The sequence below is a fragment of the Schistocerca gregaria genome, chromosome 2, assembly GCF_023897955.1.
Source record: "Schistocerca gregaria isolate iqSchGreg1 chromosome 2, iqSchGreg1.2, whole genome shotgun sequence".
NCBI classification, from domain to species: Eukaryota; Metazoa; Arthropoda; class Insecta; order Orthoptera; family Acrididae; genus Schistocerca; species Schistocerca gregaria.
Genome location: NC_064921.1, coordinates 181,679,850 through 181,751,938, shown reverse-complemented (window position 1 = coordinate 181,751,938; position 72,089 = coordinate 181,679,850). Strand labels below are relative to the sequence as shown.

Here is a 72,089-nt window from a genome sequence, read left to right as displayed (position 1 = left end):
AACAAAATGTCCAGACACTTTGTGACCAAAATGGTACTGAAACAGAGGATGACACACTAAAGGCCGAAATACCAAATGTCTTTTTCCAAAGCTGTTTCACAGAGGAAGACTGCACTGTAGTTCCTTCTCTAGATTGTCGCACAGATGACAAAATGGTAGATATGGAAACAGACGACGGAGGGATAGAGAAACAATTAAAATCGCTCAAAAGAGGAAAGGCCGCTGGACCCGATGGGATACCAGTTCAATTTTACACAGAGTGCGTGAAGGAACTTGCCCCCCTTGCTGCAGCGGTGTACCGTAGGTCTCTAGAAGAGCGTATCGTTTCAAAGGATTGGTAAAGGGCACAGGTCATCCCCGTTTTCAAGAAGGGACTTCGAACAGATGTGCAGAACTATCGACCTATATCGAACAGATGTGCAGAACTATCGACCTATATCTCTAACGTCGATCAGTTGTAGAATTTTGGAATACGTATTATGTACGAGTATAATGACTTTTCTGGAGACTAGAAATCTACTCTGCAGGAATCAGCATGGGTTTGGAAAAAGACGATCGTGTGAAACCCAGCTCGCGCTATTAGTCCACGAGACTCAGAGGGCCATAGACACGGGTTCCCAGGTAGATGCCGTGTTTCTTGACTTCCGCAAGGCGTTCGATACAGTTCCCCACAGTTGTTTAATGGACAAAGTAAGATCATATGGACTAACAGACCAATTGTGTGATTGGATTGAAGAGTTACTAGAAAACAGAACGCAGCATGTCATTCTCAATGGAGAGAAGTCTTCCGAAGTATGAGTGATTTCAGGTGTGCCGCAGGGGAGTGTCGTACGAGCGTTGCTATTCACAATATACATAAATGTTCTTGTCGATGACATTGGAAGTTCACTGACGCTTTTTGTGGATGATGCTGTGGTATATCGAGAGGTTGTAAGAACGGAAAATTGTACTGAAATACAGGAGGATCTGCAGTGAATTGACGCATGGTGCAGGGAATGGCAATTGAATCTCAATGTAGACAAGTGTAATGTGCTGCGAATAACAGAAAGAAAGATCCCTTATCATTTAGCTTCAATATAGCAGGTCAGCAACTGGAAGCAGTTAATTGCATAAATTATCTGGGAGTAAGCATTAGGAGTGATTTAAAATGGAATGATCATGTAAAGTTGATCGTCGGTAAAGCAGATGCCAGACTGAGATTCATTGGAAGAATCCTAAGGAAATGCAATCCAAAAAGCAAAGGAAGTAGGTTACAGTACGCTTGTTCGCCCACTGCTTGAATACGGCTCAGCAGTGTGGGATCCGTACCAGACAGATTTGATAGAAGAGATTGGGGAGATCCAACGGAGAGCAGCGCGCTTCGTTACAGGATCATTCAGCAATCGCAAAAACGTTACGGAGATGATAGATAAAATCCAATGGAAGATTCTGCAGGACAGACGCTCAGTAGCTCCTTACGGGCTTTTGTTGAAGTTTCGGGAACATACCTTCACCAGGGAGTCAAGCAGTATATTGCTCCCTCCTACATATATCTCGCGAAGAGACCATGAGGATAAAATCAGAGAGATTAGAGCCCACACAGAGGCATACCCACAATCCTTCTTTCCACGAACAATATGAGACTGGAATAGAAGGGAGACCCGATAGAGGTAGTCAAGGTACCCTCCGCCATACACCGTCAGGTGTCTTGCGGAGTAAGGATGTAGATGTGGATGTAGAAACAAAAATGCTATTATATTCAGAGAGAGCATAAGGGAACAATTGACAGGAATATGGGAAAGAAATACAGTAGAAGAAGAATGGGTAGCTCTGAGGGATGTAGTAGTGAAGGCAGCAGAGGATAAAGTAGGTACAAAGACGAGGGCTGCTAGAAATCCTTGGGTAACAGAAGAAATATTGAATTTAATTGATGAAAGGAGAAAATATAAAAATGCAGTAAATGAAGCAGGCAAAAAGGAATACAAACGTCTCAAAAATGAGATCGACAGGAAGTGCAAAATGGCTAAGCAGAGATGGCTAGAGGACAAATGTAAGGATGTAGAAGCTTATCTCACTAGGGGTAAGATAGATACTGCCTACAGGAAAATTAAAGAGACCTTTGGAGAGAAGAGAACCACGTGTATGAATATCAAGAGCTTAGATGGCAGCCCAGTTCTAAGCAAGGAAGGGAAGGCAGAAAGGTGGAAGGAGTATATAGAAGGTTTATACAAGGGCGATGTACTTGAGGACAATATTATGGAAATGGAAGAGGATGTAGATGAAGACGAAATGGGAGATACGATACTGCGTGAAGAGTTTGACAGAGCACTGAAAGACCTGAGTCGAAACAAGGCCCCCGGAGTAGACAACATTCCATTAGAACTACTGACGGCCTTGGGACAACCAGTCCTGACAAAACCCTACCAGCTGGTGAGCAAGATGTATGAGACAGGCGAAATACCCTCAGACTTCAAGAAGAATATAATAATTCCAATCCCAAAGAAAGCAGGTGCTGACAGATGTGAAAATTACTATCAGTTTAATAAGCCACGGCTGCAAAATACTAACGCGAATTCTTTACAGACGAATGGAAAAACTGGTAGATGCAGACCTCGGGGAGGATCAGTTTGGATTCCGTCGAAATGTTGGAACACGTGAGGCAATACTGACCTTACGACTTATCTTAGAAGAAAGATTAAGAAAAGGCAAACCTATGTTTCTAGCATTTGTAGACTTAGAGAAAGCTTTTGACAATGTTGACTGGAATACCCTTTTTCAAATTCTAAAGGTGGCAGGGGTAAAATACAGGGAGCGAAAGGCTATTTATAATTTGTACAGAAACCAGATGGCAGTCATAAGAGTCGAGGGGCATGAAAGGGAAGCAGTGGTTGGGAAAGGAGTGAGACAGGGTTGTAGCCTCTCCACGATGTTATTCAATCTGTATATTGAGCAAGCAGTAAAGGAAACAAAAGAAAAATTTGGAGTAGGTATTAAAATTCATGGAGACGAAGTAAAAACTTTGAGGTTCGCCGATGACATTGTAATTCTGTCAGAGACAGCAAAGGACTTGGAAGAGCAGTTGAACGGAATGGACAGTGTCTTGAAAGGAGGATATAAGATGAACATTAACAAAAGCAAAACGAGGATAATGGAATGTAGTCAAATTAAATCGGGTGATGCTGAGGGAATTAGATTAGGAAATGAGACACTTAAAGTAGTAAAAGAGTTTTGCTATTTAGGAAGTAAAATAACTGATGATGGTCGAAGTAGAGAGGATATAAAATGTAGACTGGCAATGGCAAGGAAAGCGTTTCTTAAGAAGAGAAATTTGTTAACATCGAATATAGATTTAGGTATCAGGAAGTCGTTTCTGAAAGTATTTGTTTGGAGTGTAGCCATGTATGGAAGTGAAACATGGACGATAACTAGTTTGGACAAGAAGAGAATAGAAGCTTTCGAAATGTGGTGCTACAGAAGAATACTGAAGATAAGGTGGATAGATCACGTAACTAATGAGGAGGTATTGAATAGGATTGGGGAGAAGAGAAGTTTGTGGCACAACTTGACTAGAAGAAGGGATCGGTTGGTGGGACATGTTTTGAGGCATCAAGGGATCACAAATTTAGCATTGGAGGGCAGCGTGGAGGGTAAAAATCGTAGAGGGAGACCGAGAGATGAGTACACTAAGCAGATTCAGAAGGATGTAGGTTGCAGTAGGTACTGGGAGATGAAGCAGCTTGCACAGGATAGAGTAGCATGGAGAGCTGCATCAAACCAGTCTCAGGACTGAAGACAACAACAACAACAATATATTCATTAGATTAATTATATACAATAGAATACACCATGTAGGCAACAAGGTTCTCTCTAATCTTCCGTAACTTCTGTGTCACTACAAATGACGAACCAGGATTGCTTCAGTGAGCACGTAAAAGCTGAGTCCATCTGTATTACTGAAGGAGTTGCCTGTAGAACACAAAAGAGAGCTACACGTGCTAATCGTCTTGGTTTCGAACGGTCGCGGTATATATAGTTACCAATCCATCCCTCCATCAGGCAAGCGGTCTTGATCGCACTATGGCTGCTCTAGTGTGCTATGCCACTTTGACCTATGCAGAGTGGCGTATCGAGAAGTAACTCTAACCCGCATACTGACAATAGCCCTGCCTTCAAGCCTAGATACACATCGTCCCAGTACTTACATAAATCGTATATTTTAGTCCAGGGTGTTTAATCGAGTGAATGTCATAGAATCTACGCACAAACTACGCATCCGACTAAAACATACGTACACAGGTTACATGCCCCTACTACATCGTACACACTCTCGTCAATACTACACTCGTCAATATTGCTGCAATGGGTTGAAGTGGTGAAGGCTCAACATATTTTAGTATCAGAACTTATCGTTACAGTAACTCTTTCACTCACAACTATAAAACAGAATCACCTAAAAACGCGAATAAATATTAACGGTGACCAACGTTTCACTTGCTTATGGTAAATCTCAATTTCGTACGCCTTTGTTTAGTTAAATTTAATAAACCGTTTCTTATTACAATAATTCCGAACGTAGCAACCAAAGTTACAATTTGATTGCAAACCAGCGATATATCGATAGCTATCTCTGCGATACTATTAATTCTCTAACAATCTGTAGACGTTATTTCCTGTTGTCCCTTTTTCTTACTTCTTTCTCTTTGACCTTTAAAATAACCGTTAAATGGTCTAAAAAATTAAAACCCTTACCTTTTCTTTAATGAAATCTAATTAAGTCTTTTTTTTCTAATTATTGATTTTTAAATCGTAATAAACTCTCAGTATGACTCAGAGTCTAGTTCTTTGACCTTGAATAACTGACTTACCTCTGCAAGACTGACTTTTAACTACTTTGCATCTATGTAGCTCTTTGTTATTTACCCCACTTGCATATCTTTCAGTAGGGATTCAATCCTTTCCACAGTACAATTAGAGTCCGAACCCAGAATTCAGTTTAACTTGTTTTTTTTAGGATCCAGTTATTATCTCACAAACATCTTCCACGCGAACAAGCGACATTCAAATAATCTAAACCCCACGCAAATCGGTATAGCGGAGACAGAACAAAAACACAAACTAAAATCCTATGTGCCACCACCACTTCTGTACTAACTTTAATACAATAATGAAGGCTCATACTCTTCTGGTATAGGGAATCGTGTTCCCTCTAACAGCCCCTAATTTAATTTTGCCACTTGTCACTTTACAAACCAATGGAAATTAATACCGTCGAATAATATTTAATTGATTCCACTGGGGTACGAAGCCTATTTTCAGACTTTAGTGCCACAAATTTCACGGGCAACAATAACTGTATCCTCTTTTACGTAAGTCGTGACGATTCTGGTCCATGGTTTTATAAAACACCAATTGAGACTTAAACTCAATGGTACACAAAATCACAATTATTACGCCACTAACGTGTAGTGCGTACTCAAATATATATACCAACGTACATCGCTCAACACTCAATTAGCTTAGTGTGAGCGTCCAAAAGCACACAATAGCATAACCTCTCAATTATCTTAAAGCGTGTAAGAATACAACATCCACCAATTTAAACTACAACAACTTCTACAGTCTTGAGCGCACCAGGAATACCACGAATCGCATTCTTAAGTGTAGTCCAATGACTAACACCTTCAAACATTAACTTCTGCAAATGTGGAGCACAGTTTCACCGAAGTTAGAGCGCGACAGCATGCTAGCCCGGTTTTGAACATTAATAAACTTTATACACTCTACTGCAGGGTCAATTAATCAATCCCTTCACAAAGACGATCGTAGCAAAAATCTCTCAGGCCGTACGACCCAAAATAAACTCAAATCAATTAGTTTAGCGTACCCTACTTTCTCTCGCGGAACAATATAAATTGAAGCTGATACAATGCTAAACATGTCTAACAACTCGGTCACACTAAGTTCTGATTGACAACACCGACAGAATACCAACTCAATAACTCAGTAAACTCTCTCCATGATATTCTCACACAATTTATTAATAGTGATCCCAAACAGATCCACAATCTGTCGTCTTTCCCAGTGACTACTAGACACGAAAATTAATTGGAACTTGCACTTACCAGTTCTCGTGTAGACTTTCCTAACAAGACTCAAATCATAATTGAACTTCTGGATCCCCAAAACCATAGGGGAAGCAATTTGGACAATCATTTCACAATCCCATTGCTTTTATCAATTAAATGTAAGTTCTTCGGCGGCCTTCGTCTCGTTGAACTGCGGCCAGCTCGATGTAATGATATCTCTGGCTCGAACAGCTGATGTCAGATGCTGCCGGCGCGAGGAGTGCCTTTGCCGCAACTTGCAAGTTCTGACAAGCGCGGTCGAAAGCTCGCTTTTCTATATTTTCACACATAGAGACTTTAGTTACAGAACATACATACACTTATAATCATTCGTCACGAATTTAATTCTTGCCAACCGGCAAGTTAATATGTTGAAGCGAATCAAACTCCGTGATGGCACTCAAAAACTTTTGTCCCGAACTTTTGCCTTAATGTCAGCCGGTACCTTTAGGAACCGTTTGCTGGAAACTGAGCTATAAGCAATGGTAGGGTTCCTAAGTGACATTCGGTAAGGAACCCCCTTCCTTCAGTTTATATTCTAGAGAAAGCTAATGTCCGTGAGAAAATAGACAAAATATAACCTGATAATCACCAATTAACAATGTCAAAGTCACGGATGAAGCTGCAGAACTTCATCATCGTGAAAACAAAATAGAGAAACGTCCTCGTTCAGAACAACACATCACGTCCTTATCTAATTCCATGTAGCAGCTCATTTATGTAAGAGAATGCTATATTAAATTACATTTCTTCACACTACTTATACTTTCATTATTTGAAAGTGAAACATGTTCTTAAAAAGCTATGAACATTAAAATCAAATTCTTCGGCGTCTGATTCTTGTGATGTGCATACTAGCAGTGTGGGTGTACTGTACTATTTGATGGTGATAAGCCTATGATATTTATGACATACAGTACAGTATTCGTGTGGTACTTCAGCGCAAAAGAACAAATATGATATTTTCCAAAAATGGCTAGCGAATCCCGGTATATCGCTCTCCTGTAAGGCTTCAACAGAAATTATTCCAGTAATCATTCTGTAGCTATTTTTCTTTCTCATTTAATTCGTCAATTCTTATATATTATAATTTCCACCAACTTTCTGATGTCTTTTCTAGATAAGATATTTGCATTTTCTACCCACTAATCCCGGTTAGTAACATTTGTTTATAATTACTATTCAGTTATGGAGGCTATAGAATCGAGCGATGGACGACAACAGCATTTCATAATTTTCCTTTAGTCTTTATTTGTGCTCGTATTACTTTCAGTCTCTCAGAAAGTATTTTCCTATTTTCATACCAACTGCTTCCAGTCGTTTAGGTTTTATGTATTTATAAATAGTCTATTACTTTTTCTATTTTGAAAACTAATTTCAAAAATTAAATGAAGGATATCAGATAAAAATCATTAACACGAATAATTACCTGAAAGACAAGGTAAATATCCCACTTGACGTTATTGGCATTAAATATTAACATCATAACTACGAAAAGTTAGTGTACATGCAATAAAACAAAATCTTCAAAACGATGATGACATTTCTGATCGCCATCCACCACCATCGTTACTTGAAACCGCCTCTATTTTACAAAAAGAATTGTATAAAATAATCCTGAAAACCGTACAGTGTCTGAATTTATCTATTCCGAGATGACACGAAGCTGATTTGAATACTAACTGTATCATCTACAGCTCTCCAAAGCGACCAGCTCGTTTTTTTTGTTTTTTTAAACGCACTCTGAGGAGTCACTGCCAATGTTCATTCTTCACTGATATAGACATGCTTTACAGCGGATGTCTCCAAAGTAGAGTACAAAGACAGTAATACTGCTAGCTGGTGACTATGGTGATCAGGAGATATGCGACAACTGATTATCGTGCTCGGATAACCAGTCCTGGGCTAAGCGCGGTTAAGGCGCTCAGTCCGGAACCGCGTGACTGCTACGGTCGCAGGTTCGAATCCTGCCTCGGGCATGGATGTGTGTGATGTCCTTAGGTTAGTTAGGTTTAAGTACTTCTAAGTTCTAGGGGACTGATGACCACAGATGTTAAGTCCCATAGTGCTCAGAGCCATTTTCTGACAGGCAAGTAATGTGCCTGTCCCAGCCGACTTTATGGAATCAGCTCAGGGAGATATGAAAGAAGTGGACACGTGACTGAATCGCAAAAAAATAGTTTTGGTGTTTAGACGTGCCCATGATCAAGCCGTGAAACAACTAGATCGATTTCATGGTACGTTTGTTTGAATGGCCAACTTCCGCAGCAGCTGTTAAAAACATTTATTATTGGTTTTCTGTTTGGAGCTTACTTCTATTTAATTAAAGAGAAATACACCAGACGAGTTTCGCTTTTATTTATAAAGCATCTTCCGTGGTTATTCTGCAAATTGGGTACATACGGTTGTATTATTTTGGTTGTTTTAGGTTAAAAGCAGCGTTTTGTTTATAGAGTTGGTGTGTAAGTTAGTTACGGTGTTGCTTTACATACTTTCCATTCCACTGCTCCTTCTTTTCTTGCTAGCAGCGGTTAAGGTCGAAAGACTTAGATTCACATAGGCACTTGGCAGTCTTTGCCATCCCCCAGTATTTCTTGCGCTGCGTTATTTACACTTCACTTTTGTGGATTGAAGTTATATTTGTTTTCACTCTACACAGTAACAATGTTTATGCGTGTTCGCTGTTTTCGTCCACACTGTGAGAGCTATCTGCCTGTGAGACTACATTCCCATTTTTTAAATTCGTGTGTGTGTGTGTGTGTGTGTGTGTGTGTGTGTGTGTGTGCGCTAATACAAATTAGTGAAAATGTCTATTATGTTAGGCAGAAATGTGAAAGGAAATGGGGGATTGATTTTATTTACTTTTTGTTGGTGACTTCACAACTTTGGAACGATATAGAAATTTATTGATCCAACTTAAAGAATCGGAGAAATCCAGTGATGCAACTGGCCCTTCACAACTGCTCCGCCGACCTGGGAAGCGATTATTGAGGAATACTCGAAATTACGTAAGGAAATGAGGTGTTGCAGATAGTAAACCATCCCAGTTTTGTGGCCCCAACCTGTTCGACATAACCATCAACATGCAGGCGACCTGGTGATTTATCATGTAGCAGTGGACGACCCACCTCAACAAAGTTCATGTGCCAAAAGTAAAGTGCACGCCTGATTGAAGGTTCTTAGCGTATTCGATGCGAAATTCACTCTGAATAGTTGTTGCACAGTTCGTTTCATGAAACTGAAGCATACAACCAGTCACTCCGCATAAGTGAAAGTAGCCACTGTAACTGTGCACTAGACTGGCGCCCTTGGCGGCGGAATGGGGTACTGATGTTCTACATGAATCAAACTTGAGATTGTTTGCTACAAAATGAACCATCTACCGATTCTGTAAGTTATCTCAATAAATTTCTATATCATTCCAAAGCTGTAAAGTTTTTTTTTCCACTCAACTTGTGTAATGACGTACGTCAGGAGACGACAAAACTTTAGCAGCAATGGTGATTAGCTCTGTTCAAACACACAGGATCGCATTGTGTAATGTTAATAGGCAATTGCATATCAGTATTGATAGTTCTACCAACACTTTACGGAAGCGTTTACTTGATGTTCTTTTCACTGTACTTCCGGAGAATTAACTCTGAACTGAAAACCTAATCCAGTTGCAAATAACTGTTATAAATTTATTTCTGGCTGTAAGTTGGCGACCAGGAGAAGAAACTTTGTGAAATAAATGAATAGTAATTTACAGTTTAATGGCGGAAATTTCATTCAATAGAGTTTAACTCTGACGGAAATGCCACGAGTCCACAGTTGTGCGTCAGTGAGTGAAAAAAAGAGGATGACCATTAGAGATCACTAATGGGCTCCGTACACCCGCCTTAAACTCGCCAGCAAGTGCTGTGACGTCATCTTCGAACACTTTGTCACCGTGTGCTCGCAGACTGGACTCGTGTGTCTCTGCTGTAGACCAGTCGTCACCTGAGCCTGTTGTCAGGTACAGAAGTGCACACGACTCGCCCAGAAAGGAGAGCCAATACACGAGTTCGCAGATACAACTTCCCCCCTCCCCTTCCCCCTTACATGTATTGTTTGACATCTGCTGCACTAATTACTGGCTGACTAAAATGATCATGAGATGCATTATTTGCTGTTTTCATGTTTTGGAGAGGACTAATGCCATCACACAACAACCAGTCCTTTCTGACTCATAAAATTACTTGATATCTTTTTTTGTAGCTGTTGTTCAGAAGTTATGGTACGTATTAAATTAATCAATATAAAAATCAGTCATCAGCTGCACAAAAATTTTGGTATCACCTTGAAAAAGCAATCGCAGTTTTCCTGTACCGGATTAGGCGTAATAATGTGTTATCTTTTTGATGTTTCCACTGCCTGGCACCAGTCACGATGCTTATTTTCTGTTCCAACTACGATTTACATCAGGCGCAAACATGAGATACATTTTCACAGTTCCTCCAATTCACGTAATCTACAGTTTCTGATTTTCACTATGAGCTAAGAAAGCGTAAATACAGCGGCGGTAGTCACTGAGGTGAGCAAATAAATCTGTGTACTGAAGAACAAGTAGTAAAATCTTAGACTACGAGGTAATAACATTGACTCCTAACTAGAACACTTTGTGCCAAAGAACAGAATTATTATATTCTTCTTGAGGTCTGAGGGTATTTCGCCTGGCTCATATATGTTGCTCACCAGATGGTAGAGTTTTGTCAGGACTGGCTCTCTCAAGGCCATCAGTAGTTCCAGTGGAATGTTGTCTACTCCGGGGGCCTTGTTTCGACTCAGGTCTTTCAGAGCTCTGTCAAACTCTTCACGCAGTATCGTATCTCCCATTTCATCTTCATCTACATCCTCTCCCATTTTCATAATATTGTCCTCAAGTACATCGCCCTTGTATAGACCCTCTATATACTCCTTCCACCTTTCTGCTTTCCCTTCTTTGCTTAGAACTGGGTTTCCATCTGATCTCTTGATGTTCATATAAGTGGTTCTCTTATCTCCACAGGTCTCTTTAATTTTCCTGTAGGCAGTATCTACCTTACCCCTAGTGAGATAAACCTCTACATCCTTACATTTGTCCTCTATACATCCCTGCTTAGCCATTTTGCACTTCCTCTCGATCTCGTTTTTCAAAATGGCTCTGAGCACTATGGGACTTAACATCTGTGGTCATCAGTCCCCTAGAACTTAGAACTACTTAAACCTAACTAACCTAAGGACAACACACACATCCATGCCCGAGGCAGGATTCGAACCTGCGACCGTAGCAGTCGCGCGGTTCCGGACTGTGCGCCCAGAACCGCTAGACCACCGCGGCCGGCAATCTCGTTTTTGAGACGTTTGTATTCCTTTTTTCCTGCCTGCTTCATTTACTCCATTTTTATATTTTCTCCTTTCATCAATTAAATTCAATATTTCTTCTGTTACTCAAGGATTTCTACTAGCCCTCGTCCTTTTAGCTACTTCTTCATCTGTTGCCTTCACTACTTCATCCCTCAAAGCTACCCATTCTTCTTCCACCGTATTTCTTTCCCCCATTCCTGTCACTTGCTCCCTTATGCTCTCCCTGAAACTCTGTACAACCTCTGGTTCTTTTAGTTTATTCAGGTCCCATCTCCTTAAATTCGCACCTTTTTGCAGTTTCTTTAGTTTTAATCTACAGGTCATAACCAATAGATTGTGGTCAGAGTCCACATCTGCCCTTGAATTGTCTTACAATTTAAGACCTGGTTCCTAAATCTCTGTCTTAGCATTATATAATCTATTTGAAACCTGTCCGTATCTCCAGGCTTCTTCCACGTATACAGCCTACTTTTATGATTCTTGAACCAAGTGTTAGCTATGATTAAGTTGTGCTCCGTGCAAAATTCTACCAGGCGGCTTCCTCTTCCATTTCTTTGCCCCAGTCCATATTCACCTACTACGTTTCTTTCTCTCCCTTTTCCTACTACCGAATTCCAGTCACACATGACTATTAAATTTACGTCACCCTTCACTATCTGAATAATTGCTTTTATTTGATCATACATTTCTTCAATTTCTTCGTCATCTGGCATATAAACTTGTACTACTGTAGTAGGTGTGGGCTTCGTATCTATCTTGGCCACACTAATGCGTACACTATGCTGTTTGTAGTAGCTTAACCGCATTCCTATTTTCCTATTCATTATTAAACCTACTCCTGCAGTACCCCTATTTGATTTTGTGTTTATAACCCTGTAGTCACCTGACCAAAAGTCTTGTTCCTCCTGCCACCGAACTCCACTAATTCCCACTATATCTAACTTTAATCTATCCATTTCCCTTATTAAATTTTCTAATCTACCTGCTCGAGTAAGGGATCTGACATTCCGCGCCCCGATCCGTAGAACGACAGTTTTCTTTCTCCTGATAACGACATCCTCTTGAGTAGTCTCCGTCCGGAGATCCGAATGGAGGACTATTTTACCTCCGGAATATTTTACCCAAGAGGACGCCATCATCATTTAATCATACAGTAAAGCTGTATGCCCTCGGGAAAAATTACGGCCGTAGTTTCCCCTTGCTTTCAGCCGTTCGTAGTACCAGCACGGCAAGGCCGTTATGGTTATTGTTACAAGGCCACATCAGTCAATCATCCAGACTGTTGCCCCTCAACTACTGAAAACGCTGCTGCCCCTCTTCAGGAACCACACGTTTGTCTGGCCTCTCAACAGATACCCCTCCGTTGTGGTTGCACCTACGGTACGGCTATCTGTATCGCTGAGGCACGCAAGCCTCCCCACCAACGGCAAGGTCCTTGGTTCATGGGAGGGGGGGGGGGGAGGGGGGAGGGAAGTATTTACCAATATAATGAACGATCCCTTAGCAGTGAGTATTATTCTGTTTATACATATATTTATTTAGGTAAACCTTTTTGGAACACTGTTCTAAATTAATTGTGATACTTAATTTCTACTCAAAGGATGTCTAACAATTATTTTGACATATACACACTTTCGGGGCGTTTCCGAATAACAACGGTACCGGAAAACATAAGACGGCGATGGAGTGCAATCTCTGATGATTAATTATTAAAATAAATGATGAACTACACAACTCGCTGTTAGCCCGTAAACGCAAGATACCATGACCAAATGAACGGAGAAATAACGCGCTTTTTCGTCGCAGTGATATAAGAGTGACGCTGCCTTGAGTCCAAGTTTCGTTTGAGGCAGCACATACTGTATTTTTTTGATACGATATTGCAATGTCTGTATTGTTCAAAATTATAGGGTAATTCAGAAAGAACTCCGGTTTTGAAGTATCAAAGTATGAAGCTTTTTTACAAAAAACAAACAAAATACACAAACATGTTCACCTGATCTTCCCATTCCCCGTAAAAAAAAAAAAAAAAAGTGTGAGGCATATGAGCTCCTCCACTGCGCTGGCACGTAAGAACTCTGTCTATGAAATCCTCTACGACTGCATGACAAGTTCGACATTGATTTCGCTCACAAGTCAGGTATGTTTTGGAGTTTATTGGCATACACCATTGATTTAAGATGACCTCAAAGAAAAGTTCGCCCCGGTAGCTGAGTGGTCAGCGCGACAGACTGTCAATCCAAAGGGCACGGGGTCGATTCCCGGCTGAGTCGGAGATTTTCTCCACTCAGGGACTGGGTGTTGTGTTGTCCTAATCATCATCATTTCATCCCCTTCGACGCGCAACTCGCCAAAGTGGCGTCAAATCGAAAGACTTGCCCCAGGCGAACGGTCTACCCGACGGGAGGCCCTCGCCACACGACATTTCATTTTCACCCCAAAGAAAGAAGTTCAAATGGTTCAAATGGCTCTGAGCACTATGGAACTTAACATCTATGGTCATCAGTCCCCTAGAACTTAGAACTACTTAAACCTAACTAACCTATGGACACCACACACACCCATGCCCGAGGCAGGATTCGAACCTGCGACCGTAGCGGTCACGCGGTTCGAGACTGACGCGCCTAGAACCACACGGGCACACTGGCCGGCTAAGAAAAAAAAATTCACAAGAAATTAAGTCACATGACCTAGGTGGTCATTGACATCAGCATTTCGTGAAAAGAGGCGATCCGACAATCGCTCATGGAGCAATTGAAATGTTTCGCGGGAAGTACGGTAGGAGGCACAATCCTGTTGAAACCACAACTGTTCAGCGTCCAACGATATCCAAATGAGGCCACGAAATGTCCCTTATCGTCGTGCGGTATCGGTCTCCATTGACTGCCGCTGCCTGTCCTGACTCACCAAAAAAATAAAAACATAAAAAGGCCCATGACTCCGCCCGACAAAAAGCCGCCCTGAACTGTTATCAATCGTTGTGTATGCGTTTCCCTTTCTTCGATCATGCAAGAATTTTCTGACCCCCAGATATGGCAGTTCTGCTCATTCACAAAGCCATTTAAGTGGAAGCGTACTTCACCACTGAAGTTGAGTGTGCTTGTGAAGCTGTCGTCCTCATGTCGTCCTCTTAAAACCCAATCAACAAACTGTAGTCTCTCCTTGTGATCCACCACTTTCAACTGTTGCGTCAACTGAGTTTTATAGGGGTGATAATGAAGAACATTCTCCGTACTGAAGAACAGCTTAAGCCCAATTCTTGGGAACGATGACGGATTGATTTCACTGGGCCAACAGGCACACTGTCACAAATCTCCACAATGTTCTCACTTCGGCCAGAACGACGATGTCAATGACTCTTAAGGTTTACTGTTGAGCCGGCCGGAGTGGCCTTGCGGTTCTAGGCGCTACAGTCTGGAACCGAGCGACCGCTACGGTCGCAGGTTGGAATTCTGCCTCGGGCATGGATGTGTGTGATGTCCATAGGTTAGTTAGCTTTAATTAGTTATAAGTTGTAGGTGACTGATAACCTCAGAAGTTAACTCGCATAGTGCTCAGAGCCATTTGGCAATACGTGTAACGACATTCCTCTCAACAGCGAGTTGTTCGCCTTCCGTAACGTTCGCACATGCATTGACAATGCTCTGACGCATGTTGTCAGGCTTTGTTGGTGGATCAAGATAGCAAATATCCTTCAACTTTCCCCACAGAAAGAAATCCGGGGACGTCAGATCCGGTGACAAATGCTTCGACGACCTGTTATGAAATATGCTATTCAATACCGCTTCAACCGCATGCGAGCTATGTGCCTGACATCCATCATGTTGGAAGTACATCGCCATTCTGTGATGCAGTGAAACATCTTCTAGTAACATCGGTAGAACATTAGGTAGGAAATCAGCGTACACTGCACCATTTAGATTGCCATCGATAAGATGGGGGCCAATTATCCTTCCTCCCATAATGCCGCACCATACATTAACCCGCCAAGGTCGCTGATGTTCCGTCGCAGCCATCGTGGATTTTCCGTTCCCCAATAGTGCATATTATGCCGGTTTACGTTACCGCTGTTGGTGGATGACGCTTCGTCGCTAAATAGAACACGTGCAAAAAATCTGTAATCGTCCCGTAATTTCTCTTGTGCCCAGTGGCCGAACTGTACACGACGTTTAAAGTCGTCGCCATGCAATTCCTGGTGCATAGACATATGGTACGGGTGCAATCGATGTTGATGTAGCATTCTCAACACCGACGTTTCTGAGATTTCCGATTCTCGCGCAATTTGTCTAGTACTGATGTGCGGATTAACCGCGACAGCAGCTAAAACACCTACTTGTTCATCATCATTTATTGCAGGTCGTGGTTCACGTTTCACATGTAGCTGAACACTTCCTGTTTCCTTAAATAACGTAACTATTCGGCGGACGGTCCGGACACTTGGATAATGTCGTCCAAGGATACCGAGCAGCATACATAGCAAACGCCCATTGTGCATTTTGATCACAATAGCCATACATCAACAAGATATCGACCTTTTCCGCAATTGTTAAAGGTCTATTTTAACACGGGTAGTGTATCACGAAGCAAACACAGTCCGCACTGGAGGAATGTTGCGTGATACCACGTACTTACACGTTTGCGACTACTACAGCGCCACCTATCACAAAGCGAAAAAAGTAGTCGAACTAAAACATTCATATTTCTTTACGTACTACACGTATATGTAATAAAAAATGGGCTATTTTTTAAAAAAACGCAGTTGATATCCGTTTTACCTATGGCAGCGGCATCTAGTGAGCCAACCATAGCGCCTTCTTGTTTCTCCCTTCAAGCTAGACAAGTTTCGTTCTTTGTAGTTTTTTCGTTTCATGCTTATTTCGTGAGATATTTGTCCCGGTCGCTATCAATGGACCACCCTGTATAAGTACATGTTTTCGCATAGTGGAGATGGAATAAATAAGAGTACAAATATTTTGCTTACATTGGACGAAATATGTATGTAACGAAACAGTAAGCAACCAGTTGCAGACAAGAAATTTAATTTCTTTATCTGTTTCGGGCACTTAGTGCCCTTCTTCAGAAAGTTACACCTAACGCATTATTTGCGAGTGTCAACAATTAGATGCATACAGCAAAATATCATTTACATGTGGTTCGTTGTGTCTGTACAAAACTGTTATTTTGCTTCTTTATACTAATGTTGTACAGACACTATGAACCACATGACCATGGAATTTTACTGTACGAATCTTACTGTTGACACTCGCAAATGATGCGACAGGTAACCTTCTGACGAAGGATACTAAGCAAAAAAATAGTTCAAATGGCTCTGAGCACTATGGGACTTAACTGCTTTGGTCATCAGTCCCTTGAACTTAGAACTACTTAAACCTAACTAACCTAAGGAGATCACACACATCCATGCCCGAGGCAGGATTCGAACCTGCCACTCCGGCCGGCTACTACGCGAGGAAATTAATTTTCATTTATGCAACTGATTGCTTATTATTCCGTTATATACTACAGTTGGGTCATATACCGAAATACGTATGTTTTTCGTTTGAAGCGTGGACTACAGCGCGAAACCTATTGCAGATACCACTTCTCCTCTTATGGAACACATCCGCAGTTGTGTACTTTGCATCAGTTACACACTCCTTCGTTAAAGACCATCTGATCCCGACAGTTGGTCTGTCATTTTGACTCGTCTGTGCTGCTTTACAGCAGCCAGGTCGCGTACTCATCTCGTGCACTATGTGACGACTAGCCTTTACTACCCAAGAGAGAGAAAGAAACGACGGGACTGAAGCGACCGCAGTGCCACAGTTCTTACATTCGTGATACTCGCTGAACTACAGAGGAAATGTCGCACACGTGAATAGCGGCGAGCTCTTCCTGAGCTATAGCGCATGCGGGCCAAGCAAGTAAATGCTATTTGACTGACATTTTCACTCTGCAGTGTGCGCGCTGACATGAAACTTCCTGACACTAAAACTGTCTTCTGGACCTAGACTTAAACTCCGGACCTTTGCCCATCGTGGGCAAATAGTTCAAATGGTTCAAATGGCTCTAAGCACAATGCGAGGTCATCAGTCCCCTAGACTTAGAACTACTTAAACCTAACTAACCTAAGGACATCACATACATCCATGCCCGAGGCAGGATTCGAACCTGCGACATTAGCAGCAGCGCGGTTCCGGACTGAAGCACCTAGGAACCCTCGACCACAGCGGCCGGCGGTGGGTAAATGCTCTATCGACTAAGCTACTCAAGTACAACTCAGAACACGTCCTCACAGCTTTACTTCCACCAGTACTTCATCTCCTACCTTCCAAACCCCACAAAAGTTCCCATGCGAAACATGCAAGACTAGCACTGCTGGAAGAGAACTACTGGGAAGTTTGGAAGGAAGAGACGGAGTACTGGCGGAAGTAGAGCTTCATTGAGGACGGGTCGTGAATCGTATTTGCGTAGTTCAGTCGGTAAAGCACTTGACAGTGAAATGCAAAGGTCCCGAGTTCAAGCCTCGATCAGTAGTTTTAATCTACCAGGAAGTTTCAAAGGAACGTTATTCCTGCAGAATCGTGGCTGGGTATAGGACGGACGACCTAACTAGAGAAATGACGCGGAACGCAGCAAGCCTATTAGCACCGATATAATAGTGGAGTCTTGGTTTGTGAAGTATGCATCCGGAATAGTACACTCGTCCTTGTTCCGTTTCTGATCGCTAGTCTCTAATGTTTTGTCCAGTTAGCTTACATACACTGAATTTTATAGTCGGTACCATTAACAAAGCAGGTCTTTTAGAAGCAAGGAAAACTGTCAAGAAAGTGTTACGATGTTCGCGCATCCCGTTGGAGGCTTGACGAAGCATGACGAGGTTGCGCATGGCTTATCGAGCCTTGTCCGTCATTGCCACTCATCGTCGTTTTCGTTGAATCGCTAATCCATCTGTAGTATATTAGTCATTATCAATCTTGCTGGACAGTGTTGCTTGAATGGTCCGACTACCTCAATCATTCGTGAATGATTCCTGTTTTCACGAAGCGCTTGATTACTTGTTTTTGCTGGCATTTTCCCAAAATGGTAAGAAACACTTAGTGATGTAAGTAGATTACTCACCTACGTCTAGATCCATATTCTGCATACTATTGTGAAGTGCTTTCCGTTCCATTTACAGACGGAGCCTTAGGAAGATGACTGTTTGTACGCCTCAGGGCGGACTGTAATTTTATTTTCAAAATCTCTAGAGATAGAAACGTAGGAATCTGAAGAACACTCTGCCTTGAAAGACTGCTAGGTCTGTTTGTGGCAGTTTTCTTTCAGTGTCCGCCAGATAAGATTTTTCAACACTTCTGTTACACTTCCCGGTAAATCAAACAAGCCTGAGACTGTTCATATTCCCCTGATATGCATATCATCGACGTCACCCGCATGTTCAACCTGAAGTGGGTCGCATACCCTGGAGAAACAGACAAAAGCAGAATCCAAGAAATAGTATTCTATCGACGGACCATATTCTGGTATTCGCTTCAACTACAACTGAGTAATATAGTCGATCCATTTAATATACTTTATATACATCTATGCGGCACATAATATATTTCTTCAGTCCATGTAGATATCTCTCCATCCAGAATAACCTGCTGCAGCCTGCTTGTCGAAAAATTAGGTACCCACAGTAATGAGTTCTTTAGAAGGCGCTCATATGAAGCTGCATCAAGATCTTTTAGAGCGGGAAAGTGCTCTACCAACTGAACAAGCCAAGCACGACTCACGCCCCGTCCTCACAGCTTTAATTCCGCCAGTACCTCGTCTCCTACCTTCCAAACTTTACAGAAGCTATTTTGTGCGAGGTAGCGTTGCAGTACAGCGGTATTGTAGTGTGGTAGGTCCCGGCTTTGTATTTATGGACAATACCTGCCCTCTCAGGACCGTCGAGCTGTCAGGCACACTGGAAAGTGAAGATACTGAACATATGGAATGGCCTGCTTACTGCCTGGACCCTAACCCTAAGGCACGTGTCTGGGGTGCTCTTGGCACTCCCTCGCCGAAATCTTCAAGTACTGAAAACTGCCTGGAGAGAGGAGTGGGATAACATCATCCGTGAATTCCTTAACAGTTTTGTAGTCAGCATGATTAACAGTCGCAAAATGTGCATTAGTGCCCGAGGAGGGCGTATTCCTCACTCAGAGTCCATTATTGACCTTTATGTTAGGAGTGTGATCTGTCTCAAACATGAATGTTGTTTACATCTGTTACCCTGGTTTCCCATGTGGTGAAATCTGGACTATTTTCCGTTAGAAATATACCACTCCACCTCTGTTACGAATGTACGGCGTTTCATGTCATCCATCAGTGCCTGTGATTATTCCTGTCCAACAACGTCTCTGTTCGTTAACAATATTGCCAAAATGTTCAAATGTGTGTGGAATCTTATGGGACTTAACTTCTGAGGTCATCAGTCTCGAAGCTTACACACTACTTAACCTAAATTATCCTAAGGACAAACACACATACTCATCCTCGGGGAGGACTCGATCCTCCGACGGGACCAGCCGGGACCAGTCGCACAGTCCACTCGGCTAATCCCGCACGTCACCAATATAGTCAAGCAGTGTATATTTATTATTGAGAAAAAATTGTTGTTGTTGCCGAGAGTAAGTAAAGGAAGTTGTTATTGCCTAGAATAAGTAAAGGAAGATGACTGGAGAATTTGACTCACAGTTTTGACACGAATCGTTATACTCGTCCTTACCAGTCGCTGAGCAGTGTTTGTGGGACGATCACTTGACCATAGACGAAGTGTTCGGAACCTATTCCGGAAACAAGCAGTCCACGCTTTATAGCCATTCTTCCTCATCTACTTACTAAAATTATGTGTAACATTATTTCTCTTGGGCGGTTTAAAGAGTCAACATGGCGTCGGGCGAGCAGTATAGCGGGAAAATTAGAGGGGTGGGAGGCATACGAGGCAAGAATGTGGAAACCACATTATACAAGGTAATGGTTGTAGTTCTTGTTTAGGGATGAGAAGATCAGCACAAGATACGAAAGTATCGTCGAGCAACGTCAAACCAGTCGAAATACTGAAGGGTATAAACAAACATTATTTGTTTGACTGCTATGTATTTAATACACTCCTGGAAATTGAAATAAGAACACCGTGAATTCATTGTCCCAGGGAGGAGAAACTTTATTGACACATTCCTGGGGTCAGATACATCACATGATCACACTGACAGAACCACAGGCACATAGACACAGGCAACAGAGCATGCACAATGTCGGCACTAGTACAGTGTATATCCACCTTTCGCAGCAATGCAGGCTGCTATTCTCCCATGGAGACGATCGTAGAGATGCTGGATGTAGTCCTGTGGAACGGCTTGCCATGCCATTTCCACCTGGCGCCTCAGTTGGACCAGCGTTCGTGCTGGATGTGCAGCCCGCGTGAGACGACGATTCATCCAGTCCCAAACATGCTCAATGGGGGACAGATCCGGAGATCTTGCTGGCCAGGGTAGTTGACTTACACCTTCTAGAGCACGTTGGGTGGCACGGGATACATGCGCACGTGCATTGTCCTGTTGGAACAGCAAGTTCCCTTGCCGGTCTAGGAATGGTAGAACGATGGGTTCGATGACGGTTTGGATCTAACGTGCACTATTCAGTGTCCCATCGACGATCACCAGAGGTATACGGCCAGTGTAGGAGATCATTCCCCACACCAAGATGCCGGGTGTTGGCCCTGTGTGCCTCGGTCGTATGCAGTCATGATTGTGGCGCTCACCTGCACGGCGCCAAACACGCATACGACCATCATTGGCACCAAGGCAGAAGCGACTCTCATCGCTGAAGACGAGACGTCTCCATTCGTCCCTCCATTCACGCCTGTCGCGACACCACTGGAGGCGGGCTGCACGATGTTGGGGCGTGAGCGGAAGACGGCCTAACGGTGTGCGGAACCGTAGCCCAGCTTCATGGAGACGGTTGCGAATGGTCCTCGCCGATACCCCAGGAGCAACAGTGTCCCTAATTTGCTGGGAAGTGGCGGTGCGGTCTCCTACGGCACTGCGTAGGATCCTACGGTTTTGGCGTGCATCAATGCGTAGCTGCGGTCCGGTCCCAGGTCGACGGGCACGTGCACCTTCCGCCGACCACTGGCGACAACATCGATGTACTGTGGAGACCTCACGCCCCACGTGTTGAGCAATTCGGCGGTACGTCCACCCGGCCTCCCGCATGCCCACTATACGCCCTCGCTCAAAGTCCGTCAACTGCACATACGGTTCACGTCCACGCTGTCGCGGCATGCTACCAGTGTTAAAGACTGCAATGAACCCCCTAATGCCACGGCAAACTGGCTGACACTGACGGCGGCGGTGCACAAATGCTGCGCAGCTAGCGCCATTCGACGGCCAACACCGCGGTTCCTGGTGTGTCCGCTGTGCCGTGCGTGTGATCATTGCTTGTACAGCCCTCTCGCAGTGTCCGGAGCAAGTATGGTGGGTCTGACACACCGGTGTCAATGTGTTCTTTTTTCCATTTCCAGGAGTGTACATTTAACCGTGTGTACTACAATGTCTCTCCACTACTTTAGGACAGTTACGTGGTCTGAGAGATAACTATTTACAGCGTACTACACTGTTGTGGGTGAAGTCGAGACGAACAAATTGGTTCAGGGCGCTTGTGGTCTATCGATCGGGGAGACAGCCTTCAACAAGCCTACAAAAGCCATGAAATCTACAGAACATATACGCCGAGCAAAAGTTTGGCAGAAATCCTCCTTGAATATCAAGAAACCCCTGGTTTTGCACTTAATGAATGTACAGGGTGATACCAAAGTTCGTTAACATTTGAAAATTCAACACTTCACGGAATAATGAAGGTAGAGAGGTACAAATTGACACATATGCTTGAAATGATATGGGCTTTTTTTTACTGAAGCATTTCAGCAGGTGTGTTGAGAAAATGCCGTCGAACGTTCCCTTTTAGCACCCCTAATGAGGTCGGACTATCACAGTAGACTTGTGACTTCAAATAATCACACGGATTGAAGTCTGGGGACCTGCTATGTCAAGCATGACGGAAGCGACTCAGCACGCGATCCGCAGTGAACGATGTGGAGATCTTTCATACGTGGAGCAGTATGGGGTGGAGCGTCATACTGCGTAAAAGTCGTTCCTTCCACAATTGTTATCAGCTACACTAAGGATGTTGCGTTCTCTGACATATTGTCGTAGGACTATGTCGCACCCATCACATCACAATCTGAAAAGCAGCGCCCCGCTTTTCCTCGACGAAAAAGGAGCCGATCCCGATTGAGGTGGAAAATCCACACGACACCGTGACTTTTCCGTCATGCAGTGGGCTTTCCACGACAGTTCTATGATGCCCAAATTCTGCAGTTGTTTGTGTTGACATACCCTCCGCGTGTGAAATAGGCAACACGTTAGAGAACCAGTCGTCAATATCTCCAATTTTTTGAAGGTCCCACACCACAAATGCTCTGCGCGTCACAAAATCGGTGGCTAACAGTTCGTGATGACGCTGTATTTTGTAAGATGAGCATTGCTCTCTAAACAGTAGTGCGTGGAATGCCAGAGTGAAGTGCGACTTCATTTGCGGTGACTTCAACATGCGGAGATGAAAAGCTGTAGAGTCTGCATTTCTGCCTGAACTGTCCGAGCAGCGTCAGAACCTATGTCTGGTCGTTCACTAGCGACCGATCGTGTAAACAACTCGTGGCTTCGAACTTCGTCATCATTTTCTTCATAGAACCTTTACCCGCTCGAATACCGCTTTCATGGCGACATGATCGTAAATCTGTAGTAGCGGCTTCTCCATTCCATTCTAAGGGTTCACTAACGGTACCTTTTCTGCTACAGTCAACATGACACTATTGCTGGAGCATATGATTCTCTCTCCCACTACAGATCATTTTGTACATAATTGTCATGCGGTGTCACTGACTTGTAGCTGTCCGGCGCCATCTGTTGGCCGGTTTTTGCTCTCACTTTTGCTTTAAATAAAACCTCATATCATATCAGGCACGTATGTCAAGATTTACCTCTCTATTTACATTCTTCCGTGAATCAGTGCATTTTCAAATGTTAACGGACTTCCGGGACACTTTGTAAAATTGACGTTTGTATAAATTCTACCTCAAAATATTTGAATTTAATAGTACAAAATTGGGGATTAAATCGTTTTCTTTGACTTGCCTTCTTAATACGAAACTGCTGTGCTTGTAAGGGTTATGTTTACACCGAATTGTGAACGCAATTATTTTTCGCGTGACGTTCACGGAAGTCTCTCTTCAGTACTCTCACGGGAAATTTTAAATTAATAATGTTAACCAAATAGCCAACTAAGCCAGTGTCGTAAGAGAACGAGAGGATATTGAAAATCCCTTGCAGTGCGACTGAGCTCAAAATAGGTGGCTTCTGTAGACTAATTTGAATTTTTTTGCCGGATTGATAGATCGTATGTGTCCGGTATAGAGTTAAGCTGTACCAAACCCACGGTTCGGTAGTTTTGGTACAGTATATATGTATGAGGAGAGAGCAGATAGGTGGAAAGAATACATTGAAAGCCTCTATGAGGGTGAAGATTTGTCTGATGTGATAGAAGAAGAAACAGGAGTCGATTTAGAAGAGATAGGGGATCCAGTATTAGAATCGGAATTTAAAAGAGCTTTGGAAGACTTACTGTCAAATAAGACAGAAGGGATAGAAAACATTCCATCAGAATTTCTAAAATCATTAGGGGAAGTGGCAACAAAACGACTATTCACTTTGGTGTGTAGCATATATGAGTCTGGCGACATACCATCTGACTTTCGGAAAAGCATCATCCACACAATTCCGAAGACGGCAAGAGCTGACAAGTGCGAGAATTATCGCACAATCAGCTGAACAGCTCATGCATCGAAGCTGCTTACAAGAATAATATACAGAAGAATGGAAAAGAAAATTGAGAATGCGCTAGGTGACGATCAGTTTGGCTTTAGGAAAAGTAAAGGCATGAGAGAGGCAGTTCTGACGTTACGGCTAATAATGGAAGCAAGGCTCAAGAAAAATCAAGACACGTTCATAGGATTTGTCGATCTGGAAAAAGCGTTCGACAATATAAAATGGTGCAAGCTGTTCGAGATTCTGAAAAAAGTAGGGGTAAGCTATAGGGAGAGACGGGTCATATACAATATGTACAACAACGAAGAGGGAATAATAAGAGTGGACGATCAAGAACGAAGTGCTCGTATTAAGAAGGGTGTAAGACAAGGCTGTAGCCTTTCGCCCCTACTCTTCAATCTGTACATCGAGGAAGCAATGATGGAAATAAAAGAAAGGTTCAGGATTGGAATTAAAATACAAGGTGAAAGGATATCAATAATCCTTATGACATTGCTATCCTCAATGAAAGTGAAGAATTAAATGTTCTGCTGAACGGAATGAACAGTCTAATGAGTACACAGTATAGTTTGAGAGTAAATCGGAGAAAGACGAAGGTAATGAGAAGTAGTAGAAATGAGAACAGCGAAAAACTTAACATCAGGATTGATGGTCACGAAGTCAATGAAGTTAAGGAGTTCTGCTACCTAGGCAGTCAAATAACCAATGACGGACGGAGCAAGGAGGACATCAAAAGCAGACTCGCTATGGCAAAAAAGGCATTTCTGGCCAAGAGAAGTCTACTAATATCAGATACCGGCCTTAATTTGAGGAAGAAATTTCTGAGGATGTACGTCTGGAGTACAGCATTGTATGGTAGTGAAACATGGACTGTGGAAAAACCGGAACAGAAGAGAATCGAAGCATTTGAGATGTGGTGCTATAGACGAATGTTGAAAATTAGGTGGACTGAAAAGGTAAGGAATGAGGAGGTTCTACGCAGAATCGGAGAGGAAAGGAATATGTGAAAAACACTGATAAGGAGAAGGGACAGGATGATAGGACATCTGCTAAGACATGAGGGAATGACTTCCATGGTACTAGAGGGAGCTGTAGAGGGCAAAAACTGTAGAGGAAGACAGAGATTGGAATACGTCAAGCAAATAATTGAGGACCTAGGTTGCAAGTGCTACTCTGAGATGAAGAGGTTAGCACAGGGGAGGAATTCGTGGCGGGTCGCATCAAACCAGTCAGCAGACTGATGACCCAAAAAAATATATATATATGGTGTACTAAATGGTAGGATTACCGGTAGTAACTCCTGCGTAACTTCTTCGCTTGTATGCAGTCAAAACAACTACTCTTGATGCAAGTACAGTTTACACGCACAAGCACAATAGAATTCTATATAATTATTGTTGTCATTTTGTACACAATAGAACGTTGTTCGTCATCATAAAACGCAAGAGTTTCTTGTTATAACTGATGAGTGCATGATTATAGAAGCTCGACGAAGTATTGAAACGATGTTTGATGTGTTTTTGGTTTGCATTTTTTTTACCTCTTTGTGGAAATTGAGTTTCCTAGCGCTTAATGTTAAATATGTGTCCTTTTTTATTTTTACTACTACATCCCTCTGTTTTTCGAATAAAACCTGAATTAAACAATGACAGTTTCAATTGTGCTGTAAATACTGCTTATTTTGAAGTAGCAGATAGGATAATAACTACCTGGAACAAAAATGTTCCATAGTTTACGCAAATCTTTATATATCCATAGTTTCTGAACGGTTCACCGCTTCCGGTTTCCAGAGGAATCTAGTAAGACGCTGATTACATACGTAAACAAAGCGATCGAAAAAAGGTAACTCCCAATAGGTATGCAAAACACCTAATGCACAGGTAACGTGGTAACTATGTTAACTGACGAAATGTACTAGGAAAACTACCGTAGTCTGCACGTACTTACGGTAGCCTATGGTAGTTCTTCGATTCTAGTCCTGTATCAAATATTTCGTTTCAACTTCAGCTACACGACTGCGATACGCTGGAAACAGTTATCGTTAGCAGCCTCTACATCGTCGATGTCTTGACAAATGCCGCGAGGAAAGATGGGGAATATTTATCGAACAGGAGTAAGATTAATGGGGAACGGAGCGGATGTTTGACATGTGGTATCGAGACGGTCGCGTAGATAAGGGCGATAACACAGCGACTGTTGGATATAAAAGACGTCACGGCTATTGCGTCTGCAGCGTGTGTTTTACAGCAGATACTCTGAGCGTCACACGATGGAGAGGTACACAGGTCGCGTTGCCCTGGTGACGGGCGCCAGCTCAGGTATCGGCGCTGCCATCGCACAGGCGCTGGTCAGGAAGGGACTCAAGGTCGTCGGACTCGCCCGCAGGGTCGACAGAGTCAAGGTAAACAGCCGTTTTGTAGCTTCTGTCCTGCAAGCGACAGCAGAGATAACGAGTTAATGGCTATAGCGGGTGGCATATGCTGACAGCAATCAGTTTCCTGCAGAGTGCTAAGCTAGTTAGTGCATTTTATCCGAATTGGATGCTACTGATATCCGTGACCCTTTATAGGGTGTAGAAAAATTTCCGCTATCAGTCACAATAAATGATTATTTTTTCGTCAAACAACCGGTTTCGGACTTGCGACCATCCTCAGGTGTTTATACATTCATGTACATGTTCATATTGCTAGAGATCACTTTATGAATACAAAGAAAAGTATTTGCTGGTGACTAAACACATACAAGTGGCACAGTTGTGGCAAGGCAACATTTGGCGAAAATATATCTGTATTTACATAAAGATGAAGCATCATTATTATAATTATGCTGTGGTGACAGTTTCATAAAACTGAAATATGCACACGAAAATGATAACAAATGCGCAACTGAGTGGAAAAACTATCACAACAGCATAATTATAATAATGTTGCTTCTTCTTTATGTGAGTCAGATATATTTGCGACAAATGCTGTCTTGCCACTTACAATTGTTCCACTTGCATCTGTTTAGTCACCAGCAAATAATGTCTTTATGTATTTATACAGTGATCTCGAGCAATATAAACATGTACATGAATGTATAAACACCTGAGGAGGGGCACAAGCCCAAAACCGGTTGTGTGACGAATAAATAATCTTTTATTGTGACTGTTGCAGACATTTTTCTACACTGTATAAGGTAGTTAGTGCCTTAAAGTATGATGTCACCCTTCAATGCTCGCGATGTTCACTCCATACCACTTACATCATAGACATAATGCTGTACATTTGCCTGTAGTACCAGTTAAAATAAATTTTTAATATACCACTTTTTAAATCGGATTAAAAATTATAAATAATTTCTTATAACCCCATATAGACTGCTAATCCCATACAGGGAGACCAGAAAATTCGGGATTGAGAATTTTTAACAACGACAACAGTATATATGGGATTTAAAATGAAAAACAAGGGGCGCATGCAGTATGTAATTAATGCATGAATAGTTTATCTTCTTACTATTGGCTATTGCATGCTCCCCACATTCTACATTTTAAGTCTTGCAAGTATTTTTATAGCTATTAATAATTTCATAGCTGTTAGGAATCTGTATGGGGCAATGATAAATTTTTCACGCTTTTTAGTTCGATTTAACAACATGGTGTTTTAAAACTTAGTTTTTATTTAATTTATTGATTTCGCAATTCTCCTCCCTCAGGCAACGTACGAAACATATTGCGACGATAGTACAAGTCCTCCTGCATTCTAGTGCAATTTCCTAGCATTGCCAATTCCCCATACACGACAGCATCAACTGCAAACTGCCTCATGCATCTTCCATTGTTATCCACTAAGTCACTTATTGACAAGGTGTTAGGGGTATAAGTGCAGCGACTAAGGTAAGTGGCTGAGCTCACTGTACTGAAAAACATTACATGTGGAATTACTCCATGGCAGACTAATAATCTGAGCTCTTAGGAGTAGCATGTTTTTAGGTTGGTTAGTACTTCAAAGTACATGTTGCAAGAGCAAGCAGTTAATGCTCATTTTCCCCTGGGCAGCAGGTAAGGTGTTGTAGGTGCGTGGACGAAAAACGGTTAATCTATTCTGACAGGCGTATTCTACTCAATGGTGCAGTTACGACAGTGCAGAAAACATCAGGTAGTAATTGATGTGAAGTGATTTTGGAGGAATATTAGATGCAGAGGAAAAAGGACTATCACACTGAAGAAGGTACATATTAAGGTACCAATGCTCATAATACCTGCACTTATAGGTATAACACCCTGTTCGTGGTGAACGTGAACAGCCCTAAAACACTCCACTAGGGGGCTTCAGAAGTTACTTTTACGTTTGATGATTCAGTAAATCTTGGGTATCGTTTACATTTTAAGAACGCCACACTGTAACAACGACTGCTCGTTCAATAAACGCTCGCAGTTTTTTTTTTTTTTTTCCTATCACAACATCAGTTATTAATTTAGATAATTTTCAATTTCATAGTTGTACTGTAGTCACGACGTCTTAAACTGTGGTCTCATGCCTTCATCTACACAGGCTCTTGAACTCAAAGATGCCCCGGGAAAGCTGTACGCCCTTCAAGGTGACGTCAGCAGTGAGGAGAGCATCTTGTCCGCCTTCAAGTGGATCGAGGACAACTTGGGAGGCGTAGATATTCTCGTCAACAACGCTGGTGTCATCGGGGAATTGCCTCTAACAAGTAAGTTGACATTATCTCTCCACTGCCGATGAAACACCTGGTAAGGTAACGACTCTTCGTAGATATCTTTCTTACTTAAGAATATCGTTTCTGGAAGACAGAAATAGCGTATATCTTGCAGTTATCAGTATGAACTGTTGACTGTTACAGATACAGACTTTGGACAAGCGTCGAACTAACTGCTGTGGGTTAGTACACCGGCCACCCTGTGGTTTTTAGGCGGTTCCTCACGCCTATTAGGAAAATACTGGTGTGATCCCGAAATTCCGCATCACAGAATAAAGAGTTTCACAATTCACAGACAGATGGCGCACACGACTTCCCTCCCTTAAGCTGTCGGCACGCGCACGAGGCAGATAATGTTGACGGGCATGGATGTGTGTGATGTCCTTAGGTTAGTTAGGTTTAAGTAGTTCTAAGTTCTAGGGGACTTATGACCTAAGATGTTAAGTCCCATAGTGCTCAGAGCCATTTGAACCATGTGAACCATAAACGATTTCGGGGACAATCTGAGCATTCGTCTTAGGTGTTTGCAGTTGACGCTGTCGTTTACAGACTAATAAAGTCATCAGACGATCAAAACAGATTGCAAACCGATTTAGAAAAGATATCTGAATGGTGCGAAAATTGGCAGTTGACCCTAAATAACGAAAAGGGTGAGGTCATCCACATGAGTGCTAAAAGGAATTTTAAACTTCGGTTACGCGGTAAATCAGTTTAAACTAAAAGCCGTAAATTCAACTAAATAGATAGGTAGTACAATTACGAAAGACTTAAATTGGAAGGAACAAACAGAAAATGTTGTGGGGAAGGCTAACCAAAGACTGCGTTTTGTTGGCAGGACACTTGGAAAATGTAACCGATCTACTAAGCAGACTGCCTACACTACGCTTTTCCTTCCTCTTTTAGAATACTGATGCGCGCTGTGTGATCGTTACCAGATAGGACTGACAGAGTACATCGAAAAAGGTCAAAGAAGAGCAGCACGTTTTGTATTGTCAAGAGACTGTCACAGAAATGATACAGGATTTGGGCTGTACATCATTAACAGAAAGGCGTTTTTCGTTGCGATGGAATCTTCTCACGCAATTTCAGTCAGCATCTTTCTCCTCCGAATGCGAAAATATTTTGTTGACACCGCCCTACATAGGGAGAAACGATCACCTTGATAAAATAAGGGAAATCAGAGCTCTTACGGAAAGATATAGGTGTTCGTTTTTTCGCGTGCTATACGAGATTGGTGTAATAGAGAATTGTGAAGGTGGTTCGATGAACCCTCTGCCAGGCACTTAAATGTGATTTGCAGAGTATCCGTGTAGATGTAGATGTTCAGTCAGTAATGGCATTAGTTTATAAAGTTCACCAAATTGAACAAACTAACTCCTGCCAGAGAGAGCTTTCATATTTACATAACATTTATTTTATGACCAAGTCCCGAAATCTTATAGAAAACATAAAGGTAAAAAAAAAAAGTATATAGAGGGACACGAACCCTCTACCATTTTACCCTATTTTCTATAGCGCGACCCATCAACTGACACAGCAACACTGAAATTTCGCAGTGTGCTACCTTGTTTTGTATGTTACGGTCATCTAGAGGCTACAATCGCTTAAATGTAACTGACATTGGACCGTAATAAATCGTAACAAGAACGACACGCTTTTCATGAATGCTCAATGTGCCGTTGCCGCTTGACGATTATGGCGTTAGAAAAGGTCTTTAAAAAAATTAAAAAAAAGCAGCGAATTATACTAGTGAGGATTCGTTCACGAGACATTCAACGTGCTAGTGCTTACAAACAGCATAATATATTCGTAAGGTGTAATGCATAACATAAAATCCAACGAATATGGACTGCGATCGAAGACGACAAATACAATATGGCGTTCGCTTTCTGCTTGTGGCATAGTGAGTGTTCTTGCTTCCTGTTGTCTCTATTTTACGTGGCACGGACATCGCACGTGTTTCGCGTGGCGAAGTGGCTCGTCAACGTGAAATAGCAAGAAGTGACATCACAAAACTGGTACAACACCACGTTAGCGATAAAAGACTCGCCCCGTGTGACGACAACTTTAGGTTACCTTGACGAATGTGGCCTTAGGAAAGGCATCCGAAGTTAAATAACAGAATAAAGTTTGCCTATTTCTGAGAAAGCGGACCCCGTACAAGAGTGAATAATTGCTAGGGAAAAGAAAAAGAGTGTCCTCAGCAAAATGCAGTCTGCTGCTGCACTGTGTGAAAACGTTTGTGCTGTAGGCTATACCACATAAAGTGCCACTAGTTTTCATTACACGCCAATGGCTACCGCCTAGTTGCAGTCACAGAGTTGTTTGTCATAGGTAATATTTGCTAATTAGCGATAAGCCTGCATGCCTGGAAAGACTAAAAATAGTTATTTGTGTACACAGGTGCAAAGACAGCTGACTGGAAGCGAATCCTGGACGTGGATGTTCTGGGGCTATCCATCTGCACTAGGGAGGCATTCCAGAGCATGGTGAAGAGGGGCGTCGATGATGGGTTCATCATCCACATCAACAGGTCAGCATCTTCTTCAGCTGTATTGTAACTGGAGCACAAACAAAACCAAAAAAAAAACCTATTTCAGTGCCCAACACTAATACTGGGTGGTTATAATTACAGTATAGCTACTCGCAGGTGTGCAGTGTGGGCTGTAATTATCTTGTGGCAACGAAACTTGGCACATATTCTGGCGCTGTACAGTACCTCGTCGACATCTCCGGTACTCTTATTGAACGAATTGTGTAAGCGATGGCTATGAATATATCAACGATACCCCTTTATCACATGTTTGACCTTGTCTACCCACTTCCGTTCCTTTCATTACATAGGGAAACATTTTTATACGTCTTTCTTGAATTCACAGAGCCAGATTTTAGCCTGGTTGCCAAAATTGGAACTAATTTTTTTCCGGATTAAATCGGTTCCTCATTAACGCATTAAACTATCTAATATGTTTCGCTACCATACGATAATTACAGCCCACACTGGAACTCTTTCAGTAACTGTGCTTTAAATACAACCAAGAGAGAATGCCAGCTGATGTGGATGTTAGAGTGAGATACAACGTCAGTGGGGATGTCAGTGGCGATTACATTCTATTTCCTTCCTAATGACCTTGTTGTCGACGGGACGTTCTAATGTCCTCTTCCTCCTCCTCCTCCTCCTCCTCCTCCTCCTACTTTTATTTAGTTTTCACTTACATAGTGACATCACAGTGAAATTTAACAATATGACTTCATATATTGCACACAATTTGACATTTCCTATTAAGCAAAATATTTTATACTATAGTATATGTACCAGAGAAATGCTGGTAGAGCACTTGTCCTCGAAAGGCAAAGTTCTAACTTCGAGTCCCTTCCAGGCAAACAGTTTTAATCTGCGAGGAAGTTTCATATCAGCACACGCTCCGGTGCAGAGTGAAAAACTGATTCTGGAAATATCCTTCAGGCTGTGGCTAAGCCATTTCTCCGCAACATGCTTTCTTCCAGGACTTTTAGTGCCACAAGTTTCGCAGGAGAACTTGTGTGAAATTTGGAAGGTACGAGATGAAGTACTGGAGAAAGTAGAGCTGTGAATACGGGTCGTGAGTCGTGTTCGGGTAGATCGGTTCGTAGAGCACAAGCACGAGAAAGGCAAAGGTCCCGAGTTCGAGGCTCGCTCCAGCATACCGTTTTAATCTGTTACGAAGTTCCATATCAACACACACTCCAGTGCAAAGTGAAAAATTCATTTTGGTTATCTTACCACTGTTGCCTCTAAGTCATAGGCAGCTGGGGACCTTCTATGTAGGCTGTATCTTCTGGAGCACACAGCACGACCGCGCGGGGTAGCCGCGCGCTTTGAGGCTCCTCCCGTCGGTGGTTCGAGTCCTCCCTCTGGCATGAGTGTGTGTGTCGTCCATAGTGAAAGTTAGTTTAAGTGAGATTAAGTAGTGTGTGTGCTTATGGACCGATGACCTCAGCAGTTTAGTCCCATAAGGCCTTACCACAAATTTCCAAATTTCCAAACACAGCACAAATAAACGGAAAAAGGGACTCAGAAGGGATCTGTCTTTCTTGAGTATATTAAAAGCGCTCAACGCTCCCTCAGATGTCACGTCTTCAGTTACGATTCATAGAAAGTGCTGTGCTATATGGCACCTAGAATGCGCCACAGCACACATACCGGAACATTATTCGCTCTTTTTCGCGAAATGTGAGAGACAGTTTTCACTAGTCGGTATTTCTACATGTACTATTCGATTCTGTATGATCCATATGTCAGCTCCGAGTGAGCTCCGATTGGTTGTAGCTTCCTACGTGGTGTCTGAGATAATCGGAACGAGTGGAATACGCCGAACTAAAACGCTGGTTAGCGAATGTGCTCAGCAGCTCTAGGTGGTACACAGTACTTTCTTCTGAAAGGCAAATGGCGTTTATAGGAATAGAATCCGGCCAAAGAAAACTCTGCTCACACGATATTTCGTCATTGCCGGAAAAAATGTAACTACTATGCATAAATAGGCGAAAAAACCTAATACTGTATAATTACATTATTGCAGAATAATCAGTTCTAGAGACACTGAAAAATTACAGAGGATTATTAGTATCAAGTAATTTCACTCCGAGACTGCTACTCTTTTACTCGGCATTTTTCAACCCACAATTTTACTCTTATCAGTATTTTAAAGCAGGTATCGTATCGAATGATCCTAGTACTGATTTATTTAACCAGAATCCTACCTCTGTAACCGAGGACGCTAACGCATGCCTGTGGTGTAACACTCAACTAGAAGATAAGCCGGTTCGAATCCTGGTGATGGATGAAATCTTTACTGTAAGTATTTAGTTGGCAAGGGGAGAAGAGATCGTGGAGTAAAGTCCCTGACCACACCTTTCCCTCATTGTCCAGGATTAAATTCGAAACTTCTTCACAGTGTATCACGATGTGAGGGCTTGTGGACCTGTGGACGATGATTGGAGCAAGCTACACTATGTGATCAAAAGTATCAGGACACCTGGTTAAAAATGACTTACAAGTTCGTGGCGCCCTCCATCGATAATGCTGGAATTCAATACGGTGTTGGCCCATCCTTAACCTTGGTGACAGCTTCTACTCTCGCAGGAATACGTTCAATCAGGTGCTGGAAGGTTTCTTGGGGAATGGCAGCCCATTCTTCATTGAGTACTGCACTGACGAGAGGTATCGATGTCGGTCGGTGAGGCCTGGCACGAAGTCGGCTTTCCAAAACATCCCAAAGGTGTTCTACGGGGTTCAGGTCAGGACTCTGTGCAGCCCAGTCCATTACAGAGATGTTATTGTCGCGTAGCCACTCCGCCACAGGTCGTGTATCATGAAAAGGGGCTCGATCGTGTTGAAAGATGCAGTCACCATCCTCGAATCCTCTTCGACAGTGGGGTTTGGCGAATAGCTGGAAAACGTTACTTGTCATCATACACTGAAGCGCCAAAGACATTGGTATAGGCAAGCGTATTGAAATACACAGATACATAAGGGAGAATACACTCTGTGGTCGGCAACCCTATATAGGACAACAAGTGTCTGGCGCTGTTGTTAGATCGGTTACTGCTGCTGCAATGGCAGGTTATCAATATTTAAGTGAGTTTGAACATGATGTTATAGTCGGCACACGAGCGATGGGATTGAGCATCTCCGAAGTAGCGATGTACTTGGGATTCTCCCGTACGATCATTTTACGAGTGTACCGTGAACATCGCGAATCAGGTAAAACATCAAATCTCCAACGTCTCTGCGGCTGGAAAAAGACCCTGCAAGAACTGGACCAATGACGACTGAAGAGAATCGTTCAACATGACAGAAGTGCAACCCTTCCGCAAATTGCTGCAGATTTCATTGCCGGTCCACCAACAAGCGTATGGTGTGGGGAGTGAGCAGTTGGAGTGATATGGGACCTCTGATACGTCTAGATACGACTCTGAGAGGTGACACGTATTTAAGCATCCTGTCTGATCACCTGCGCTCATTTCATGTCCACTGCGCATTGCGACGGACTTGGGCAATTCCAGCCGGACAATGCGACACCCCACACGTCCAGAATAAAAGACAGTGGCTCCAGGAACACACTTCTGAGTTTAAACACTTCCGCTGGCCACCTAACTCCCCAGACATTAACGTTATTGACCGTATCTGGGATGCCCTGCAACCTGCTGTTCAGAAGAGATCTGCACCCCCTCGTACTCTTACGTATTTATGGACAGCCTTGCGGGATTCATGGTGTCAGTACCCTCCAGCACTGCTTCAGACATGAATTGAGTCCATGTCATTTCTGCGTGTTCGTGGGGGCCCTACACGATATTAGGCAGGTGTACAAATTCCTTTGGCTCTTCAGTGTATGTAGTGCTAATACTGAAGTACAGGAGAGGTGGTGTTACAGCACTGGTGCTTTTGTAGCGCTTAGAGTACAATACCCTTACCGCACTTAGAAAAACGCTACCTTTAATATGGGAGGATATTAAGACATTTTACAGCATTTTGTACTGTGTATAGCGTACGGTGGAGGAACTGCTCGGTCCTGATGATTCTTTGTGTCAGCATGACAATGCACCATTTCATAAAGTACATTTTTGAGATAATGGTTTGTCAACAATAACATTTATGGAAAGGACTGACCTGCACACAGTCCGCATCGGAACCTAATAGAATGCCTTAGAGATGACTTAGAACATAGACTACACTGCACACCCCAGCGTCCAACGTGGCTACCCTCTCTGGTTTTGACTCTTAAGGACGAATGGGATTTTTTTTTCGTTTATTGTATTTCAATTCCCCATCGGGGCAGGCTGGCCATAGCATATGCGCTGCTCTTCAGCCGAAAGACATAGAACAAACAATAGAAGACATTTAAAAATAACAATGGAGAAAACATGGTGAACATATAAAAAGGGGAACATCATGGAAGACAATAGACAAAAAAGGGGCGACTGTAAAATGGAGATAAAAAGCATAAAAAAGTAGTGCACACAAAAAACCACACTGTGGGACAATTAAAAGAACACAAGGCCTAGTATGACCGGGGCATAAAAGTATCCACAGATGGCGTAGCACATGACAAGCACTGACAGTAATACTAAGTACAAGGCCAGCACACAATTAAAATCACACCTGTTGATGCACAGGAGAAACAGCACTAAACACAACACTGACGTGGCACACTGACGACGATCAAAATGGAGGACCTGCCAGGCGCGAGGGAGAAGGGAAGAAGGGAGGTAGGGGTAGAGAGGGGGAAGATGGGCGGGGGGGCGCGCCGAAGAGGGCCAGGTAGGGAGGGATGTGGGAGGGAAAGAGGCAAGGATGAGATGCAGGGTCTCAAGGGTGGAGGAGGAAAATCCGCTCTGGGACAAGCAGAGGAGAGGAAAAATGGGGCCCTGGGGGGGGGGGGGGGGGGGGGGGTAAGGCCAGGTTATATTTGAAAGTAAGGGTATATGTCAAGGCGAAGTTCATCATCTGGGAGGGGGAAGCGCTGGAAATTGCCCTGATGAAGGAGATGGAGGGTGTGGAGGTGGAGAGAGGGAGGAATACAGCGATAGAGGCATGGCAACAGGCGGGGGGTGGAGAGGAAGGAGGAAACCAGGGGGTGGGAGGGATCAAATCTGCGGACAATGTAAAGGATGTGGAGATGTTGGAGGAACAGGAGGAGGTGGGGGAAGGTTATGAGTTCATATAGGAGCTGTGTGGGGGAAGGAAGGCAGATATGGAAGGCAAGGCAGAGTGCATGGCGTTCAAGGATTTGGAGGGTCTTTTAAAAGAGGGTGGGTGCAGAGATCTAGGCAGCGCTGGCATAAAAGAGGATAGGACGGATGAGGGATTTGTAGGTGTGAAGGATGGTGGAAGGATGCAATCCCCATGTCACCAAGACAGGAGTTTCAGGAGGTGGAGGCGGGAATGGGCCTTCTGCTGGATGGTCTGGAGGTGAGGGGTCCAGGTGAGGTGATGGTCAAGGGTGAGGCCAAGGTATCTCAGGGTGGGGGAGAGCTGGATGGGATGACCATAAAGGGTGAGGTAGAAATCATGGAGACAGGAGGAGTGGGTGGTGCGGCCTATGATGATGGCCTGGGTTTTGGAGGGGTTGAGACAGAGTAACCACTGGTTACACAAAGTGTTTAACTGGTTAAGGTGGGTTTGGAGGGTGTGTTGGGACTGTTGAAGGGTAGGATAGAGAGCTAGGAAGGTGGTGTCAAAGGGTTCAAATGGCTCTGAGCACTATGGGACTTAACTGCTGAGGTCATCAGTCCTCTAGAACTTAGATCTACTTAAACCTAACTAACCTAAGGACATCACACACATCCATACCCGAGGCAGGATTCGAACCTTCGAGCACCTAGAGCCACTCTGCCACTCCGGCGGCGAAGGCGGTGTCATCAGCATACTGGAGAAGGTGGACACGTAGGGGTGGCTTGGTCATATCAGCCATATACAAGAGATAAAGGAAAGGGGAGAGGTCAGAGTCCTGGGGGACACCAGCAGTGAGATACAAGGTAAAGGGAGTTGGTGTTGTGTAGGGTGACATAGAAAGGACGGTGCGAGAGGAAGGAAGGGACCAGATGGACAAAATTGATAGGCAGGTCGTAGGTTTGGAGTTTAAAGAGGAGACCCAGATGCCATGCACGGTCATAGGCATTTTCGAGATCAAGGAAACAAAAGTGGTGGAGCGATGGGTGTTGAGCTGGAGGGAGAGAAGGTAAATGAGGTTAAGGAGTTGGTCTTTAGCGGAGAAGGATGGTCGGAAGTCACAATGGGTAAGGGCGAGGAGGTGGTGTTGATTAAGGTGCTGATGGGTATGGCGGGAGAGGATGGATTCGAAGACCATACTGAAGACGGAGGTGAGGCAGATGCTACGATAAGAAGAGGCGGCAAAAGGGAGTTTGTTGGGTTTGAGGAATAAGAGGATGCAGGAAGGCCTCCACAGGTCAGGGTAGAAGCACGAATGGGATGCCATTCCTCCATAGACATTCAGACACCTCATTGAAAGTGTTCCGAGCTGAGTTCAAGAAGAGAGGACACAAGCTATACTAATCTCCCCTAATAGGTGTCCAGACACTTTTTATTATATAATGGAGAAGTATATTATGGAAAAGTAAACTTAGAGAACTGTGCATTCACCTCCATAGAGTAATATTGAGGTAGTGAATGAATGTTTGAAGCACGTCTCCTTGTTTACAGTGTGTTGGGCCACATACCGCCTGGCGGCTCCGATATAGCGATGTACGGCGCAGCCAAGCATGCTGTCACGGCCCTGCTAGAGGGACTGAGGAAGGACCTCGTCGCCAGGAAGAGCAAAATACGGTGTGGGGTAAGTTCTTAGAAAAATCTCACCACTATCTGTAGTATACAGTCTATTTGAGTCAATGCTCATTTAAACTGTTGGATGGCTGTATCACTTTTCGGTCAGTAACCCATAAATGTGTTTCGGCCGACGGAGGCGTCACGGCATGTCAGAGGTCAATATTTCTATGAGATTCCTTCTAGCGACACTAATCCATCGGCCATGAAGTATTTATGGGCTATTTATAATGACTAGATACCGGAATAGCCATTAAATAATTTATATGCGTATTCAGTGAAATGATCTTTACAGTTAAAAGTGGCCGGCCGCGGTGGTCTCGCGGTTCTAGGCGCTCAGTTCGGAACCGCGGGACTGCTACGGTCGCAGGTTCGAATCCTGCCTCGGGCATGGATGTGTGCGATGTCCTTAGGTTAGTTAGGTTTAAGTAGTTCTAAGTTCTAGGGGACTGATGACCACAGATGTTAAGTCCCATAGTGCTCAGAGCCATTTGAACCATTTGAACAGTTAAAAGTAATGTGCTCGCTAGTGATCTCTGCCATTACGTGCCATATATTAAGCCACAACTGCTTTGTTCTGAAAACGCCTTCCTGGTGCGACAGGTTTCAATTGCTTTCACCTGTCGCTTCGTGAACCACTTGCCACATTTGTCCATAGAACTCATTCACATTTCGAAGAAGAATGCAGCCTAGATAACACCATCTGATATTTTCTCTAGTAAAGGTACACAGAGCTCTAACTTAGTCGTGCTACCTGCAGATAATGGGCCAATCATGACACGAGTGTGAATGCGGAGGAAGAGCCGAAAACAATTTCATATCCGTCCAGTATTGCCAATTTGTTTTCTAAAGCCAGCTGCTGTAGTTCTTAGGTAGACGTGTCTGTGGGAACAAGCCGCAAGACTCGATTTTCGCTACGTACTACGAAAAACGTAAATGCAAGGGTACACAGCGAAATATATGTCCGTTATTCATAATGAATTTCTTTAATTACACCTCTCACTGACAAAAGTTCTGTCGCTGTTGATGTTTGTAAAGCATGTGTCGTGTTTGCAGTGGGCTTGGTGCTAAGCGTCTTGTGATGTGAATATGTTTTATATTGTTTTTTTTTCTCATCAAGATATTCTTTTTGTGTTTTGAATGTAATGAATATTCTAATCGTATCCAGTTGCCTACGCACTTCTCATTATTTTCCTCCTTTCTTTTTTAAAAAAAGTATTCCTCAACATTGACGCATTCCTCTCGGTAAAAGAGTCAAGTAATATATTCTCTCCGGTCGACATTTCGAATAGATTCTTATATGTACTCTTCTGGCAAGGTGTCTGGGTCCTGTAGTAAGCTGCTGTTCCTTCGTTTACACGACCCAGAAGACGTAATTAAGAGGACCTACACATTTTTTTAAAAAATTATCTTTCAGAGTCGCTTAGTGTTGCTGATAAATACATCTTTCTTAACTAGCGGTTTCGATCATTTTCAGGTATAATAAAACTATTTACAACAACCTGTACCATCGTTGCCACTGTAGTGTCGAACTGATGATACAGAGTATGCTTGAGCATGAGAGTGTACTAAAATTAATTATATACATCGATGCGTTTTACTGTTGACCGTATAACGCATTTTATCATTGACGGCAATGACTCAGGGTGGTTTTTATTTTACTTAACGCTACAGTACGCCTTTAGCGTAGCGGTTGTTGTAAACATGAACATATGATCGAAACCAGTAGTCAGTAAAGATTCATCAACAGCTGTTAGCGATTTTGGAAGATGATTTCTTGAAATACTTACAAACTGTGGGTCACCACCTGCACAAAGTATGTTAGGACTCAGACACTTCGACAAGAGGAGCTAGAATCTTATCGAAACGTCTTTCCGAAACGAATACATTAGCAGCTGATTGATTTTCAGATATTTCATCAGAGCAATCCGTCGACAAAACTTCCATTCTTCCTGAACGCCGAATCCGCAAAACACTGTGTAGGAAACAGGGACACAAGAGCAAATTGAGAAGAATTTTTGGCAATAATCAGCAGAAGATATGCAAGTCATTGATCTGGAGGAACAATAACTGTTGTGCCGGACGAAATTATAATCGTTGATACAACGGTAACCTCTTTGGTTTGCCCCGGGAGGAGACTGGGTGGAGACTGCAAAACATAAAACATTAGTTCAGTTTATTACAACACAGATAAGAAGAATTATTTAACTGTGTAGTGTCCATTTCCACCAGAATGTCATGAGTATTCCCAACTGTCTGTGAACATCGACGTATCACTTGATACACAAAAATAACAAGCCTCTCTCTCAGCACATTTAACAATAACTTTCACGTTGAGTCCCACCAATACATGGATCACACAGCTTGCGTACTAGAAGTTGATGGCGGATAAAACGTGTTCAGTGAGCTGCTTATGGAATATGACACTTGCTTCACTGCTCGTTATTCAACATTATCTTCACTTCATTTAAATACACTTAAATGATAACATAGACACATAACATTATCTGGATAAAAGATTTCTTGATGAAAACGACAACTTGCTTACAAATACCAAGTGTGATGTAAAAGCCACAAGGTGCCCACTAGTAGAAATCTGGAAAGAGCACTCACCGACTGGCGAAAGTAACAGCGCGCCTTCTAGCCAAAACTCCTGCCTTGCTGTGGCCTATGAAAGATATCCTGGGCTTTTGCAGACAAATGTTTTCTGTATTCTTTGCAAATCTTGCCGCAACGGCACAGTGGAAGAGTGGCGCAACAAGACTATGTCACACACAGCTGTTACAGTATAACAATTAGCAGAACATTAAATCGCCGAACATGTGTAACTTCAGATTTTTGACAGTATAATAAAGGTAATCAGAGATTTCTAGTTTAGCACCGCAAATAAAAGTGCCTCAGACACAATACGAACCCTAGAGTAGCCCTGGTAGATGATTGCTGGGCTCGTATTACGACACTTCGCTGGTGGGCAACATGGCACGGGTTACTGGAAGGCGCTCTTGCAGGAAAATGTACACTGTGCACATTAATAGGACCACGAGTCAAAAGCATACGTGGAAGAAGAGTCAATGAGGTTCTGGAAGATACGGTCAATGATGATGAGCCATGCCAACTGCAGCGCGGTGGCCAACTGCACCAGGCCTCTTGGTTGAGGATCCGTGGTGCATACAGTCCGATAGAGGTGGTCCCACATATTCCCGTCTGGGTCAAAATCTGGGGAGTTTGGTGGCCGGGGGAGTACGGTAAACTCATCCTGGTGCTCTTCGAACCACGCGTGTGCGTCGTGTGAAACGTTGCATTGTCCTGCTGGTGGATGCCATCAAGGCGAGAAAAAAAACAGCATGTAGTTATGGACATGGTCCCCGAGGACAGATGCATGTTGATCCATTGTGCCTTCCCTAATTACGAGATCAATCAGGGAATGCTATGAAAACATCCCCCCCCCCCCCCCCCCAGACCGTAACGCTGTTCCTCCGGCCTGGATCCTCCTGATGATTGTTTCAGGACATTTGTTTTCTGACGTTTCACACCGTACACGACAACAGCCATTTTTCTGGCGGACTGGCGGAACATAAACAGTCATTCGTCTGAAAAGGCCATCTGTAGCCCATCAGTGGACGTCCGGTTGCAATACTGGCGTTCGAATTACAGCCTTCGTCGCCGATGAACAGCAATCAGCATGTGTGTGTGTGTGTGTGTGTGTGTGTGTGTGTGTGTGTGTGTGTTTGGGGTCTACGATGGTTCAACGATCCCATTACATATGGGTGCATTAACTAGACGCCTGCTGCGAAAGCCCATACGCAGCAAAGGTCTCTGATCGATCGATGAGGAGCTGCTGGTGATAATTCCTTGGTTTTACCTAGGCGGTCAGTTGCTCAACAGCTGAACGTCTTTTCGCACGAACACATCTCCGCCGATGTTGTTCACCTCTGGCCGGCCGCGGTGGCCGAACAGTTCTAGGCATTACAGTCTGGAACCGCGCGATCGCTACAGCCGCAAGTTCGAAACCTGCCTCGGACATGGATGTGCGTGATGTCATTAGGTTAGTTAGGTTTAAGTAGATCTATGTCTAGGGGACTGATGACCTCAGATGTTGAGTCTCATAGTACTTAGAACCATTTGAACACTTTCACTTCATTTTCCTCTGCGACTACAGCTCTTCATCTGAATGCGACTCGGTTAGGGTATACCAGTATGATTTATCTGTCTGTTCTATGAAACGAAAATATATGTTTGTACACGTTACTTGTTGGGGTTCAAATAGCTCTGAGCACTATGGGACTTAACATCTGAGGTCATCAGTCCCCTAGACTTAGAAGTACTTAAACCTAACTAACCTAAGGACATCACACACATCCAGGCCCGAGGTATGATTCGAACCTGCGACAGCAGCGGTCGCGCAGTTCCAGACTGAAGCGCCTAGAACCGCTCGGCCACACCGGCCGGCTTGTTGGAGTTCTGATGTAAACTATATGAGGTATGGTTCAGATGCACTCTTTATGTATCATTCGGCAAAATAATAAGAAGCGACCCTTGCCCTTACGATACATCTTGCGCTTCGCACAGACTCATTAATTTCATGTTATGAAAAGTGATGCTTCATTTAAAACATTAATATCTCTCTCGTCTTTGCTCAGGCAATGCTCTTCTTAAATGGCGTGTTACTATTTATCGTTCACAGCAAATATCTCCGGGTTACGTGAGGACAGAGATCCACGACTTCCTTCCAAAGTATACCCCTGAAGTTCGAGAGAAGACACCGTGGATGGAATCCGAGGACATAGCAGAAGCTGTGGTCTACATGTTGTCGCAGCATCCCCGTGTCCAGGTGAGCTGGTTTCTTTACTTCCATGGATTCTTGGGGTCATGCATCTTAGCTATAGAAACAATGGTTGCTCGCAATAAAATGTGCGTACCCTGCCGTGTACAAATGCCGATGAGTTTCGGCGGTCAAACAGATGGAGCAAAGGGAGTAAAGTGATTCTGCATACAGAGCATAAGAATTCAGAGAAAGAAAAGTAAACATAATAGTGATAGTTAAATTAAATAGACAATCCACATTCAAATATCTATCACAATGGAAGCACACTATCAAATTTTTGAGAAGCATCACGATTTGCTCTGGTGTTATACACCACAAATGGCTTTAATGGCGTTTCGTGGATATGTCCGTGATTCTTGGTGCCCCACCTCATAGAGAATGCCACCGTGTAGTGAATTTCACTTTCATTCACATATTCGTAGTGCTAATATTACATTAGGAAAGGAAGGAATCGTTTGTTATACTTTACACGACACTCCTGGATTTATTTGCCTTCTGCGCTTTCCATGCAACGTAGACTACTACAAGGCTAAAATTACAAAACACTCCCAGTGGGAAATGCGTTACATATCTGTTATTTAAGTTTTATTTTATGTCCTATGTAACTACGTTGTAAAGATCACCGCACAATTTTAAAAACTATCACGTACTGACAATACTCCTCTCTCTTTTTATTTACATAAGCACAACAATAGATGATGGCCGATCTCAGTTTGTCAGTATTACTAATCGTAAGAACGATTGCTTGAAAATGGTGGAACGAGCTCGAAACAAGTAGTAGTAACATAGTGTAACTGCGGAATGTATGTTTCCAGAACAAACAGCTTCATTACATGGATACCTAATTGAGTTCCGTGATTATCTGTCCTAAAGAGCAAAATGTATGAGCTTAACATATTCGCACACACTGCGTGCGGAAAAAGCTCTGCAGGAGCCGCCTCCATTCATCAGTAAGTAGGAGTGTATAACAGCGAAATAGGTTCAGTTGATCTTCATCTAAATTAGTCTATTTTAGGAAAAATATTTATTCGCACTTTGAGGCCTTCATGGCTCCAGGAACAGATTTTGCGGGCGAGTACGTCTTACGCTGCACTTTTAAAAGCAATGAAAGCACCTATAGCATGAGAAGAAACCCAACAGGGCGAAACGAATCCAGAAAAACGAGTAGCTCTCTACACCTACACGGACGAGTCAAAACATGAAGAGCACCTGTTTAATACTGTGTTGATACATCTTAGGAAAGCAATACAACATTTATTCTCCGTGGCATGGACTCGACAAATCCTTGGCAGGTTTGCAGGGATGGTTCCTTTGAAAGGGCACGGCCGATTTCCTTCCCAATCCTTCCCTAACCCGAGCTTGCGCTCCGTCTCTAATGACCTCGTTGTCGACAGGACCTTAAACACTAACCACCACCACCACCACCTTGGCAGGTTTGCGGAGGTATGTGGCACCACATGTCTACGCACAGGTCACGCGGTTCCTGTAAATTATGGGCCGGTAGGTTGTCGGCGCGGAACTGGCGCACGATAACGACCCAGACGTGTTCCATCGGACGCAGAAAAAACCAAGACATCAGCGTTGATCATCATGCTCCTCAAACCACTGTTGTCAGATTCTGGACTTGTGACGTGGACAGTTATCCAATTGTAGTTGGGGAAGACATCAAACATAAAGGGAAGCAGGTGATCTCCAATAATGTTCGTGTAGTCGACAGTTGTTACGGTGGCTTCGACTGCTACCACAGGTCCCATGGATGGTCAGGTGAATGTCGCCATTACGTAAGAATGCGCCCATCGGCCTGTGTCTGTGGCACGGTACACGTTTCGAGTAGCTATTCTCCTGGATGATGGCAAATCCTGACACGAATGTCAGGCTGCTCTAACAAGACCAGGTGACACGTTTTCATTGATCCACGGCCGAACTGCAATGACCCTGTCTCCACTACAATATTGTAACTGACGATATTCCGTGATGAGCTGTGGATGTCTTAACACCTTGTCGCTTCTTCGTGGTTTCACTGTCCTCAGACCACTTCCCGTAGATGCTCACGACAGTAGGAGGCGAACAGCCGACCAGCTTCTCCGTCTCCGAGATGCTCGTTCCCAGTCGTTGGCCCATAACCTTTTGCCCTTTGAGAAAGTGGTTTATGTCAGTATGTTGCCCCAGTTGCGGCCTGTATCGACCGTTGCTAGAATAATCTCCATTTGTCTCTGACCCTATTGTATACTTTCTTTATAGCCTCTCGTTTCCGAAACGCTCGTGGTGGGCAGTGATGATAAAAAAATGGAAAAGAGCGTTTGGCGTCATTGGCCGGGAGGCCACTTAAGGGACAGGTCCGGCCGCCTTGGTCCAAGTCTTATTACATTCGACGCCCCCCTGGGCGACCTGCGCGCTGGATGGGGATGAAATGATGATGATGACAACACAACACCCAATCCCTGAGCTGAAAAATCCCCGACCCGGCCTGGAATCGAACCCGGGCACGTTAACCATCTTAAGTATTTTTCAGATCTACACCTACATCTACACCTACATGGTTACTCCGCAATACACACTTAAGTGCTTGGCAGAGGGTTCATCGAACCATTTTCATACTACTTCTCTGCCATTCCACTCTCGAATGGCGCGTGGGAAAAAGGAATACCTAAATCTTTCCGTTCGCGCTCTAATTTCTCTTATTTTATTATGATGATCATTTCTACCTACGTAGGTATTGTGTCTGCGTTCTCTGAAAGTAACCTGTTTGTATACCGTCTGGACCGGAAGACTTGCCTTTCTTAAGTGATTTGAGTTGTCTGGCAACACCTAAGATACATACTTTTATGTCACTCATGCTAACAGCTGTTCTGGTTTCGAATTCGGGAATATTTACTGATGAGTGATAAGTTTCTTTGTCATCTATGTAAAAGAACGTAGTACTTTATGTAATTTACAAGGTGTGCGCAAATGAAAAGGAGACTACAGTTACGAGCAAAGAAATTTTAATAACAGTATTATAACCACAGATCATGTGGAACAGTACAATTATACATAACTGTCATTGGAATTGATATATCGATCCCAGCGCGAGGGAAGGGACTCGATGGCTTCAATGTAGAAACTCGTGTATTGCTGGCGGATACAGTTGTCCACTGTGTCCGGCACTTCCTCGTCACAGGTGTGCATCTGATCATGCCAAAGATATGCAAGTCATATAGGGAGATCAGGCTGTAAGGAGGATGTTCCATGACCTCCCTTGGAAATTTCAGAAGGAGCCAGAGGGTCTTCTACGCAACACATGCTGCCTCATAACGCTGACACCCTCGGAATACTGTGCACCGCACGAGTCACTGGTCTCCGTACACCTCTTCCATCTTGCGATAAATTTGTGAAGTATGCTTTCTTTTGTGCAAAGAAATTGGATAATCATTCTTTGTGCTGACTGGGTGGCATCCATCACTCAACGAAGTGCGGAAATGACTCCCCAGAAATGAGTAAATTGCTGCGAAGCCGTTAAATTCTCTTGTGCCACTAGCAATACCACTAAACAATCTCTCTGCAAACACATTCACCCAATGGGATTACATACAACGCCGCTACAATGAAGTTTTCCTTTTCGGTTGGGCATACCCTGTACAGGATATTAGGGGTTTAAGTGCAGATATTTTTATTGCTGATTGGGGACAGTGTACTGAACGACAAAACACCAGTGTTTGCTAGATTTACAGGCTAAAAATTATGGATATTAGCAATGGTATTTTTCTTAGGCTGATTAGGACCTGCAAGTACTTGTGGCAAGAACAAGCCATTAATGCTTATTTTCCCCTGGACAGCGGGGTAGGTGTTGAAGTGTGGATACATGGACGCAATTTGGTTAGTCTATATCGATAGGTCGAGTCCACTTAGTGATGGACTTACGACCGTGCAGAAAACATCCGGTAGTAAGTTACGTGACGCGTTTGTTGGAAGACTGTTACAGACAGGGAAAAAAACAACTAAGACACCGGAGTGGGTACATATTGAAGTATCAACACTCACAATATCTGCACTTACACCCCTAAAGCCCTGCATGTCATACTGAACTCACAACAGGCACTGCTCATGCACCAAGTGTTACACCTGACACATTAAATGGGTGAGCATAGTTGACACGATGCCTTTTAAGGAAGAATTATGCATTGATGTTCTTCATAGTGAGCTGTCACTTGAGAATGGCATAATAGGATGAAGTTACGTTGTCACTTTAAAAATATGCGGGATTGTGAAGTCAAGTGAAGAGAGAAAAAAATACTATCGTCATTTGCAAAATTGCCCGTCTGATCGTCCTTAGCATCTGATACTGTGTCTAATTCGATTTCGTAATTCTACGACTTGTCACTCAAAAACAACCGCTTATTATACACAGTCGTCTTAAACTTAGTTTACACAAGAGCGAGCACAAGTGAACGAGCATCAGCGAACGAGTATTCTCTTTGGTGTAAACGGTAGGTGAGCGCGAGAGAACAGCGTTCGATCGTATTCGGTTCGTATTTGCCAGCGTTCGATCGTATTCCACTGTTTAATGGTCATTTACTCGGGATCATGATATCTGCTTCGGCGCTGGCAATATAGAGAACTTTCGTGTGCTGTATTGATCACTTACGTTGTTGATATGAGTTGCGTGAGGGATGGTTTAGTCTGAATAGAATGCAATGTTGATATTTAAAAAAATATAAATGTCGTAGGTGCTTCTTGTAGACCCACAGCACAAATGCCCAAGGTCAAAAGAAATAAACTCCACGAAAAAAAATACGGCCCACACCCAGAAATTATCCAAATGGAATAGAAATCGATAGACGTGATGCACATGTACAGACAAACAAACGATTACAATTTTAGAAAAATTGGATCATTTGTTCAAGAGACAGTGCTTCACAATGTGGGCAAGTCGCTAACGCGTTGTCTCACCTCTGGCCCCTATGCAAGTAAGGCATTGATTTGATACAGTTGTTGGGTGTCCTCCTGACGAATAGCGTGCCCAATTTTCTCGAACTTCTGAGTTAGATCGTCAAAATCCCGAGTTGATTGGAAGGCCCTACCCGTAATGCTCCAAACTTTCTTAATAGAAGAGGGATCTGGCAACCTTGCTGATCAAGGAAGGGTTTGGCATGTACGAAATCAAGCTGCATAAACCCTAGCTGAAATATAAGCACAGGATGGCTTGCCATGAAGGGCAACAAAATGGGGCGTAGACCATCGTCGAAATACCGCTGTGCTGCAATGATGCCGCTGATGGCAACCAAAGGCGTCCTGCTATGAAAATAAATGGCACCTTAGACCATCACTCCTGGTTGTCGGACCGTATGGAGGGGGAGGGGGGGGGGAGGGGGGGCGAGGGTCAAGTTGGTATACCACATATGTCCAGGGCGTATCCAGATACACTCCTGGAAATTGAAATAAGAACACCGTGAATTCATTGTCCCAGGAAGGGGGAACTTTATTGACACATTCCTGGGGTCAGATACATCATATGATCACACTGACAGAACCACAGGCACATAGACACAGGCAACAGAGCATGCACAATGTCGGCACCAGTACAGTGTATATCCACCTTTCGGAGCAATGCAGGCTGCTATTCTCCCATGGAGACGGTCGTAGAGATGCCGGATGTAGTCCTGTGGAACGGCTTGCCATGCCATTTCCACCTGGCGCCTCAGTTGGACCAGCGTTCGTACTGGACGTGCAGACCGCGTGAGACGACGCTTCATCCAGTCCCAAACATGCTCAATGGGGGACAGATCCGGAGATCTTGCTGGCCAGAGTAGTTGACCTACACCTTCTAGAGCACGTTGGGTGGCACGGGATACATGCGGACGTGCATTGTCTTGTTGGAACAGCAAGTTCCCTTGCCGGTCTAGGAATGGTAGAACGATGGGTTCGATGACGGTTTGGATGTACCGTGCACTATTCAGTGTCCCCTCGACGATCACCAGAGGTGTACGGCCAGTGTAGGAGATCGCTCCCCACACCATGATGCCGGGTGTTGGCCCTGTGTGCCTCGGTCGTATGCAGTCCTGATTGTGGCGCTCACCTGCACGGCGTCAAACACGCATACGACCATCATTGGCACCAAGGTAGAAGCGACTCTCATCGCTGAAGACGACACGTCTCCATTCGTCCCTCCATTCACGCCTGTCGCGACACCACTGGAGGCGGGCTGCACGATGTTGGGGCGTGAGCGGAAGACGGCCTAACGGTGTGCGGGACCGTAGCCCAGCTTCATGGAGACGGTTGCGAATGGTCCTCGCCGATACCCCAGGAGCAACAGTGTCCCTAATTTGCTGGGAAGTGGCGGTGCGGTCCCCTACGGCACTGCGTAGGATCCTACGGTCTTGGCGTGCATCCGTGCGTCACTGCGGTTCGGTCCCAGGTCGACGGGCACGTGCACCTTCCGCCGACCACTGGCGACAACATCGATGTACTGTGGAGACCTCACGCCCCACGTGTTGAGCAATTCGGCGGTACGTCCACCCGGCCTCCCGCATGCCCACTATAAGCCCTCGCTCAAAGTCCGTCAACTGCACATACGGTTCACGTCCACGCTGTCGCGGCATGCTACCAGTGTTAAAGACTGCGGTGGAGCTCCGTATGCCACGGCAAACTGGCTGACACTGACAGCGGCGGTGCACAAATGCTGCGCAGCTAGCGCCATTCGACGGCCAACACCGCGGTTCCTGGTGTGTCCGCTGTACCGTGCGTGTGATCATTGCTTGTGCAGCCCTCTCGCAGTGTCCGGAGCAAGTATGGTGGGTCTTACACACCGGTGTCAATGTGTTCTTTTTTCCATTTCCAGGAGTGTATGTCTTCTTAGCTGGTTGTCGGAGCTCAGTTCGAAGCGTTATTCATCACTGAGTCTGCTCTACTCCAGTGAAAATCCAGGTCGAAAGCCTGTGTGGCCTTACATTTCAGCAAGACATGCCCAGTCATACATGGCGAGAATTTCTACTGGTTGCTTTCGTGCTTGCCAAATCCTACCATGGCCAGCAAGGTCACCGGATCTCTCCCCACCTGAGAACATTTGGAGCATTATGGTTAGAGCCCTCCAACCATCTCCGGATTTTGACGATCTAACGCGCCAGCTGGACAGAATCTGGTGCGATATCCCTCAGAAAGACATCCAACAACCCTGTCAATCAGTACCAAGCCGAATAACTGTCACCATCTGTTGATGTGAGGAAGACGATAAATTCATTAGATACCGACATCAGGCGGGTACGAAGTGAATAAGCAGGACCTTTGTGTTTATTTTCGTTAAGAAGGAAAGGAACAATAAATTTCATTGAAAGTAAACAAGTAAGATTATGTACGAGGGTTAGTCAAAAAGTAATGCCTCCTTTTTTTATTTGTCATTAATTTAAAATAGAACAACTTAGACTGAAAACCGCAATACTGATGATTAGTTTATGAATTTTGAGTATAATCTCCGTCTATTTCCATCAAATGGTTCAAATGGTTCTGAGCACTATGGGACTTAACATCTGAGGTTGTCAGTCCCCTACAACTTAGAACTACTTAAACCTAACTAACCTAAGGACATCACTCACATCCATGCCCGAGGCAGGATTCGAACCTGCGACCGTAGCGGTCGCTCGGCTCCAGACTGTAGCGCCTAGAATCGCACGGCCACTCCGGCCGGCATGGTTTTAGTCCATCTTTTAACAAGGGTATACATTCCAGTGTGGTAAAAGTCACGGTCCTGCAAAAACCATTGACGCACGGACATTTTCAGACCTTACTCATCTTCAACGTGAATCCCACGATGAGTTTCTTTTAGCAGCCCGAAGTCATGGTAGTTTGATAGGGCGAGGTCAAGGTTGTATGCGAAATGAGGTGAGACTTCCCATCCAATTTACACAATCTCTTCAGTAGTGTTACGATTGGTGTGTGGTTTTGCATTGTTATGCAAAAGAAGAATATCCGGCATAGCTTTTTTTGGCCGAACTCGCTAAAGACGTTCTTCAGGCTGTTTCAAGGTCACAACGATTGGACAGAATTTATTGTGATTCACTGCTCCAAAAAATCAACCATAATCACATCCTCTTCATCCCATAACTTTTCCTACTGATCACCCAGTTCTGAACTTTTCTTCTTGGGTGAGTTTCTGTGATGCTATTCCACTGACTGCCTCGTTGATTCTGGTTCACGATAACGAACACGTTTCGTCTACGCTCCATATTTTTTCTTCAAACTCCTTTCCCTCCAGACGAAAGAGGTGCAAGAGTTGGGAGGTAATTGTTTTACTTGTCTCTTTATTTTGGTCGGTTAGCTCTCTCTGTGCCGAAGTGGCACAAACCTTACAGTATCCCAGTTGTTGAATGATCATCATCACACTGCTTTTACAGAGAAATCATCTACAGTCACCCAGCAGTCACCAAGAATGATGTCATCGGTTCGCTGCCACTGCCTGCCGGTTCGTGTTTCGTCAGTCAATTTGGTGTTTCACCATAATTACAGTTACGAACGCATCGTATAACAGTGCTGATCCAATGTTGCTTCACCTTAAACATTTTTCTGTCTTTCATGAATGGGAATGTGCGTTTCACCTTCTGCATTTAAGAACTCTACCATAGAATGTTTTTTTAATACAAACATGGATATCGGCCGTTTTTTCTCTTAACAAACTTTACTGAAGGTGGAAAAAAAACATACGAGGTATTACTTTCTGACTAACCGTCGTATCTATAACGCTGATTAAAATTTAAAAAATAAACATAATTCCTGATGGTTCTCTTTGCTCATATCCTTGGTATCCTTGACATGTTCCACATCCACGAGGATCTCCTCAGCACGGATCTATGGAACGAAAAGCTAATCTAATCTAATCTGTAATTACATGACTCATGTATCATTATTACGTCAGAGATTTTTTATGATAAATAAAAATGGCTTACTCGGGATCATGCTATCTGCCCTCTAACAAACTATACAGCAGATTTTATCAAGTGGCCTATGTGACAGGCCGTATATTTACTTTCAGTTTCAAATTCCGAGGCCGGCCGGAGTGGCCGAGCCGTTTTAGGCGCTACAGTCTGGAACCACGCGACCACTACGGTCGAGGGTTCGAATCCTGCCTCGGGCATGGATGTGTGTGATGTCCTTAGGTTAGTTAGGTTTAAGTAGCTGTAAGTTCTAGGGGACTGATGACCTCAGCAGTTAAGTCCCATAGTGCTCAGAGTCATTTGAACCATTTTTTTCAAATTCCGACACCTAAAATCATCTTTTCGTGCGCCTTTTTGCTTACTTCGTCAAAAAAATGTGAGTCGCCATGCAAAATAATCCTGTCTGAACACCAAAGTTGTGCGTCGTGGCTATGTGTAGCGACGTATTCTGCGTGCCAAAATGCAATAACGCAGCGTTAATAGGCTATTCTAGTTATATCCTGTTCTCTTACCTCTAATGTAAACAGTTGTTCGCAGACACAAGCTAATGGTATTGAACACGGGCGAACTGCCTGTGAATGCTCGTTTGCTTGCCTTGGTTTCCATTCGCTCCGGAGGAAAACAGGCTTTACGTCTGAAAGCCAGCAGGACCATGCGCTCTTCTTACAATAAATTACTTTTCACAACTAACTGGTAAACCAACTGCACAATATTGGGCCTGCAGTCAGAAAAAATAAAGGTATGGCTAACCAGTAGTACACACGTGGCCTCGTAGTTTGAGCGCAACATCTCTCGTAGTTGTCTAGTTTAAGGGGGGGGGGGGGGGGGGGGGGGAGTGCAAAAACGTAACAAAATAATTTTTTTAGATACGAAATTTCATCATTTTTTTACTTACTATTGGCTGCATTTGTTGCTATAGGTACATTTTTCTTCACAAGTAAGAGAGATTCTTTGATGAATTTTGCACAGCATACAAACCATACTTACAGGTGTATGAAACTCTAGAATTTTCCAAATCTATTAAAAAATGTCGTAAAAATTAAGATAATTAACTACAAAACTTGATTTTTTCCAAACATAAAGTTTAAAACGTAACAGCTCATTCATTTTTTCATAAAAGAAATAGGTTCTAGAGTTTTAGACACCTGTAAGTATGGTTTGTATGCATAATTCATCGAACAGTCTCTCTTACTTACGAAGAAAAGTGTACCTATAGCAACAAATGCAGCCAACAGTAAGTGAAAAAATGATGAAATTTCACGTGTAAAAAATTATATTGTTATGTTTTTGAACTTCCGCTGCTACGAGTGTGAATCCTGAATCCTTCCTGGTCATGCTGACAAAGTTTTTTGAATTTACTTGTAAAAGTATAGAAGTGGAAATTAACATGTCCTGTGGTGCCTCTCCTGCTCCAAGTCGGCCCGTTTGACGTCCTACCCCCCTTAACATTTGACATTCAGAATGCTCTGTAGCACCAAAGATATTGACCAGAAAGATACTGACCAGACACCCTAAGGAATGAGACATCAGATGAAGTGTATTTCTTAACTTATGCGCAATAGCTGCGGAAAACTTTTGCTGTGGAAAACCGGTATCCAGCACGAAATGTGTGTGTGTGTGTGTGTGTGTGTGTGTGTGTGCTTAAAATTTTACTAATCAAATGCAACTTCTTATGTTACAGGTGCATGATATCATCATTCGTTCTGTGGGAAGTGATTTGTAATTTTTTTTTTTTCATTATAATAAACTGCGCACAGCACTGCAGTCGTCTTCACGAAAATAATTGATTTTTACTAACTCCTGTAAGCAACTGTTGCACTGTGTTTCTATCATCAAGTTGTTAATAAAAACAGTTGTGTAAAAACTTCATACAGTTTTAATACTGCATACTGAAAAGTAATCCCTCTGAATTTTTTTGTCTGAAACCCTTTATAAATAAAACAAAATTTATTAACATCCTTTATCTTTATTCTTCGTGTCTACATATTTATTTCTCAACATAGTCAACCAGCGACGAGAGAGCAGTTTGTTGGTACTGTCACTATAGAATGTTTGACACTGTTGACGGTGCCACAGCCTCACGCCTGCTTTCGACGCTTAGTTATCACCAAAATGTTTGTAAAGTTTCGGAAACAGATGAAAATCGACTGAGGCGAAGGCGGAACTGTATGGAGGGCGAGCGATAACAGTGCTGCACCGAAGATGTCCGATTTTGCAGATGTTACAGCAGATGTTCTCACTTTGATTCAGTATCTCCTCATTACTTATTCGATCATCCCACCTCATTCTTCTGCAACACCACATTTCAAAAGCTTCTCTTCTGGTGTGACCACTTCGTTATGCACGGGCCGGCTGGAGTGGTCGAGCGGTTCTAGGCGCTACAGTCTGGAACCGGGCGACCGCAACGGTCGCAGGTTCGAATCCTGCTCGGGCATGGATGTGTGTGATGTCCTAAGATTAGTTAGGTTTAAGTAGCTGTAAGTTCTAGGGGACTGATGACCTCAGCAGTTAAGTCACATAGTGCTCAGAGCCATTTGAACCTTTTTTTTTTTTTTTTTTTTTTTTTTTTTTTTTTTTTTTTTTTTTTTTTTTGCTATCCACGTTTCACTTCTGTAAACGACTAAAATTTGGACAAATGCCCGTAGAAGGACTTCTTAACATGTAAATTCACAATGCCGAACGGATTGCTTCAGATAGGATACGGTCGATTTCTTTTTCCAACCGCCGCCAATACAAGCCCGTGCTCTGGCTCTAACGACTGTCTTCGTCACCAATTAGAAACTAAACACTAATCTATATTCCTTTCTGAACAATTTCTACATCGCGAACGTCTCCCTACTACCGTGTGTGCTTCTTCCACCTGCCTTTACAATATCAGTTTATGAAACTGGACGGTGGATTCCATGTTTGGCCTATGGAGTAGATCATTTATTACTCTTGATGTGAAGTTCCAAAACCTGTAAAGTTACGGAAACATTGTTACATCAAGTCCTCAGAATTCACATTTTTTGAGTATTTTAGCGAGCGACTGTGAATGAAAAATGCTAGTCATGCTGAAACACTCTGGTTTTTCTGTGTCATTTATTGGAGAAACAGAAACCTTATTTTGAGAAAGTACAAGGACGTAGATCAAAGCGCATAATGTTTACTGCAATACAAATCTGTAAAAGCAGCACCAGAAGATAAGGAAAAAATTAACACTTTTCCTGTTGCAATCACACAGACAGACGAGCACATCAGCTATTCAGTTAGTTCTTGCTCAGAGAAATTCCGTTTTTCAGCAGATGTATCCTGTCACATGTCAGGTAAAGATTTCCTCTTGGCACATTTAACCGGCAGAATTTTGTCACACCAGGTAGGGAAAGGAGTAATGTTATCTAAAAAACGGCCGATTTTTTTTTCCAGCGCCTCTCGCCTTCTTTGCAATGCTTTGACAAATACACCGTTGCTGGATATAATGACTGACTTTTTCTTCCCCTTACTCTTGTAGGGTTGTCAGATAAAATGTTTAGGCAGGCATAGTCTTTTTATTATTTTGATTTGTTTTTGTTGTGGAGTGTGAATCGTGTAATTTTTCCATTGAGTGTTCATCCGTAAGGGGGACAGATACCTGAAATCGACAAATGATTTAGGTTTTAGTACAACTCAACTTGCCTATTTTGTAATCTGCTTGTAAACTATGTACACGTGTTTGTCTTTCATAATCTTGTACCGAGTGAAGCAGCTAAGCCCTTGTTAATGCATAGGACTCGCATTCAGAAGGAGTGGGCTGCGACACATCCTCATCTAATCCTATCCTACATAGTATATATTTAGTATATGCTATTTATGTAATGTGCCTGACAAGTCTGATACTGTTGTGCTGAATGGTCTAAGGACAAATAAATAAATAAAGGGGCATAGTTGAATGTTTGTGGCTCTGGAGACAGTTTTCCGAACAGACTGAAGTTAATGCGTGGGGCATAGCAGCATCTTCATGACCAAGAAGTCATTAGCGGGAGACCATAGTGTGTGTGGCAATAAAGAAAGCAACTATGTTTAATAATTTACCTAAAGCAAAATGGATGTTGATAACTAGGAATACTGGTGGGAAGATTTGGGATCAGGTCACCTTAATGAAAGGACTGGGGTCCCCACATAACTTCTTCAACGTTCATTATCTTCACTACATAAGTTGCATTTATTAAAGTCAAACGAATTTTAAAAACAATCAACAGTAAAACTGAGTGAGCAGACTTTAGAAAAATGACTTTTAAACGGCTGTCATTAATTATGTACCACCAGCCATTAGCTACACACCAAAAGTACATTATAGGCTATTTTCATATGTAAAAAATATAATTCAGGTTGTTTTTATTCCAATTAATTATAACATATAAATGGTATTTATCGCCTATATTCTCACAAAATATCTGTTATTCGCCACGCGGGATTAGCCGAGCGGTCTGCGGCGCTGCAGTCATGGACTGTGCGGCTGGTTCCGGCGGAGGTTCGAGTCCTCCCTCGGGCATGGGTGTGTGTGTTTGTCCTTAGGATAATTTAGGTTAAGTAATGTGTAAGCTTAGGCAATGACCTTAGCAGTTGAGTCCCATAAGATTTAACACGCATTTTTATCTGTTATTTTTATGTAATTAAAGCCTTAGAATCATTACATATCGAGATCTGGTCACGTGATCGAAAACGCTCTGTTACTGGCTGGTGGTCCGGAGACGTCGCAAACTAAATGTACTATGCGCACAAAGTTGACACTTGGCGCAGTGGCTGATGGGAGCGGCCGTAAAGGCATTACCCATTTACAGGCGCTCCCAATAGCCATCGCGCCGAATGTCAATTTTGCCTGCGCGAATATTAAAACGTAGCTGTATGTCTGTTAAGGCGTGTTGGTTGAAATTACGAGGTTTTTACGTACTTTCTCTGCGAACAGTTTACCTATTTAGTGATGGAAAACGCTATTACAGCTTTTAATTAACAATAGAAAGGAATTTTGTGAACGCTGATAGTTGAAGCCTTTCGAAAGCTAATACGTTTACGCTCCGCTCAGTTAGAGCGGCGATATGTGCAACGACGAACGTTCTTTTCCCGGCTCCCTGTAACATCATTAAACTCGCTGAAAACCAAGGAATTGTAGAACTTTTGCAAACGGGTCTGGATATTATATCCAGATCATCGACTACCAGTCACGAGCTACGACCCAAAGCACAAATTATTCTTGGTAAAAGTTGGTGCAGATTTCCTGTGTAGAAGATACTCAGCAGAGTTACTACATCCCTCAGGCGTTCCGTGCCGCAACGGGAAGCACGTTCGACAGCAGTAAAAGAGGTCACATGTTCGAATGCTGAAAGATCATATGTTTTTTAAAAGTTTTACTCGAAATACGAAGATAGCCTTAGCAAGAACTAAGGTTGCAGTTGTTTAGAGTGTGGCATGTGTTACATATAGCTTCACATCAGTCTTAGTCTGAGAAATAGACAACAGAGTATAAATACACTCCTGGAAATGGAAAAAAGAACACATTGACACCGGTGTGTCAGACCCACCATACTTGCTCCGGACACTGCGAGAGGGCTGTACAAGCAATGATCACACGCACGGCACAGCGGACACACCAGGAACCGCGGTGTTGGCCGTCGAATGGCGCTAGCTGCGCAGCATTTGTGCACCGCCGCCGTCAGTGTCAGCGAGTTTGCCGTGGCATACGGAGCTCCATCGCAGTCTTTAACACTGGTAGCATGCCGCGACAACGTGGACGTGAACCGTATGTGCAGTTGTCGGACTTTGAGCGAGGGCGTATAGTGGGCATGCGGGAGGCCGGGTGGACGTACCGCCGAATTGCTCAACACGTGGGGCGTGAGGTCTCCACAGTACAACGATGTTGTCGCCAGTGGTCGGCGGAAGGTGCACGTGCCCGTCGACCTGGGACCGGACCGCAGCGACGCACGGATGGACGCCAAAACCGTAGGATCCTACGCAGTGCCGTAGGGGACCGCACCGCCACTTCCCAGCAGATTAGGGACACTGTTGCTCCTGGGGTATCGGCGAGGACCATTCGCAACCGTCTCCATGAAGGTGGGCTACGGTTCCGCACACCGTTAGGCCGTCTTTCGCTCACGCTCCAACATCGTGCAGCCCGCCTTCAGTGGTGTCGCGACAGGCGTGAATGGAGGGACGAATGGAGACGTGTCGTCTTCAGCGATGAGAGTCGCTTCTGCCTTGGTGCCAATGATGGTCGTATGCGTGTTTGGCGCCGTGCAGGTGAGCGCCACAATCAGGACTGCATACGACCGAGGCACACAGGGCCAACACCCGGCATCATGGTGTGGGGAGCGATCTCCTACACTGGCCGTACACCTCTGGTGATCGTCGAGGGGACACTGAATAGTGCACGGTACATCCAAACCGTCATCGAACCCATCGTTCTACCATTCCTAGACCGGCAAGGGAACTTGCTGTTCCAACAGAACAATGCACGTCCGCATGTATCCCGTGCCACCCAACGTGCTCTAGAAGGTGTAAGTCAACTACCCTGGCCAGCAAGATCTCCGGATCTGTCCCCCATTGAGCATGTTTGCGACTGGATGAAGCGTCGTCTCACGCGGTCTGCACGTCCAGCACGAACGCTGGTCCAACTGAGGCGCCAGGTGGAAATGGCATGGCAAGCCGTTCCACAGGACTACATCCAGCATCTCTACGATCGTCTCCATGGGAGAACAGCAGCCTGCATTGCTGCGAAAGGTGGATATACACTGTACTAGTGCCGACATTGTGCATGCTCTGTTGCCTGTGTCTATGTGCCTGTGGTTCTGTCAGTGTGATCATGTGATGTTTCTTACCCCAGGAATGTGTCAATAAAGTTTCCCCTTCCTGGGACAATGAATTCACGGTGTTCTTATTTCAATTTCCAGGAGTGTACATTTACATTGCGAAAAAATAATTCACCTGTTTAGAAATCATTGACAGAAGTGATGATATCACCATTCGCCAAAAGTAAAACGAGGTGTAGGGCGAAGAGGATACACGGAGAGATACAAAGCGTGTACAGCATGTAGCTGGGGCTGTGCGTTAGTGAGTATAAAGTAATTTTAGCGTCTGGAGCGGACTTACACTACATCTTAAGGAAAGATGCCAAAAGTGCAACCGGCCGGTGTGGCCCAGCGGTTCTAGGCGCTTCAGTCTGGAACCGCGCGACCGGTACGGTCGCAGGTTCGAATCCTGCCTTGGGCGTGGATGTGTGTGCTGTCCTTGGTTAGTTAGGTTTAAGTAGTTCTAAGTTCTAGGGGACTGATGACCTCCGATGTTAAGTCCCACAGTGCTCAGAGTCATTTGAACCATTTTGAACAAAAGTGCAAAAGTGTAAGCAATAAGGATCGTAGCTTGACAGTACGAAGATAAAACATTGTTTCTAATAAAATAAAAGTTTGTGATCACATTAACTAGAAAATACCTTTCTGTACCTCACATGTGTGAATAGCAAATGCAAATGCAAGTACTTGTAAACAGCCAGGAAAACAGAATAATATTCTGTTTCTGATGAGTGTGGTGAAGTTTTGTAATTTTGATTTTGTTTGGATGTGAGAGGGCTGTCGAGTCGTTTTACAATTAAGTTAAAAATGCCTTTTCGGGCTAGATTAGTTGCTTAAAAGTCATGTGCTTAAAATCTAATCTGTGAATTTTGGCTGACTGTAGCTGACTGTTCAGTAACTGTTAATTGTTTATAAAATTCTGTACCTTTGCTGTCTATTAGGTGACAGTGTGTTCATAATTAATGGCTGCTGTTTAAACGTCATTTAGTTAAAATGCATGTTGTACCACCATACAGCGAGACCTACAGTTTGCTGTACACACTGGTACCTCTAATACACAGTAGCACGTCTTCTTGCATTGATGCATGCCTGTATTCGTCGTAGCATACTATCCACAAGTTCATCAAGGCACTGTTGGACCAGATTGTCCCACTCCTCAACTGCTATTCGGCAAGATACCTGAGAGTGGTTAGTGGCTCAGGTCATCCATAAACAGCCCTTTTCAATCCATCCCTGGCATGTTCGATAAGATTCATGTCTGGAAAACTTGCTGGTCGCTGTAGTCGTTATCCTGAAGGAAGTCATTCACAAGATATGCACGATGGGGGCGCGAATTATCGTCCATGATGACGAATGCCTCGCCAATATGCTGCCGATATGGTTGCACTATCGGCCGGAGGATGGTATTCACGTATCGTACAGCCGTTACGACGCCTTCCATGACCACCAGCGGCCTACGTCGGCCCCACATAATGCCACCCAAAAACAACAGGGAACCTCCATCTTGCTGCACACACTGGACAGTGTGTCTAAGGCGTTCATCCTGACTGGGTTGCCTCCAAAAGCGTCTCCGACGATTGTCTGGTTGGAGGCATGTACGACACTCATCAGTGAACAGAACGTGATGCCAATCCTGAGCGGTCCATTCGGCATGTTGTTGAGCCCATATGTATCGCGTTGCATGGGGGTGTGGTTGCAAAGATGGCCCTTGCCATTAACGTCGGGAGTGAAGTTGCGGATCATGCATCCTACTGCGCACAGTTTGAGTCGTAACCCGACGCCCTGTGGCTGTACGAAAAGCATTATTCAACATGGTGGCGTTGCTGTCAGGGTTCCTCCGAGCTGTAATCCGCAGGTAGCGGTCATCGACTGCAGTAGTAGCCCTTGGGCGGCCTGAGCGAGGCATGTCATCTACAGTTCCTATCTCTTTGCATCTCCTCCATGTCCGAACAACATCACTTTGGTTCACTCCGAGACGCCTGGACGCTTCCCTTGTTGAGAGCCCTTCCTGATAAAAAGTAACAATGCGGACGCGATCGAACCTCGGTACTGACCGTCTAGGCATGGTTGAACTACAGACAACACGATGTACCTCCTTCCTGGTGGAATGACTGGAACTCGTTGGCTGTTGGACCCGCTCTGTCTAAAAGGCGCTGCTCATGCCCGGTTGTTTACATATACTGGCGGGTTTAGTGACACCTCTGAACAGTTAACGTTACTGTGTCTGAGATACAATATCCGCAGCCAACGTCTATCGTCAGGAGTTCTGGGAACCGGGCTTATGCATAACTTTTTTGATGTGTGTAATACAATGCTTACACGTGAGACGAGCGGGCTGGCAGTCTTTGTCTGGATAACTCTGGAGGTACGCCGGTGGTGCTATCGTTGGGGACAAAAGCTACGAAGTAGGAAGTGAGTGTGTGGTATGTGGAGGGCGAGAGACGTTCGGAGTTCAGAATGGTACACGAGAGAACGAATAGGCTCCTGTAAAGGCGCCGAGCCTGATTTTGACTGTCGGTTATCTCCTGCCCTGCAAAGTGGTTTCCGTGAGAGGAAATGCTTTCGAAAACACACCAGCAATTTGGAGGTTATTTGGCTGGTTCAACGCTAGTGATGGCGGTCTGGTCTATTGCAGCTTTTAATGAGTGGAAGGTCGGCGGCCATTCTGTCCAAATTAATTAACTTCCGTGTATGTCCTCACCTCTCGCTCTCCCTCCCCCCCCCCCCCCCCCCCCCCTGTTAAGGCACAGAAAACGCATTTGTCTGTGTTCAGTCGTCCAAATCCAAACATTAACAGAAACTGTACAATTTTTTATTTCAACAGCGTAGTGATTGTTTGAGCCCATGCAGAATCTTCTTCAACTTGCGAAGAATAATTGAGTACTCTAAACAAACACTTTTGGGTGAACCATGTAAACATTTATCAAACCCCTGTTGAGAAGAGCAATCTTAACGTCAGGTTTCCTGATTTCTTTATCTCGTGCTATTGTTAATAGAACTCTCTGAGTCGTACCAGACCACAGGAGATTACCTCTCTTCTCGTTGGGAGCAGCCTTTTACACATAATCTAGTTTCACAGGTGGTCAGTTTTTCCCTCAGAATTTTGCTTGACACGATAGACTTACTTACATCTGTCTTGCGCTTTTGTCTTAATGGCGCCAGAGCCCTTGTTCTTTAGAGATGTCATTTTGTTTTCCACTGCTTGCTTTCACTTTGATTACTCTTGTGACATCATTGCTTCTTCAATAGTTTGAGGTTCAAACAGAACGCCAGAACAAGATGCCTTGGTCCTGAAAACGAGTACTTGCTCGCAAATTACGTCGATATCTCAGATACATCCTTTCATTTTCTTTGACTTGTTCAATATTATCAACCTCTTCAGATTGCTCTTCAACATTTTCTGAAGCATGGTCCCACAGGTAAAAATCAGTATATCCTTAGTTCCAAGTATAAGGCATGTCTTTCTTCTCCATTGAAACAGACATTGCTGGGGATTATAATTTTCGTCGACTCAGGATTGTAGAGGTTGTCCATCACAGCCAACGATGATTAATTTCTTCGATTTAAAGTCCTATTTTGGTCAACTGATGAGGAGCATGTACATATACTGCTGACCTAATTTCTTTCATCTATTTTAAAGATGGAGGATTTCCGACCCATTTTTCGGATGGTATAACTTTATTGTTTGCTTTATGTAGTCATTGATTTAATACATGTGCAACACAATTTGATATCTCTGCAGAAAAGTCATGAGTATTCAGTAACGTGATGCAGGTAAATTCAGCGATGAACCTTATCATCTCGCTCTATTTGGCCATTATGTTGAGGTGTAAAGGGATTTGTTTTTTTTCATATATTATTCCATTTTGCTTGAAATAATCTCCAGATTGCTTATGTATGACTCAGTCCTATCGCCAATTCACTTTATCTTTCAGTCAGTCTCTGAAATTTCGAAAACACAGGGAAAGTATCAGGTGTACTTTTAAGAAAATACAGAAATCTGTATGAAGTACAATCACCCTTGAAAACCATGTACAAATGTGCACCTCCAAGAGACAGTTTTTTCATCCATCCGCTCAAATCTGCATGAATAAGTTCGCCATGAACTTTCGATGTTTATTACTGATTTGAATTAAACCATGTTCTCTTCATCTTGCCATACTGACCAGATTTATTTTTAAACAAGGAACAAGATTAATATCAGTCACATTCTACAGACCTTTGAAACTGATGCGTCTAAGTCTCTTATGTCATTTTATCAGTTCATGGAAACATGATTCACATATAGTAAATCTGAATGGTTAAACAACATTTGGTAGCCCTGCTTATCCATCTTCATTCCTCCTCCTCCTCCTCATCATCATCATTTAAGACTGATTATGCCTTTCAGCGTTCAGTCTGGAGCATAGTCCCCGTTATAAAATTCCTCCAGATCCCCTATTCCGTGCTAACATTGATGCCTCTTCTGATGTTAAGCCTATTACTTCAAAATCATTCCTGCTACAATTAATGATGAATGGTGAAAGTCCATTCCCTTGTTAGCGAAAATAGTTTTCATTTCTCCTTTTGTGACTGTTGAAAATAGTTCTTCCTTTAGATTAACTGTACCTCTGATGCCAAACTCTCTTGGTTCGACAAGGTGCGTGCCATGTGGTCCAATTACTTTAGAACTTCATTCTTTTGTGCTGGGTGATGACAGCTATTACCTTCCAAGTACAAATAAGTGAGTGCTGGTTTGCAATACGCACTGCGACCAAATAACCCATCTGTCCTCCTTTTTCCCTGTACATCCAGAAACGGCAGCTGACCATTCTTCCCGAGTTCAGTGGTGAAATTTACATTTGGTTAGTGTGATTTAAGTTGCTCCAAAAATTCATTGTGCTCTCCCTTCCATGAGGCCAGATCAAAAAAATATCATCAATATTTGTGAAGACCCATGTGGGTCTGTATCTAGCCGTCTTTAATGCTTCCTCCTGAAATTTCTCTATGAACAGATTGGCAATCACAGCAAACGGTGGGCTGCCCATGGTCACTCCTTCTTTCTGATTGCAATATTGGTCCCCATACAGAAAATATGTTGACAGTATATGCCGGAACAAGTTCATCAGAGCATCGTCAAATTTTTCTGCAATCAGTTCCAATGAGTCTTTCAGTGATACCTTGGTAACAAGGTAGACTACATCATAATTGACCATTACATCAGATTTTATGGTGTTGCTTGAGATGTTGCGAAGTCTTCCTAGTTGTGGATGTGCACAATACACTTTCCCACATATGAGCACAGCTGTTTCTTCAAATACTTAGCTGTTGGGTACGTTGACACGCCGTTGTTGCTGACAACTGGATGTTGTGGCACACCCGTTTCTATATTTTCGGCAGTCCATAGAGTGTGGGTGTAAATGGCACTGTAGTTCGTATTTCTTTGATGATCTTGTCAGGCATGCCTGCTGCGTTCAAGAGAGCCCTGATGTTGTCTGCTCTGCCCGTAAGGTCATATTTCTAACGTCTGTAGCTGGTCCTCTAGAAGTTGACGAACATTTCCTTCTTACCTCCCTTTAGAAGACTGCTAATTACACTCCAGAATGGTTTTCCAGCAACTTGACCCATAGTCTCCAACCTGTTTCCTAAGTCTTCCCAAGACTTCTTCTTGGATGCTGCAATTATCTGTTTGGCTTTGTTTCTTTCTTCAACATAACTTTCTCTGTCTACCTGAGTTCTAGTATGTAGCCATTTTTGATACGCCTTCTTTTTCCTTTTACAGGCTGCCTTGACTGTGTCATTCCACCAAGCTGTTTGCTTCATCCTACTTTTACACACTACTGTTCCAAGACAATCTTTAGCCACTTCTAGTACTGTGTCCCTGTACCTTGTCCATTCCTTTTCCAATGACTGTAATTGACTACATTCAACTAACTGGTACCTTTCTAAGATCGCTGTTATGTACTTGTGCATGATTTCCTTATCCTGAAGTTTCTCCACTCTTATCCTCCTACGTATGGACCTGACCTCCTGCACTTTCGGCCTCACAATCCCAATTTCAACTGCAGATTAAATAATGATCAGTATCATCAAAGAATCCCCTGAATACATGTGTGTCCCTCACAGCCTTCCTGAATTCCTGATCTGTTATTATATAGTCAGTGACAGATCTGGTTCCCCTGCCTTCCCAAGTATACCGGTGAATGTTCTTATGTTTAAAAAAGGAGTTTGTGATTTCTAAGCCCATACTGGCACAGAAATCCAAGAGTTGTTTCCCGTTCCTGTTGGCCTCCATATCCTCTCCAAATCTACCCATAACCTTTTCATACCCTTCTGTTCGATTTCCAATCCTGGCATTAAAATCACCCATGAGCAGAACACTGTCCTTGTCCTTTACTCTAACAACTACATCACTGAGTGCCTCATAAAAACTATCCATCTTATATTGATCTGTCACTTCACAATTTGAATATACTGACACAATCCTAATTTTCTTGCTAGACACTGTCAACTCTACCCACATCAGTCGTTGATTTACATACCTTACTGCAACTACGCTGGGTTCCATTTCTTTCCTGGTGTAAAGCCCTACACTCCATTGTGCTATTCCTGCTTTGACTCCTGACAGGTAGACCTTGTATTCTCCCACTTCCTTTACTTTCTCACCCCTTACCCGAATGTCACTAACAGCTAAAACTTCCAGCCCCATCTTACTTGCAGCCTCTGCCAGCTCTAACTTCTTCCCAGAGTAGCCCCCATTGATATTAATAGCTCCCCATCTCATTACCATTTGTTTGCCAAGTCGTATCTTAGGAGTCGCTGGTTTGTCAGTTAGAGGTGGGACTCCGTCACCTACAAAGGTCCGAGGCATTTTGCTCTGATTGTTGCCAGCATCATATTTAAAGTATCGGGGAAGCAGGTTGCTGGCCTGACTTGCCCCGAGTCCCATTGAGGGACTAACCGGTGGATTTGGTAGTCTTTACCGTATGTTCACAAATGTGACCAGCCTTATTCCAAAGTAACTGGTATCCCGACTGTCGGGACCACTTACTTGGCCACTCATACGTTGCCCGTTGTTCATGAACTAGGGCATGACTGCAGGAACCCACACCATGAACCACTGTGTTATAAGAGAGTCAACAGAAATACAGATGGCGGAAAACCTCTTGAATCGTGACACTGGGTACCAACTAAGCGAAGGAAAGGACCTTTCAATGGAGTTGCTAAAAACGCAACGGTTTCAGCAGCAAAACTGAACAAGAAGGAGAAATGTGAATGTGGACATGGGGCACGATTGCTAGACAGAGCTTCAGGTACACCGTACCGAGAACAGAGCACCACATTCCCGTCAGGCACACCGAACCGAAAACGGAACACTAGCTCGAAGCCAGGGGCACCGGACTGCAGACTGTGTGCCTCAAACCGGCCATGGAGGGGGAAGGTAGTAGTAGGTATAAGTACTGGGCCAGTCCCACTCAACTAGCAGCCAGATATATTCGCGGAAGTGATGGCAGTAGCAGAAGCCGCCAAGTCGTTACTAGATAATGGTCCTTAGATGAAGAAACAACTGCTTCTTAATTTGGAATGCCAATATCGTTTCTGATAAGACAACACAGATACAGTCCTGTGTAGGCTGACATGCTATAGATGTCGCCTGCATTGTGAAGACGCGTATATTACTGACCGATCGATTCAAGGTGGGCAACTACACTGACCTCAGGGCGGATAAGCTTCACTGTCATCACCATAGTTGAAGGGGCGACCGTCCTTGTGAATCGGAAAATCTGCCTCCAGACAGTCAATATAATGAATCTACTGGCAGTTGAGGCTGCTAGTGTAGAGTTCAAAATAGGTAATCATGTCCTCAGAATAGTTTCAACATATAACCCTCTCCACAGTTACATAACCGCACAGGACCTTCAGGCAGTTTTAAGCTTGCAATAATAGCGGAGAATCTAAACGCCAAGAATGGCGGGTTGCGGTTCTGCAAAAGCAAGTGCAAGGAGACTGAGACGGTTTGTCGAAAGCGATCCCTCCCTGATGATAGTCATTCCTGAGGAGCCTACACACATCTCCTACCAAGCTCAGGTCAGGCCATATACCCTAGATATTTTCCCGTCCAAGGGCCTGCTGTGGAAGGCTGCATCCAAAGTCACTGTGATCTGGACTCAGCTACAGTCCAATTGTCCTGGAATATGCCAATGCCGAAGAATCAAGCAGGAGGATGGCAAACATAACGTATATTACTAACTTGGGACAATACAACACCATCGGTGGGACATCATATGGAGAACTAACGCCAAGGTAGAGCGAAAGATAGGTGGCTGTGGCAGCTGAGTATTTTCAACTGTCCTCCAGACCTGTGTTTGAGAAACAAGGACCAAGCTGACCATCGAACCCGGAGCTAGGAACCTGCACCCTTACACCTGCAATATGACAATCACTAAGTGGCACATGAGAAGGAACTGGCAGTGCTAATGTGGTCCCACCAATCGTCATGTACTTAGCCAGTTATGACGCCAGGTTAAAGAAAAACTACAAGAGCGCAGAGGCCTCTGCTGTGAAGAAAAACTCAGAGATGGGGAACATAACATGAGTAATCTATGGAAGATTACGAAATTGCACAAGGCTATACCCAGGGCTTCTGAGCTCACGTTATCAAACATGATGAGAGTGATAAGCAGGAAAGGGAAATAGTCGGAAGACTAGCTCTGAGACATAAGATCAGAGACAGATTTTATAACTGTTTCCGATCACTTTGTGTGTGACTATATCAGACGTCTAGGAAACAACAAAGCTCCTGATAACGAAAGGGATCACGTTCCCTAACTGAAACACCTACCTCCTTCTGTAATTACCTGCCTCGCCACAGTCTACAACCAGTACCTCTCCCTAATCTACTTACCACCCGTTTAGATAAGTGTTCAGATCATAACATTACCTAAATCCAATAAAAACCTCCTCCTTCCCCGAAGCTTCAGACCCATTTCACTCCTGCGCTTTCTAGGGAAAATACTGTAATGTCTTATCCTCAGATCTCTCACCCAGTTCCTATAAGACAACAACTTAATCGTCCCTGAGGAGTTTAGTTTTCCCTATGTCTGATAGAACACATATTCAGGGCGAGAAACTGTAAACACAGCACAGGAACAGTGTTTTTCGACACTAAGAATTTGATAGATTCTAGCATTATGGCTTAATTTACAAACTGTCCCAGTCAGACATTCCGCGACACATTAACAGCATGACTGATTCGTTACGTCCCTTGAAAGTTTTTGATACGAGGGTGAGTCAAATGAAAACCTTAAATTTGTAATAACAAATCGAAATTTCGCGTCGTTATCCTAAAGTTGGTATGCGTGCTACAAACAGCGTGCAGAACGGCCTGTAGCATAGTGCAGATCCACACATACCGTCGCAATATCACTATAAAGATAACCGCCACACTTGCGACTTGCACCAGGAAAGAACAGCGTTCTGTTATTCGATATTTGCGTAGTGAAGGTGTGAAACCTATTGAAATTCATCGACGAATGAAGGTTCAGTACGGCGATGCATGACTGTCACAGCAGCAAGACTACGAATGGAGTAGGAAGTTCGCAAATTGTGTGACTTCAGTGGAAGATGCTCCTCGTCCAGGTCAGGCACAATGAGTTGTCACACCACAGAACATTGGAACAGTTGAAGCCATAGTGAAGGAAAACCGCCGAGTGACGCTGAATGACATTGCAGCATGTTCACAGAGTAGTCATGGGTCAGCACACCACATTGTGCATGATGTGCTCCAGTTTCACAAGGTGTCTGCAAGATGGATGCCACGGAATCTGACTCCTGAAATAAGAGAACGACGTATTTAGCTTGTGAAAAACTTCTTAGGCGATTTGAACGAGAAAGTGATGGCTTCCTTGCAAGAATCGTTACTGGGGACGAAACCTGGGTTCATTTCCACCAAGCAGAAACGAAGAGAGCGAGCAAGGAATGGCGCCATTCCTCATCACCAAAACGAAAGAAGTTTCGAACAAAACCATCAGCAGGGGAGGTTATGCTGACTCTCTTTTGGGACGAAAAAGACGTCATTATGGAGCATTACATGCCTATAGGGACCACTGTCACCAGTGCATCATACAAAGATCTCCTAAAAAACATCTGCGGCCTGCAATCAAATCAAAGCGACGTGGATTGCTGTCAGCAGGTGTCCTTTTGCAACATGACAATGCAAGGCCCCACACTACCCGTACAACAGTCACACAATCACAGACCTGCATTTTGAGTGTCTTCCTCATCCACCATACTTACCAGACCTTGCCCCAAGTGATTTCCATCTGTCTGGACCACTCAAAGACGCAATGGGAGGAAAGAAGTTCCGTTCTGATGAAGAGGTACGCCACGCGGTGCATGAGTGGTTGCGCGGACTACCAAAAGAATTTTTTTTTCTAAAGGAATTTATGCGCTTCGTAAGCGCTGGAGTACTTGCATTGAGCGTGGGGAAGATTATGTTGAAAAGCAATACAGATTTGTACCACTTTATGCACAATAAATAATATTTAAAAAAAAGTATTTAAGGTTTTCATTTGACTCGCCCACGTACATCTCCTTCTCCAGCATCAACCAGATCTTCGCGTCATAGTCAGATCTGTCCATAATGATGGCTGCATTGCCCTTGTCCTCTGGTAAAACTACGATGAGAGGATCGTTGGGGAGCTCGTGAAGACCATTACGCTCAGCTCTTGTAAAGTCTGAGGCTGGTGGCTTGGATTTTGAAAGAATGCGACTCATTTCATGACAGATTTCTTCTGCAGTTTCACTGGGACCCAACATCTAGAATAATGAACAAGATGTCTAAGCTTCAAAGCGGTCTTCACTAGAAGGGAATGACATTAAAAAGCTCATTCCTCAGGCACTTCGTCCACCTACTTTCTATGGCCTTCCCAAAGTTCATAAGGAGCACACTCCACGCTCCATCATTGGATCACCAACGTTTGGACTCGCTAAACACCTGGCCAGCCTCCTTACTCCACACGTTAGTCATTGTGAACACCACATCAAGAATACGACCGACTTCATCAATCGAATTAAATGCTTAGATCTTGGAGAAGGAGACATGTTGGTTAGCTTTGATGTGGCATCATTGTTCAGTTGGGTTCCCATCAAAGACTCTTTATGTTTGCTCTCCCAGCTGTTTGATGACACTGTTGTGGATTTATTTAAGCACACTCTGACATCACAGTATTATCTGTGTGACGAAGATTATTTTAACCAGATGGACGGCATCGAGATAGGAAGCCCATTAGCTCCAGTTATAGCCAATCTCTTGCTGGAGTACTTTGAGAACATCGCCCTGGACATGCTCCTGTAAAGCCTAGTCGATTGTATCGTTACGTCGACGACACATTCGTTGTGTGGCCTCATGGGCGTGAAAGACTGAGAGAATTTTTCAATCACATCAAAAGCATCCATGATAACATCAGATCCACGATGGAAGCAGAGACAGATGGTGCCTTGCCTTTTCTAGGCGTCCTCGTCCGCAGGAAATAAAATGGGTGTCTCAGCCACAGAGTTTATTGGAAACTCACCCACACAGACCAATATCTGCATGCTACCAGCTGTTCTCAGGACATTGGTGCAACGAGCGGAAACCGCTTCAGACACTGAAAGCCTTCCAAAGAAACTGAGCCACTTACGGAAAGTCTTCAAAGAAAACGGCTACAACAAGTTCCAGATTTGGCAAGCCATATTGCCACAGAAACATAAGCAAAAGATCTCTGAGGAGGGCACGAAGAAGCTTGCGTTTTTATCGTTCTTTGGCTCAATGGCAGGAAAGATTGGAAATTTGTGGTACGTTCCTATGGGACCAAACTGCTGTGGTCATCGATCCCTAGGCTTGCACACTACTTAAATTAACTTATGTTAAGAACAACACACACACCTCTGTCCAAGGGAGGACTCGAACCGAGCCTCGCGAATGTGGGAAGGCTTTTCGACCGCGCAGCTACCTCACGCGCCAGGAAAGATTAGCTGTCTTCTAAAGAAGCTTAAGACTGATACGGTTTTTAGGACACCGTCTGAAATTCTAAACCTGATGAGACCTGTGAAAGACGGTGTTGGATTCAGAATGCCACGAGTATACAAAATACCATGTGGGTGTGGACAGATCTATATCACACAAGCTGTACATACTATTGAACAGCGCCATGTGGAGCACACGAGATATTTTCACATACAGTATCCTTAGAAATCAGCGGTGGTGGATCATGCTTTAAAGAATGGACAACGAATTGCATTTGCCAAGTCATCAATTATTATCTGGACTGCTAATTTTTGGGACAGTGTTATAAAAGAAGCGATCGAGTTAAAACTTTCTGGCAACACCCTCAATAAAGACACAGCTTGGAACCCAGCCATCGGAAAGTTGAAGCGGGCGCGGCAAGTGTGAAATGGAAACATTGCCATATATGTCGCTGGAGCGAGCACCAGTGACATCACTGCAGACAGTGAGGCTCTGTAAGGACAGCAGTAGCAATCATTCGACAGTCACCACTTGACAATGGCTGAGGAGAACTCAGCCGAAAGCTCGTCGATTTTAAACCGCTGGATGCGGCTGGTAGCCTGAGAAAATTTTATCAGTATATATCGCAATGAAACTACGCATTCGTATACAGCAAAAACATTTTTGTGGTGTTTCCAGGTTTCTCCCTTCCTTTAATTATTTGACAAATTGGGAATCCATGTTGGTGTGTCTTAATATAACCCCTAAGTGCCAACGTTTGTGGGTTCATAACACGTAATTTCGGTAACTGACTAGGAGGTATGATATGCAAACACCTGACTAAGCAAGACCTCAGCTCCCTCACACAGATAGCCGAGCGATCTTGGTCTAATCTTTGTATGTCATTCTCTGCAAAAACAGATAGTACTTTGTCAATACACTTATTACGGTATTTTCTATAGAATCATTATTACCTGATTGCCTCTGAATAGCTTTAGTAATAATATCACTCTCTTTACATGTATCCTTTCGACTTTCCTCTTTGTCAGGGTCACATTTGTCTACTGCTATCTTCAAGTAAGCTGTCGATGCTGTAATGGTTCTATCATCTCATTCAGCCTGATATTATTCTTTAACTCTTTCTCAAGTAATTTTGTTTGTTTATTGTTAAAGGAGGTTACA

At 43.7% G+C, this 72,089-nt stretch overlaps 1 protein-coding gene across 1 annotated transcript; it reads left to right on the top strand.

The window, feature by feature from the left end:
• The first annotated feature begins 26,625 nt into the window (after positions 1–26,625).
• Positions 26,626–54,042, top strand: LOC126335743 (dehydrogenase/reductase SDR family member 11-like). Its single transcript, XM_049999200.1, has 6 exons — positions 26,626–26,789; positions 28,924–29,086; positions 31,496–31,625; positions 38,295–38,424; positions 43,099–43,245; positions 53,824–54,042. The coding sequence occupies exons 1-6, from the start codon at positions 26,658–26,660 to the stop codon at positions 53,863–53,865; spliced, it is 744 nt and encodes a 247-aa protein (XP_049855157.1). The 5' UTR covers positions 26,626–26,657; the 3' UTR covers positions 53,866–54,042.
• Positions 54,043–72,089: the final 18,047 nt, after the last annotated feature.

What these genes read in the sequence shown, in the direction of transcription:
- LOC126335743 (XM_049999200.1), top strand. Translation starts at nt 26,658, where the DNA reads ATGGAGAGGTACACAGGTCGCGTTGCCCTGGTGACGGGCGCCAGCTCA. An exon ending in GCAGGGTCGACAGAGTCAAG is followed by an intron (nt 26,790 to 28,923) that starts GTAAACAGCCGT and finishes TCATCTACACAG; the next exon opens with GCTCTTGAACTCAAAGATGC. An exon ending in CGGGGAATTGCCTCTAACAA is followed by an intron (nt 29,087 to 31,495) that starts GTAAGTTGACAT and finishes TTGTGTACACAG; the next exon opens with GTGCAAAGACAGCTGACTGG.